Raw genomic sequence first — 72089 nt, 5'->3', positions numbered from 1 at the left:
TCTCGTGCCCTGTCCTTCAGAAGACAGGATGCCAATCTGACCTTGTCCCCCTCGGGACATCTGCTAGTACGGAAAGCGTTGGCCACATCTGCCAACCATCTGGTGCTTGCTATGGGGTCCCGCGCCCCATGATAGTCCGGGGCTCCACATTCCCTGAACTCCCTGAAGGTAAGGGTGCGCGACCCCATCATGGCCGCCACCTCGGCACGGAAGGTGCCCAGTCTCTCATCCATCAGCTCTAGAATCCCCTCCTTGATCGAACCGAAGATCACAGGAGTCTGCTCTATAATGATGCGCGTAATCTCCGAAGAAAGAAACTCTCGGGTCTGCTCACCCATGCGCTCATCCCCCGAGCCTGAACCTGATCCCTCCCCGGCACCTCCGCTGCCGGCTGCTGGTCTCGATCGCAAAACCACCATTCTGAAACACATCACAATCACATCAGAAAACAGAAATATCTTGAGGGATCATTGATACTACAACTAGCTTCCTGGTCTTGTCTCAGCCTTTCTTGATTCGAGTACGGATCCTCTGCTTCCAGTAGTACGGGCCCATACTACCTTCCACATCTATCCGTACTTTCTTCAAGAACTGCCCTGACTCCACCAAGTCACTTCTACTACTACTGATCTCTGCTACTCTCATCCTAGGCTTGCCCCAGGGAAACCTCAGACTTAACTCAACTAGTCCTCAGCTGCTGCAGGTCTCCTTATGATGCTAATTAACCATCACCTGAACACCATCACATGTGACGAAGGTCAGATAATCCTTCAAGTAAAAGACCCGTCCCTATAACGGTTGGACTCAAACAAGAGCTGCACAATAGGGTCAGTTCCAGCACTCTGGGATTATTCAACCCTGATCGCATGTGGTGTATCGTGTTCACCCAATGGCTAACTTCCATCACTCGGAATTCCCACAAAGCACGAAGCAGGCAGCATTCGGATAAAGGAAACATTCTCAGGCAAAACTATTCTCAAAATGAGAAACTGATCTAGCATACAGTGCTAAGCTCATACTATCAGGCATAACCTAAACAGGCTATCCTACTGCTGTCTACTCAATACTAGCATGCAATACTCATAAAGCTGTAACACATAAAGCAGGCACATAAGGCATCCTCCTAGATCCTTAGTCCTATACTAGCATGCTATTCAACTGAAACTGAAACTGAACAAATAACTTGTATGGATAATTTGGGAGTACTTACTTGAGCTCGGCTGATCGCATGCACCACACCCTTATCTTGTTTTTTTTTTTTTTTTTTTTTTTTTTTTTTTTAATTTCTTTCTTTCTAAGTGCTTTCAAAATTTCTTTTAGAAAACATTTTCCTTTTTAAAGAAATCTTTTTCTTTCCCCTTAGTTTGAGTTCAGATACACCCGGAAGTATATCCGAATCCCTCAAACCAGGGCTCTGATACCAACTTGAAACGACCCAAAAATACGACCCAAAAATTTCGTTTTCAACATAACCAAAAACCATAATCTGTGCGTCATACCATAAACCATACATGATGTATCTCAAAATAATAAAAACACTGTGCGGAAAACTGTATCATATCCATGTCATATAGAAATCAAGAATCAAATCATCTCCCAGGATAAAAGCTGAAGCGGTGGTGTGTGCGATGCCATCATCCCGAGCTCTTCCCTCTACAAGCGGAAGTACCTGAAACCCAAACTGAAACTGTAAGCACGAAGCTTAGTGAGCTCCCCCAAATTACCACATACCATACAATAATATATCAAGCACATACGAGGCCTTGCCCCCTCCATCGGACCGAAGTCCGAAGCTGACTGACTGGGACCTTATCCCCTACATCGAACCGAAGTCCGAAGCTGACATCGGACCGGAGTCCGAAGCTAACTGGGACCTTGTCCCCTACATCGAACCGAAGTCCGAAGCTGACATCGGACCGGAGTCCGAAGCTAACTGGGACCTTGTCCCCTACATCGAACCGAAGTCCGAAGCTGACATCGGACCGAAGTCCGAAGCTAACTGGGACCTTGTCCCCTACATCGAACCGAAGTCCGAAGCTGACATCGGACCGGAGCCCGAAGCTAACTGATCATAGCATAACATATCACTAACATGAACACACATACCCTTGTCTGAGCCACGAAGGCATCAGACATGCTAACTACTGCATCGGGTAACATCCGGATACTACTGCTAGTTAAACGGGGCGGCATTGTGGCCTTAGACCCGTTCCTACCGAAAGGAAACTCACCTCGTAAACTGGCGGCTGAGTGTGTGTCTCTGAAAGCTACCGGCTGCTGCTCCTGAATCTCCTCGGCTACAAGCCCATGAACACACTCAATCAAATACTAAACACTCCACTTGGGGTAAAATGACTCTTTTACCCTTGGCCAAAGTCAACTTACTTTTGGGGCTGACTCGCCGAGTTGGGCCACCCAACTCGCCGAGTCCTACTCTCACTTCTCAGTTCTACATGCTGCTACTCGTCGAGTGTGGCATCGACTCGACGAGTACCCTCTTGATCCAAGAACTCAGACAATCTTCATCCGACTCGCCGAGCCGGAAGAACAAACTCGACGAGTTGTTCATGATCCTAAGAAGATTGCCTTGGACTCGCCGAGTTGTATGAACAACTCGCCGAGTCCCTCCATCACTGAGTCTACCCTCAACTCGCTGAGACCACTCTCTAACTCACTAGATTCACTCGATGATACTCCAAAATGAAGGACTCGGGAACCCGCGACCCAACTCGCCGAGTCGTTCTTCCCGACTCGCCGAGTTGCCGTCATGCAGCTGATTTTTACTCGATCTTGTTTGAATCTAACACATACAATTGATAGATCTGAGTCCAATAAGCTGATTTACCACGTAAAGTTTCCAACTTTACGTGCACAACCTCATGAATAAGGGAAATAAGGCTAAAAGATGCATAAAATGGGTAGATCTATGATTATTATGCAAAGTAACTTCCAAAAAGACAGTAGATCTGGGCTCTACAACACCCCAACACTCAGATCCAAAGGTATTTCGACTTATTAAGACATTCATGCAAACATAAGGCTTTGAACAACAACAAATAGCTCTTAGAAGAGCTCTAATGGAAGATTAAAACATATAACAAGAAGGGAACTCCGAAAATACCTCAATAAACTCAGATTTGCCCTTGGATCTTTGCAATACAACTCGTTTCCTTGCTTCTTTCTTCTTCTCCTTCTTCACACCTTCACAAAATGGCACCAAATCACTTATAAGCTTTCAAGGGAGGATTAGGGTTTTCTCACTGAGTTCACAGGGTGAGGGAGGCGAGAATGGGGCTATAAGATGGTTTAAATAGTGGGCAACCCGGGGGTTTAGGGTTTCATCCAGACGGATGGACTCGCCGAGTCCAGGATATGGACTCGCCGAGTCCCCGGCTCACGCATGCTCTCAGCCGCGACCCCACTCGGCGAGTCAGGCTATGAACTCGCCGAGTTCCTCTTGCAAAACTCACAACAGTTACCAATAAATTAACATACCGGGAACGGGTCGTTACAACGTTACAGATTTCTATTAACGATACCACTCTTGGACACGTTTTTTATTATTTACTTTAAAGTACGTTTGTTTACATTTTAAATGGTTTGGAATTATGTTTGAATTTTTGAAGTAACGTTGTGGTTTGAAAATATTTTGATTTGAAAACTAAGTTTTCCATTAACGTGTTCTGTTAAATAAATGTTTTAAAAAGAAATAAAAATATGGTGAAAATCACGACGTTACAAGTTGGTACCAGAGTTATGCATGCTGTGAGCGAACTGAATAAAGAGGTCGGTGTTTAGACTCACAGTGTAGCCTGACTCACTTAGGTGCATTAGACTCTTATAGGAGAGGATATGTGCTGAGAGTTATATGCTATTTGTTATATGCCTTCAGGACTCTTATTTCTTTTCGATATCGGGACATCCTCTTTTCTTGCTCGCTGATCCTGTAATTGTTAATATCACTCAATGTTAGGGAAATTTCTCATGACCTACAAGCTTAATTATTCAAGAACATTTGTAGTTCGACTATTTTTGTGTGTATCAAGGAAACAGAAGATCATATTAGGGTGATGCTTGGACTACATAGATTCAATAGGCATAGTGAGATGTTGGTTTATTGTTGGTCAACATCTAGCTAGGAAGAGAACCTTTATAGAGTCTAAGGGTTCTAGTACGGTATGAAATTTAGAAAACAAAATAAGGGTACAAGTATGCAACCTAAATCAGAGGACAGTTGACTTCGTGGTAATTCCAAACACAAAAATATGTAGGTGTGAACGTTAGTATTGGGCCCGTACTATCATAAGCACATGATATATATTTGGGGTTGGGGGAACCATGAAGAAACCCGAAGACCTGGTGGTTGGTACTCATATTTGGAATAGTTGTATGTATGGTAGACCTTTTGTGTCATTGTTTTTCTCTGATGCTCATTTCATTGTACCGCATAGTATGTTGTGTAAGAGACTCACGAACCAGCTAGTTTGGATCATGTGGACAGTAAGAGATTTTTGGGAGTTTTAGTGGTGCAACGTAAGTCTCTTGCTGAGTGGTGGCATTATAAACCCTGTTTATTTGCGGGCTGTTTATTTGGAATTTTGATGCAACTTAAGATTCTGATATTCGACATTTTGTGTCCACCTATCATTACAGTACTCTCTCCGAGCTCCAGGATGCCGTACAGAGACGAGAGATCGAGATGAAGATTCGGACTATGGAGCTAAGGCATGCTCTTATTCAATCACAACCTGTGCAAAGCAGTTCAAGCCCGCCAATCAAAGTTCGGGTCAGTTGAGGGGAGGTGCAAATCTTTTGTATGTCGTAGGTGTGGCGAGGAGGGTCATTTAGGTAGGTATTATAGAAGAAGTTTGTGTGTTGGTTTCCATTGCAATCGGGAAATCCATATCAAAGCTCGTTGTACCTTTCTTGTTTTTGGTGAAGTGTTGGACCCTACGCCTCTAGCTTAGCCGTTGCCTGATGGTTGTCATGGGAAAGCGAGAGTTTCGTGGGCTGAGTTTTGAGTTATCAGATCTTTTATTTAGTTGATTATTGTAGTGTTGGTATTCATTTGTATGTTTTGTTTTTGTTTCGAAGTTCAGTTTTAATCTTGGATTATCAGTTGAATGGGATAATCTTATTTAGCATGTGTGTTGTTATTTAGTAGACCAGGGGTAAGCTCGAGTGATGTGGTTGGTTATTAGATCGGGGGTGAGCCCGTGTATTGATACTGGATAGCTTAGTTGGGTTGTCGAAGCCGAAAAAGCGGATGGTTTAGTTCAGTATGTGACCATATAGTTTTCATTGCGATGGTACACTTATGTGTAGGTGTAGCATGATGGAGTTTGGCTAAGAAGCTCTTGGACTAATTAGATCAACATATTTTCAGACATCTTCGTTGTTGTGAAGGATTGCTTCAGGAAGAGAAAGAAAGAGCTGATTTCAAGGAAGGAATCTAATTTAAGCAGGGGAGAATTGTAATATACGTTCCAGGTATGAAATGTGTAGATGACATTTTGGGTGGCCATGACGTGGGTATAGCTTTTGGGTTGCAAAGATTTAAGGGTTTGAGCCCTATTTAAACAACCTCAACCTCTTGTAGCCTCCCTCCCATCAGCCTATATCCCTCGTAATCGTCCATTGCAAACCCTATACCTCTTGTGTGAGTTTTTAGCTAAAAGTGTGTTTTTGTTGCTTGTGAATAGAGAAGGTGGTGGTAGAACATCTTGGGAGTCCAAAGCAACGTAGATCCAAAATTTTGTCTTCCTCAAACATCATCAGGCGGTATAAAAATTGATAGATCTCTAGATTTTTTTCCACCCTTATCTATGCATTGTTGTTTTGGATGGTTTTATCTCATAAAGCTTGTAACTTTATGAATCTTCAGGCCTGTAGGAGTCTTTGGTACTTTGTATCTATACTAGGATTAAGTTTTCAGACCATGCATGGATCTTGGCCTTTTTGCCCTATTTTTAACCTAATAAGAGTTCAAGACATGCATCGGACATACATGTTTGAAAAGCACAATTCTTTATAATTAGAATGGTGTTAAAAACTTTTCTGTAGTTGTTGGACAAGTGACCTTATAGATTAAGTGCTTACCGGTTAAGCCACGTGGTGTTTTGGACCATAAAGTTGAGATTTATGCACTTTGTAGGGTTATAAGGGATAAAGTTGGAAACTTTATCTATCTAGACCCTAAAATGGACCAAACAAGATCTGAGTTGGAGGATACTTGGAATCGAAGAAAAACAACTTACTTCGTTGAGTTGTTGAAAACCTAGCAACCACGACATGGCGGCTTGGCTGGTCACTACTATTTTGTCGTATCGACACCATGACGTGGTCAAGGATGACCACGATGTGGTGGTCAGTCTATTGACTTTGAATTTGACCATTGAATTTGACCAAGTCTGACTTAAGGGTATTTTGGGTATTTTTAGTTGTATTTGAGAATTGCTCACTGTTTTTTGGATAGGTGACCGATAGAGTTGATATTCAAAGTTGTGACCTGTTCAACAATCATTTAAAATTGAGAGGTGAGGTGGTACTGCTTTGTATTGTAGCCAACGAATCCGGGAGCAATCCAGACATAAGTTGTGGGCCCTGAGGGCAAGCCAGACTTATGTTGTGAGCTGGGGAGCAAGCCAGAGATAAGTTGTGGGCCCCGACGGCAAGCCAAACTTATTTTGTGGGATTGGTGTTGTTCATTTGAATGATGTATTTAGAATGAAATTGAAAACTGATTGTGTTAAGATCAAAGATGTAAATAGAATCTGTTTGGCACTTTGATTACTTTTGAAAGAGTACATGAACACAAAAGAGTACAAGCACTCAAGCTCTAAAAAAAGTATTGTTGACTCCTATACTTACCCTATTAATAGGGTGATACATATGCATACAAAAATACATAAGGATTGAACGTTAAAGCTCCGACCATTGAGATTGCCTTATGAAAAACATACATTCGAAGTAAAGCACTTCGACATCGACACTACCCAGGCCAAAATGTACTTAGACACCTCACTACATACTTCGACCCTTACAATCTTCCCCTTAGTGAGAAGTTTCGAATCTATGTAATCATCATCTTCACGCCCTGGTGAAGTACTCGGCAAACCTCCATATACGAGATGATAGTATTTCGAATTTCAGCTTTATCTTCAGCAATATTCCTCTTACAATTGCCAAGACGAACCATAAGACTTTTTGTCACAACTAGGAATTTTGATGCTTTGTAACAACAACAACGATAACATTGTGAACCAAAAATGTGAAAGCATGTATGATGCTTATACAATAACAACAAAACTTCCATCAAACACTCTATACAAGCACTTCAAATAGTCAACAAATAATTGGAAACCCTAGAAATCCCGGTTTAAGTCCATTATGGACTAGGATTTCCTTATTGGGCCTAATGGACCAATAAGCTTCCAATTTGAGTATTTTGGGCCTAGGACTCTTAAATGGGCTCTAATTGGACCCACTTTCATTTATTTTAACATTTTAGGCCATAATGGGCCTATAATGAAATAAAATACCCTAATGGGCCATAACAAATTTAATTAGCCCTAACGGGCCATAAAACTCATACTTTGATTTATATTGGGCCGTGAACCATCTCCAAAGACCAAATAGGCTGAAAAATCATCAAATTAGGCCCATAATATGGATTAAACACAAAAGGCCCAAAATTCCCTTCTCTCTTCTCTAATTCTCGGCCCAAGTGCAAAAACAAAAAAAAATAGAACTAGTGAAATAAGGAGGGTTAGCCACCTCCTTATTACATTTTGGTCCTCCATGCAACATCTCATACCTCCAAGCAACCATCCTTTCACTTCTCTCTCTTCTCCTTATCTTCTTATCACTCTCGGCCAAAGGGAAAACACACACACACACACAATTCACTTAAACATATCTCAAGAACTCACAACCACCTCTCCTTTCTTCATAAAAAATTTCGAGATTAAAAGCTTTTCAAGGAGGTTATTCCACACAAATCATCATCTTAGCTAAGTTTATGCTTGGATCCATAATCTAGACTCTTTGTTTTATCAAAAATCTCTTTTTAACTCATATAAACTCATGATCATCATCCTATAAATCTCTAATATCGAAATCAACCCAAGAAAGCTTTGGTGGTTGTTGAGTCCAACAAAATTAATATCCCTAAATATTACACACTAAAATAGTGTATAGTGGTAAAGGGATCGAATCCACGGAGATTGGTTCAATTTTATAACTCTATGAAAAATCTCTTTGTAAAAATACTTGTAAAATGACAATAAATTAAAAGGGGGGGGGGGGGGGGGTTGGTCTTTTGAAATACTTGAAATAAACTAGAATTAAACTAATATTTAAATAAACAATTTTAACAAAAATAGAAGTTTGATGTAAAATCAATAAGAGAAGGATGGTTGACTTAAGGTTTCCTCACTTTGACTTTTGATGAACATATCATTAGAATCCAATAGTGCAATGCTTGATTTAAATCCTTAATTTGGCTATCGTAATCCAAGAAGATTGAGATTACCTAGACTTTTCTTAGTTGTTAAAATGGTTAGAGAAGCTCATAACAATTTCCTTAGTCAAAGTCACAATTTCCATTAAGCATGTAATTAGTGAAAGTCAAATAGCATTTAGAACCAAAGAGTCACCAAATCCAAGAGGGGTCAAATGCTTTCACCACCATGTTGGAGGAAATGTTTTTATGATTTTGTGAAGCAAAAACAACACAAAAATCATTTATTGCTTGATAATTTGAGGATCCTTTACTTAATCAAGAAATTAGCCAACTAATCACCACAAACACATTTAAACTCATGAACTAAAACATACAAGTAGTGATAAGATGTTAAAACACAAAACATTCCCATAAAGATTTAAGAACATGTTCATGGATTCTTCAACATTCAACAAAAGTTCAAAGGATTCAACAAAAGTCAACCAAGATTAGTTTAGCCAAGCATGGCTAAACTCAAAGAAACAAAGTTAGAGAAGATTGTACCAAACATTAAGCAAGAATCAGGAGGTAAAAAGATGATGTTCTTGAGGTGTTTTTGGCCTTCAAAAATCTTCAAAAATCCAAAGAGAATGCCCAAAAATCGGATGTCTAAGAGTTTCCAAAAGATAGGCACCAACATTCCCCATATAGCTTAAAACATGAATTCCTAGAAATGCCCCTGCAGGGCCTTGCGTGACCCACGTGCTGCTGCGCGAGTGGGTTGCATGGGTGGTGCCTGACATGGGCTTCTTTGAGTTTTTTGGGCCACCAAAGCATATCCCACAAGCCCAGATCGAGTCCAATCACCTCCTAGCCCATTTTCTTCAAGTTTTTTCTTCATTTTTAGCCCAATTTGACCTCTCCAAATCCTCCAAAGCTCGTGCACTCGCCCGATTAACAATTTACGCACGGTTGAATAAACTCCCGCATCTTGCAAATTTAAAGTTTATTTCTCTCCAAGCCTTCAAATAATTATCAAGCTCGCTCCATGCATCATCTCCACAATCACCAAGCCTAACATCCTATTTGTCTACCAAATCTCATCACTTTCCATACGTCCCGAACACTCCCGCTCCGCTAGACCCGAAAACCTGCAATCATGCTCACAAGATTCGAAAGTACCCGAAATAGTCATAAAATAACAAAAATGAAAATATGCATGGAAATTATCTAAATTATGAATGAAATATGCTAAAATAAACTATAAAAATAAGTAAACAAAACAAACTATCAAGCTTGCTACGGCCGAAAATGACATCAAACTCTTTCGTCTCTTCTTCAAATCGAAATCAACAAGCAAAGGTGAGTTCATACCCCTATATTTTCGGTTTTCATATGTTTTATGGGGGTAGAATACAAGTAAAATGTGTAGATCTATGTGTGTTTGTATGTTATGTGTGATTTGTTGTGTATATGTGGTAAATATGTGCCAAAAATGAAAGATATTTCGAGATCCATAGTTCATGAGGGAAAAATATGTGATCTAGGATGTATTACACATAACTAGTTAAGAAAATCTACCATATAAGGGTTAAAACAAACAAGTTACAACATAAGACTCATTATTGGGTTATTTTTGTCAAATAAGCAAAGGTTTGGGAAAAGATTGTCATTCACGGTTTTCTTAAGGACTAAAAGAGTCAGAACAGTAAAAATGAATGTTTTTATGAATATCATACTCTTTTAAGGGCTATAAATGTCATTTGTATCTTAATGGGCCAAATTTTGGGCTTTACGGCCCAATGAGCCAAAACTTGCGAAAATTACAACCTTCAAGGGGTTGAAGTGATAAAATTCTCAAAACAAGGGGTAAAAGGGTGAATAAAACAAATTCAGTGGTTAAAATGATGTAATTTCCAAATAAGGATCAAAATTGTAAACTTTTTAGATTTTGGGCCAAAATTGTAAAAGTTGCAAAAAGTTTGGGCTTTAACCGAAAAATATTTTTTCTGGAAGGGCTGAAATTGCCAAAGAATAAGTTTTGAGCTATAAATATCACTTGAACAAGTCTTTGGGTCAAAAATGTCAAGAAAATGTTTTAAGGGCTTAAAATGTCTCTCTTTTTTTGTATAAAGGACTAAAATTGTCAATTTTACCAAAGAAGGGCTGAAAGGGGTTCAAACCAAGATTTTGATTCAATTATTTTATTTTTAAGATATTTGAGTTAACATAAAAATACCAAACTACAATTCATGAAAATGGAAAGATGAAAATACATATAATTCCAAACATTGTTAAAAATAACCGACCGACCTTGTTCCGGTGCGAAATTAACAATCATCCAATCAAACTTTCCAACAATTAAACTATATCCAAAACAAGTAAACATTCAAATCTTTGGGATTGAAAGTTCTAATCATGCTTGTTGGGCCTTTGTGACCCATTATCATGATTTTTGGGCCCAATGGATAATAATAAATGTTATTGGGCCTTCTATGACCTAATTTCATATTTAAGGGACCCTCAATGACTTTTAAGTGCTCTTGGGACTTAGTAGCCCATTAGCATTGCTAGTAAGGTCCAAATAAATCAAATGCGAAATGGGCCAACGTGTCATTCGTATACCCAATAGCCATAAATAACTCGGGGGATTAATAGGACCTTGTAATCCTCTTCTCCACGTTTATTAGGCCTACCTTCAATTCAGTAAACATATACAAGTCGTTAATCAATAGTAATCAAATTCATGTTAGATTTAGTGAGTAATAACGGCGGCACCTCTATGGGTCGTCTGTAGTCTGTATTTATAATCAAAGTCTCCTGGAGGGAGAGCGAGAGTTTGTGTATAGATCTATACGAGGGTGACTCCCCCACACCTCAGTTGTTCGCTACAATTAGACTCGGCCAGTCTAGGGTGACAAAATCTTAAGATCAATTTCGGCATTCGTTAGAATGCCAAGACAGACGAACTAGTCATTATCATGTATGGTTATAACGACTCACAATTAAACAAATCTAACACTATCCGAGTAATCGGGGAAAATCCAAAATCATTCGTTGTGACGATATAACAAGTTGAAACGATTATATATTATTTTCGCTATCATAAAACATCGGGTTTTTCGAGGAGATCAACATCATTCATTTGTATTTTTCAATAACTATAATGCAAAAATTTTCATTTATATACGCTTTGAAATCATTCATGCATAAACCGATGGATCTTCACACTTTGGTATGATCAATTGCCTTTTCAGAAAATATCGGATTTTCTGGGTTTTATAAATTATACAAACATTTTCAAAACAAACATGCTTATGAACTCACCAACATTCCATATGTGGACCGTTTTTCAAAATAATTTGTATTCTCAGATAACAGGTAAGTTGAAGAGTAATACCAAGTATGTTAGGGTGTTGTGCTTTTGAAAACTATCAAACAATTTATGTCGTGGATTTGTATTGTTAAAACAATGTACTTGATATGAACAATGTCAGTTGTAATATATTGATGCATGGTGATGTTTATGTTATGATTCATGTATATTCATTGTGATGATATTCAATTTAAGTCACGCGAGCCCTCAGACGTTTCCGCCGTCTGGTTCGGGGGTGTGACACTTTTATACTGAGAGTTCGTGTACCTCTCAACATCACAAACTTGAAATATATTTTTTTTCACATATTTCCATTATTGTTCTTTCCAACAAAGACAACACCCAATGGTTTGTGAACAATCTCCCCATCCTCATAGTCCTTGAGACTACCTTGCCCTTTCAGCATCGAATGAGGCACCTTCGAGGATCTATTCACCACCATTGCAAGCTTAATATCCTTCATAGTCAAGCAATCATTGTAGTTATCTATGAAAACTTTGATATAAGCAAAACCTGTAACATCCCAAAATTCAAGAACAAAAATCTTGTTTTTAATTAAGTTATTATAAGAGCAACAGTATGAAAACATTCATAATAACATCACATGTCAAGACCAAAGTGTCAGTAATCAAAACATGTTATCATAAAATCATATTAGAGTGTAATCCCAAAGATCTCATATGCGGAAAATCATAGTGTGATGTGTTTCGATCGAGTCGGCTCATTTCCTTTGAAAACGAAGTACCTGAAACCAAAACTGTAAATTGTAATCACAAAGCTTAGTGAGTTCCCCCATCATACCACAAACCATGCAACATCATACTGTCAGACATATCTGGATGCTCGACTTATCCTACCGGTCTCTTTCAACCGGTAACCGAGAACTAACCTCCCCTTCGGTATCTTCCAACCGGTAACCGGGAGCTAACCTTCCCTTCGGTATCTTTCAACCGGTAACCAGGAGCTAACCTGTCACACCCCAAAACCGGAACGGCAGAAACGTTCGGGAGTAGAGGATGTCATGTAAAATATCATAACAATGCATAATAGTAAACAAGCAACAGCATCATCCATTACGTTAATAGTATAATTTAATACAAGTGTGTTCTGTGTATAGTAATAAGACACAAAAAATGAATAATCAAAATAAAGACGAGTCTTGTAAGAGCTCCATCTTCTCAAAACCTGGTCCAGTGTATCTGTCTACTGGTGACCTGAGAATACAAGTTATTTTGAAAGAGTAGATCAACATTAAAGCTGGTGAGTTCATAAGTATTATTGTTTGTATGAAGGTGTTTGTAAATGTTTGTTGTAAATGTTTATAAGAGTTTGATGTAATTGTTGTATCTCCTATAAAATCCTATATTTTCTACTTTATTATGAAATGTAGTCTTCTACCAAGACCCGATTGTTTTGTATGTTTTTTTCTTTTTGTAAAAGTGAATAATTTTCCCAAGTATGACTATCATTACCAAAATATAGTTTACATTATTGTTTATGTGAGAAGATCACAATGTGAATGCAATGGGAAAATAAAGATGTATTGTAGTATTGTATATAAGTAACTACCAATGTACCAACCACCTTAAACCATATTGATTAATTAAGGTAAAATGTGGTGAGGTTGTAACCATACTTGATTGACTAGTAAAACACGATAATCAAAGACGTCGAAAATGGTATGACATTCGTCACCCGTAGACCTGCAGGTCCCGCTATTGCTAGCAGCAAGGTGTAGGCTGGTCAATCCTGTATAGATCCATACACAAATTCACGCTCTCCCTCTAGGAGACTCTGGTTGCAAAACGTGACACAATAGTATATTTCCATGACATGAAGTAGTGGCTCACATTAATGTTATAGTATTCTAGTGTTTGTATAGTATGTTCTAGTGTATTGTATGTTCCCTCTGTTCTAGTGTATAGTATGTTCTCTTTGTATAGTGCAGTGTATGCTCTCTTTGTTTCTCATCATAGTATGTTCTTTCTGTTTCTCATTATAGTATGAACTAAATCTTGTATGTTTCATTGTACTATAAACAGTGAGTAGTAATTCCCTAAACAATACCTATTATAGTTTACTAGTAATGTTGTTTGAATGACTGGGTATGTTTGTACACCTTTAATACCCAAAGGTGTTGAACTGATGTAAGAACTTTTATATCTATACACATATACATAATATATAACTAAGATTCAAACGGCACTCGGACAAACAACCAGATACCCTAAGTCCATAACCAAACAGGGAACAATAAATAAAATGAGTTATCAGTCCTAAGCAATAAAGTGAGTTATTAGTCCTAAGCCCTTTCAACCTTATTTATATAACTATATCTGTATAGACATGATTTTGACAATATATAAGTTTAAAAAGAGTTTGGTAAAAATTTTAACATATAAAAGAGTTTTAAACCATTTGAATGGTTATTGATGACTTGATGTCAGCTTATAAAAATGATTTGAAATAGTTTGTTTGATAAACAAGTTGAAGTATAAGAAAATTCACTTGTTTGATAGTTATTAATCACATGTTATTGATATAACAACTATAATGTTTCTACTTGTATTCCCCCATGAAGCATTTAAAATCATTTAAAAGATAAGTTAAGGGACCTGCAGCGAGTGATACGAATGTAAGATTGATATAGGAAATTGTGTGTCAAGTGAAGCCTCTAGCACAAATGGAACCTATTAAGCATATAAAGACACATATATGTATATAATTAGTGTTTATACAACTAATTATGAAAGGAAACCACCTTAGGGACTAGGAAACACTTAGATTGAAGTGTTACAGTCACAAATGATTGCATCAAAGGGGTTTATGGCCACACTAGGGTGTGTACGGCCAAGATGTGTACGACCATTGGGTGTACGGTCATGGAGTGTACGGTCGTACACTCATCGAATATCATGCAAATGAGGTGTTTTATGACCCTACCTAGCATCCATTAAGTGTCCAAGATCCTATGTTGGGACATAAATTGAGTTTGAGGCTAAATCATGCACTAAACAAGGGTTTACAACCATATGAGTGGTGTACAGTCGTACACCCTTGGTGTTCTTACATTAGATGATGATTTAAGGCTAGGAATCAAATGTTTCTCAGCCTTAACTAGAAGATGGAAGAGATACTCACACTTTTGTAGGTTCCTATGGAGTTCACGACTCAAGAACAGGTAGGTGTTCTTGGTGAAAGTGAAGAAGACTTGAAGATCTAAGCAAAAGAGATAATTTCATGGATGAAATCATGGATCTTCACTAGATAAAGCTATGTATCAACTAATCAATGGAAGGAATGCTTACATTTTTTAAGATCAAGATGAAAAGCTTGATGATAGTTAAGAGAGAATCGGATTTCTTGACTTGGAAGTGTGAAAAGTGAATGAAAAAGAAGGATTGGCTTATATATGGGCATGAGTTCACGGCCACATTGGGTGTACGGTCGTACACTCCTATTGAAGGAGTGTTTGGCTAGAATGCAACTTGAAGAACTTAAGATTACTCATCCCTAAACCCAAACCTCGAATGTACTGGGCTTAGAACACTCAAACAGACTCTAGATAATGCTAAAAGATAGCGGAAATAATTCTGATTTTGATTGAATTGAATGACTGTACAAGATAGAATTTTCGGGTAGTCACATAACCTCCCCTTCGGTATCTTTCAACCGGTAACCGGGAGCTAACCTCCCTTCGATATCTTTCAACCGGTAATCGGAGACTATTTCACCCTTGCCACTACCACATTACCTTGATCAGAATTCTTCGAAGGGCCAACCCCTTTTCTCCTCATTGCACCACTTGTTTCACAGGTGGGGCATTCGTTGGCATTAGAAGTACTAACTTGAGAAGATGTGAAAGTTCTTATATTAATTATTGAATACTCCAAAATTATACTTCTTGTCAATTATAGTCCTTATTAATCAAGATTGTTCTTTTTTGCTGCAAAATTCAATTTAATCTCATAAGTATTATATGTCTTTACAAATAACCAAAATATTAATAAAAATGTATTAAAATATTACCTAAAAATATATAAATATGGCAATATCAATTATAAGTTATACAAATGAAGTGGCATATAAATTTTATTTAAGCAAATATGATGTATTTTTAACATCACTCAAAAAAATAATAAAGCCATTTATATGATGTATTTTTAACATCATCCAAAAAATAATAATAAGGCCATTTTTAAATGGCGTATTTGGAAAACACTTGGTTAGTTTCTTTAGCGGGAGAGTCATGATATTTTTAAAATTTAAAAAAAAAGGTCGAAATCACATAATCCTCAAAACGGGTTCATATCACGCGGATCGCTATCTAACAAATCAAGACCGTTGATTAATCACCCCATCCAATGGTTGTTACAAGGGTATCGATCCCGAGTCACCTCCACCAACCTCTACAAAACCAAACCATGTCAACACCTGTTCTTCATCCATAACGAAGCATCTGCTCATTTCTCCCTGTTTATTCATCGCTAAAAGAAAATGGAAGGCGCAGCAAAGTCAAAGAAGGGTGCCGGAGGAAGAAAGGCCGGTGGTCCAAGGAAGAAGGCGGTTACCCGCTCTGTCAAGGCCGGACTTCAGTTTCCCGTCGGTAGAATTGGGCGTTTTCTGAAGAAAGGACGTTATGCGCAGCGTGTTGGCAGCGGTGCTCCGGTTTACCTCGCCGCTGTTCTTGAATACCTTGCTGCTGAAGTAAGTTTTATTTTCTCATCTCATTGCATTAAGATCAATGTGGATCTGATCTTCATGTGTTCATCTATTCATTTCGTATAATTTAGGGATATCGTAAATCGATGTTTATTGGCCTGATTTTGAATTAAACAAAGAACACGGAGCCTAGATCTTATTTCTGAAGTTCTGCTTGATCTTGATTCCAATTCATGGATTATTCTTCTAATCTGGTTGATTTTTATTGATTGTAGGTGCTAGAGTTGGCTGGAAATGCTGCCAGGGACAACAAGAAGACCAGAATCATTCCAAGACATCTTCTGTTGGCCATTAGAAACGATGAAGAGCTTGGGAAATTATTGGGTGGAGTTACGATTGCTCATGGTGGTGTTCTTCCAAATATCAATCCAATTCTATTGCCAAAGAAGACTGCTGCCAAGGAGCCTTCAACTCCATCTAAAGCAGCTAAATCTCCAAAGAAAGCTAAAAAGGCCGAGTAGATTATGACATTAGAATTTGTAGTTCTGTTTGGATAAGATTATAGTAAAAGTTTGTATTCTGATGTTGATCAAGGTTTAGTGAATGAAACGACTTGTTTCTTATAATTGTTGCAACGTGGGCCTTCTTATTATATTCACTATTTTCCAAATAATGCCAATTGAGATTTAGTTATTTAACTCACTTGTTTTTTTATTGCTGTTGTAATTATCTAATCCGCAAAGCACATTTGTTAGCATGTCAAACAGTTTCAAGCATGTTTTTGCAAAAAATTGTGGGTTTATTCCGAAACTAATAATAGGTTAAACTTGAATATAATATGCAAATTTATAGGGTTTGTATGAATTGAATTGTAAATATATATTATCTCTACTCTTTTGAGTTGTATGGAACATGGAAGGAGGTAACTTATATTTGTACTTTTTTTAAGTCTCTTTGTGACAGTTATAACTTTTTAGTAGACAAGGAAGGTTTATTGGTAGTTGTCTTGTGAATTGGTTCGGGCCGCCCACGATCTCGACCAATTAGCGAATTTCTTTCCAAACAATCACAAATAAATCTGTTGCACGCGTTTGTGTTTGTGTTTTATTTTTTTTATTTTTTTAAAATTCAGTTTTAAAATTTAAACCATACATCCTATAACTATAAATGCTAACCATTTTATACACATTTCATAATACAAAAACGTACAATATCTTTCCATTTTCTCTTTTTTTTTTATTCAAAATAATAATCTAAATCAAAATAATAATAATAATCTAAATCAAAATATTCCACCTACTTGAAATAGCCAATCACTCAAACACTTTAAATGATCTATATGGACATCTTAATTAGATACAATTGTTAACATCTCAATCAAAAATCCTCTATTCGCGAGCCTTTCATACCATCAAACAACTACCTCAAAAATTCAATTAACATAAATTCTAAGCTTTTCAACAATTTTCTCAGCAATTTCTACCTTAACTTGCTCAACCTCAACAATCCCAACTTATAAACCTCGACAATGACAATGAGGAAAGTAGAAAAATAAGTGAAAAGTACAAAAAAAGAACTACGAGTTGGAGTGAAGACGAGGAGCAAACTTTAGCGAAAGTTTGAATTTTCATATCGTAAGACTCGAAAACCGACAACGTGCAATCGAGACAAAGTTTTTGAAATCGTGTTTTAAACCACTTTCACTCGATATTAGGAAGACAAATGAAACGGACCTACGACAAGGTCAACGAAAAATGGTGTGACCTACGAGCGACAAAGAATACAAATATTCCTAGAGTATGTTAAGAAGATGAGAAATGTATTTTTTTAATACCCAAGAGATAGCAAAAGAAGAGTACGATATAATCATAATAGTAAGTATGTATGTCTAGACATTAATGGTATTGTATACGAATACCTATATGTTACTAAACATAGCTAAATATTAAGTACTTAATTAGTTAAGTACTAGAAAAGAAAGATTAGATAACTTAATGATGGGATAAAGAGATAGATTACCCTTGGGACAAGTGTTATGTAATGAGTCACATAACAAAGATAGAGATATAGAGAAAGATGGTCCCTTCAAGGAAAAAAGATAGATGTTCCTTCGGGGACAAGAGATAGATGTTCCTTCGGGGACAAGAGATAAAGGTTCCTTCGTTGAAAAGAGATAGAGGTTCCTACGAGGACAAGAGTATGATTCCTTTGAGAATAAGAGTATGACTCCTAGGGGCAAAGATTATGATTCTTTTGGGAAAGAGATTATGTCCCTAAGAGGAAAGAAATGATGATCCCTTTAGGGGATGTAGATAGATGGTTCCTGTAGGAATCTGGATTACGTATGGTTAGAGAAGATATAGAAAGGCTCTTGGGAAGAACAAGAGAAGAGAGTTCTTTGAAAAACTTAGATGTAATCTATGAGGGATTAAGAGTAAGGAATTTGTGAGGGATTCAAGATAAGGAGAAAAATTAAGGATCTTTGAGGGATCATCAGAGAGAGGAGTAAGTCTGGATGAGCGTGTCCGACAATGATAGTGCGATGTTGTTCCATGGGAATATTGTAAGAGAAATGATCATCGGGTCTAAATGAGAACTAAATGATGAGGCATCAGAGTAAAGAAGAGATAAAGTAGGGTAGAGATAAGATAAAGTCGAGATAATTAAGACAAAATAAAGAAGAGATAGAGTAGAGAAAAGATAATATAGAAAGAAAAAGAGTAGAGAAGAAATAGAGTTAGAGATAGAGTATGAGAAGATACTGAGAAGAGGCTAGGAGAAGAGTATGAGAAACAAAGTAAATAACAAAGCAATATATAAATAAGATGAAATAGAGTAAGTAAAGATGAGAAAAGATAGAAGATATAGATGTGATGAGATAAAATAAAAATGTATGCTATGAAATAATGAGATTAGATTAGAGTGCAAGAGAAAGAAGAGAAAGAAAGAAATAGTAGATAAAACATATTAGAAAGAATAACTCACCAGACACATTATGTCTAATGTTGTAGGGATTTATGATTTGCAGGTTCAAGTAGCAACAAATATAACATCTAATACATGTAGTCAATTTTTTCAATGGTTAGATTTAAATAAGAATGAGAAAAACTCAAGTTATAGAGGGTCACAACGTGAAGAGGATACCTCATGTCGTGATAATCGAATGAATTGTGTGACCATCTTTGAGGATCAGGACGTGGCACATAGGTGTTCACGTCATGAAGATCATACAAACCCTAATCCTGGGTGTTATGCCTTATTTAAAGGAAGTGTAAGGCTAGGGTTTATACACTCTTATTTAAAGGACGCGACTTATGGGTGGTCACGATGTAACCGTTGGATAAAGTTGACCATGGTTGACTTTGATAGGTTTTGAGCACTACATCATTCCTATGGTGTACATGCAAACCCTAAAGCTTTGGATCTAGTTTGTCTAATAGACATGCAATAATCATCCAAAACCATAAACCCTAGATCTATCATGCTATGAACTGAATTAAGGGTTTCGAAATTACCTTTGATTATTATGTAGTAATAACAATCTATTCCTCCTTGTAATTGGCTTCTGAAAGCTTAGTGTAACAAATGTCACACCTCTAATGGCTCACAAACACCAAGAGCAAGAGTATGAAGAAGGAGAAGAGGAGAGGCACCCAAAAATGTCTAGAAACCCTAAGGAATCAGTTAGCCACGTTTTTGGTGCCCCATGGGTCCTTAAATATGTGAGGCTATTAGGGTTATCTAACAAGGAAACCCTAATTTGACTGCTTATGCCCTAAGCAGCCCATGGAATTCGTCCACTCCTCTAATATGGAGTCCATTAGCCCAATATTTAACTATCACACAATTGATAGTTCTAGTCCCCTTTATTTAATTAATATCTTTTTAGCCACAAAATTAACTCTTAATTAATTATTGACTAATATTAGTTAAACAATATGATTTCTCATTTAATATATTATTCTCATAATATATTAATAAATCATAATTAATCCTCTCTCTCCATAATTCATCCTATCAAGTTGCTTTGGTGAAGGCAACGCAAAAGGACCATGCACCATCGGGTTAAGTGCATACTAAAATAGTTATGGACTTAGACACTAATCCAACAGACTTTTTAGGGTAAACTAGGGTTTTAAGGGTGCAGGATGATATGGTATGACCTTACTGTTGTTAGGTGTCTGTTGCTCCTGTCTACCAAGTATGTAAGAGATGTGGTATTATGGTTTTTACCAGCTGGGTCTTTATTTTCTGATTGTTCTTGTACCTGAATTGAATTGCTTATAACTTGGGATTGCTGATAACCCCTCAAACATGCTGTTAATCTATAGAGCTTGTCGTTATCCCATTGAGATTGCCGATAATCTACATGGTTGTTGATAACCCATAGTTGTTTATTATGCTGTACTGTATAAATATTTTGGGAGGGACTCACTAAGTTTTATGCATACAGTTGTGGATTAAATGTGTTTCAGGTACCTCATATGATCACGGGAAGACGAAGGCATGACTGTACTGACCGACTTATAGATCTTTTTATGATTTCCACATTTTGATAATTTAATTTGGGATAAATGTATTGATACACCTGGGATTTTATTATTTTGGTTTTATGATACTTGGAGGTTTTTGCTAAATTAAAAATGAAAAATTTGATGAAAATTGGGTTGTTACAACTGATGGGTTTTAGCTACAAGAACATCCTATGTGCTCATACAAACCCTAATGCTTGGATCTAGGTTTCTCTATTGTACATGCAATTTATCCAAGACTATAAACCCTAGATCTAGTGTATGATAATCAATATAACATATAATTAGGGTTTAGATCATACCTTGATTGTTATGTAGCAATAACAATCCTAAATCCTTCTTGTATTGACTTTAGAAAGTTTAGAGTCACAAATGTCACTCCTCTAATGGTTCACAAACACCAAGAGCAAAAGGATGAAGAAGAGAAGAGAAGGAGGCTCTCAAAAACGTGTGGAAACCCTAGACAATTATTTTACCACGTTTTTGGGGCATAAGGGTTCTATATATAGTGAGGCTATTAGGGTTATCTAATAAGGAAACCCTAATTTGGATGCTTAAGCCCTAAGCAACCCATTGACTCCTTTCCTTAAAGGCCTTGGATGATTTCTAATGGGTTTCCCCATAAAATTCGTCCAACCTTATAATATAAGGGAATCCATAGCCCAATTGCAATTATCTTATAATTACAAATCCAACCCCTTAAGTTTAATTAATCTCTTTTAGCCACAAACTTAATTCTTATTAATTCTTGACTAATATTAATTAAACAATATGATTTCTACTTTAATATATTATTCCCATAATATATTGATAAATCATATTTAATCATTTCTCTCCATAATTCATCCTATCAAGTTGCTTTGGTGAAGGCAACCCAAAAGGACCATGCACCATCGGGTCAAGTACATACCAAAATAGTTATGGACTTAGACACTAATCCAACAGTCTCCCACTTGGATAAGTCTAATAACTATTCTGCGTGTGACTTCAGATCCTGATCTGCAATCGTAGCTTTCCAAAGCCGCTGTCAACTCTGATCCTATCAGATATGCATGTCCTTTAGATAAGGGATCATATATTCCTCCATTCTAGATATCGTATGAGACATGATTTCTAATCACTCTCTTTGTACTATTTCTCGACTTCCGATTTATGACGACTGACTAATTGAACAAATCAAGTTAGCCCTAGCCCGACCGAGCATTTACGTTTGTCATCACTAAATCATCGATGGGCCCAAAGATATCGATTTTATCCTACTTTGGATAAAAGGAACGGATAAACTTTGATTCAATGCTCGCTTGCACTCACTCACCGAATCACACACAACAATATGTTTTATGACTCCAAGTTACTGGTGCGTTTACATATTATCAATGTGCAACCGATTTGCAAGATACAACTCACACATCTCGGTTTTAAGAATACAAGATGTTATCGTCTCACCAATCACTCGTGATACAATTCATGGAGTGATCCAAGTGAGCGTGGGTTTAATCCAATGCTCAAATCATATTCATAAGCACTCATGAACGTTGCAGCAAAAATTTGCTTATGTCTAATACTCTTTAGACAATCCACACACCAATTCACGACAGTCTTCATTCATACCTACTTCCAACATATGAACGACTGTGGCCCGTTCGAATAATTTGACTATTCTAAACCAATTAAATTATTTAGGAAGTCAAAACATGCAAAGTGAAACACAAGAATAAAACTAATCCCATATGGCCTCAAACTTTTGAGTATAAATAAAACACCTTTTATTTATCACCATATCGATTACTCATTATTTGTTGTTTCGGGTAATCAACTTTTTACTTGAATTATTACAACACTTGTCCCGTGCTCTTAGCATGCACACAATGTTTACCTATGGTTCTTACTTTGTAAAATAGATCAAATGAACACATTTCCAATCATACTCATTTCACAACTCCTAATCCTTTTCCATAAGTGAAATAATATCAAATTCTTGCCACTTATGGAATATGCTAGATTCTAACATTTTATGCAATGATCCTTTCGTAATGTCATAGCACAAAAGTCACAATGACTATTGCCAATGATATTACAAAGTCCTCTACCGGAGATTGTTACAAGACAATTTCTTAGATGTGATGTCTCTCACTCAAAGTACATTCCTTTGAACATCCTTTTGCATAAAGTTTCTAATCTAGACATAGATTTTCAATATTCAATTCCCAATATGGACATGTTTCCATATTTTCCATATGACAACTCATTCTTAATAGAATCTTATCTATTCATAATAATGTCGATATGGTCCATCCAATACTATACTTCCAACTACTCACAAGCGACCAATCCTAGACGAACTTTGGATTGTCCTTTGATAGTTGTTTAATTATCTTAGTCAAAACCGATTTTTGTCCTTTTTTCCCTCTAAATGCGCTAGACATTTGGAAAATTTTAGAATGGTCAAATATTATAGCATTTGCAATCGATCCTATACCCGAAGCGTATGAGACACGATGCGTAATGTCTTAGATAAAGATTTGATACTTTATCAATCTTCTGCCGTAATATTTTATGTGCTACGTTCTAAAAATTCGAACTATGAAGAGGAATGCCGTAATCACAATCAAAATTTGAGAACACACTATGTTTCCTTGACTAAATTATTAACATTCCACAACCTAAGCCTTTAGATTTGGAATGAAGCATAATATTCTCTCCTTAATTATAGCAAACCAACTATTCAACCTATACAACTTTGCAAAGTATGACTTTTGTTTTTCTATAACTAATATTGCTAACTTGCAATACTTTCCATAATAATCATACAATCATAACATTTATGCTCCCATTATCATGATGATTATTATAAACATAACACTTATGCTCCCACTAGCTTTGACATGTATTTAGAAACCAGCTAAACTTCCAGAAAAACAATACTTATTGAATTTCTTAAGTTCATGTTTCTAATGCCTAATGGTTTAATAATCCTTTATCTAAGCTTATACACCTTTCCCTTAGATAGCTCATATGTGTGTCTAATCAATTCAGACTAATTGCCAAATCTCGTAATTCGAATCATGGAAAGGGATACCGTAACCATAATTGAATTCGAGAATTCAATTTCACAATCACTATCTTCTTAAAATCTCTCTTAGTGAAAGTATTTCCTCACAATCATTTTTATGAAGGAGGGAATCTTATGACACTTAGATTTTAATGGTGTATGTGTTCCTATCCATGTGAATTTGTCAAAACAAAGTTTACGACAAATTCAAACTCATATGGACCGAACTTTCTTAATCTTGATTTCTTGCCTTATGGTAACACAGCTGCCCACCATGTCTTCCAAGTAGTTAAGCAGCTCACCCTTTCCTATCAATGTACTTTCCATTGATCAAGGTGCCTGCCTTTTATGCGTTCAAATGAGAACTCATAGAACTCACATGCATAATTAACTCAATTGGAATGACACAGAAACAAAATAGTGTCAACACGATAGGTTGTAAACCTCAACTTGTGTGCTAGTGATGATCGATAAGGTCTATTTTGATTTGTTCTTGAAACCTTTCAAGACCATTAAGACTCCCACTGACTCCTTGACATATAAGATTCTCTTGTCAATAAACATTTCTTGACAAACAAATATTCAAGAGTTAGTGTAGTTTTTATCAAAACACTTTATAAATTGGTCCTAGTTGGTCTTTATCTTATCCAATACATCACAACTTTCCACATTTGATGAATGTTGTAAACCTTCTTGATACTTATCACTCAATTTCACAATCTTAACTCTAAGACTTGTTTTGGAACGAAGTATGATTGACTTCTTGATTTAACCATTTCTTTAATTCTTGATTCCTCTTCTTAGACATGCAATTGTACTAAGACTCACTTAGAGGATCAATTGAGATATGGTTCTTAATCATTAAGACTTATCATAAAGCATAAAAGGTACTCTCCCTTCTTCTTAGAATAGAGAAACTTTTATCTTTCTTCCTACTTGATTCTTCTTATTCGTTCTGCTGTTGATTTGAACTTTTTCAATCAATTTAGAATTACACTTAATCTTATAAGTATAATCATATTTACTAAACCTTTAGTAAATCATGACAAATATCTTTGTTGGTGGACTTGATCAACACACAACTTTGTGTACTCGATCTCTTAGTCCTTCGCTTGACACTTTGTCAATGAATTTGTCTAATTTCCAAATATGAAATTTCTCATTCATCGTGCAACCAAGTTGCATGATTCCAAGTTTCTGTCCAATTGAAACTTGGGCGATGAGAAACTCTCCCTATTTGGTAAATTCTCGACATTTCCACAAACAACATAATTAAGAATCAAATTCATTATTGCTAATATTAGAAACCCTCAAACATCAATTTTCATGCATGCCATTGCAAAGATAAATAAATAATATAAAATCAAAATTTATTTTATTGCAGAAAAATTTGTCCTTTCAATGCAATTCATTAAAAACTATGTTAATACATATTTCTTAGCAATCTAATTCTAACTCTAAGTAGTAGATCAAGAATCTAATCTTCAAGTAATGTGATCGAAATCCATTTCTTCACGGTTAGATTCTGCTCACTTCTTCCCTTAAGCTTCCTCTCTTTTCTTCGATCCTACAAAACATCAATTGTAATCTTATCACATTATGTTTTAAGAATCTAGAATAGGAGCTTAAAAGAGTTAGTCAATGGATTTTACCTAAAGCAGAGCCATACGTTTTGACTCTCCCATCTCTTAGATCTCTTAGATAAATAGGACAGCTTCGTCTCCAATGCCTCTTCTCTTGGCAATAAAAGCAAATTGACTCTTTTGGAACAGAACATGGAACTACTTCAGACATTTCCTTTCTCTTATGATCAAACTTTTCGATCATAGCATGTCTTTCGTTGCCATTGTCTATATCCACAGAGGTCTTGATGGCAGATTCACCAATCAACTTTGCTTTTCTATTGCGCCAAACCATTGCTAATTCAGCAACAATAAGCATATAGGTGAGATCTATAAGGGTCACGTCGCAGTTCATCATATAGTACTCTCTTACGAACTCACTATATGAGTTAGGAAGTGACTGAAGAACCCAATCAACAACCATCTCCTCACAGACAACATATCCCAACATTTTTAACCTATCAATGTGTGACTTCATCTCTAGGACGTGTGCACACACTGACTTTCCTTCTTTATGTTTACTTGCCAAAAGGGCTTGAGTGAGCTTGAACTTTTCAAGCCTTCGAACTTGTGGGTTAGGGAGAATAATTGGAGGAGGTGGAGGAAGAGAAGCATAATCTCTTGTTCCTCGATCGAATCGTGGAATATCATCTTCATGCGAAATGCTTGTTCCACGGGATTTGGGAAGACCATAGTTGTCATACTTTGACATATACAAAACGGGAGAAAACAAATTCAAGTTAGTTGATTGATTGAGTCCTTAGTAAATCACCCAAATGAGATACTAAGGCTAGGACCCAACACAATACGCTACAACCTAGAAAAGGGATGCCGTAATCTAGTTGCAGAATATTTTGAAGGTAAGTGAATGACGATTCACTAATTTCCACCCTGAAAAAATAAAAAAGAAATTTAAGTTTTAAATCTATGAAAACTCCTAGATCCTTTGAGATTCATTGAACTTTTCAATGACATGTATAAATCTCGATATGCCCCTCTAGTTTGTGACTGGGATGCCGAGGATCATAAAGCGGGTGTGAATAACCATGCAAACTTACATGGTGCCCTTACATGTTACAGTCACCTATTCGATGTGCCGGTAAACCACACACGCTCCATCGAACTATGACAAACATTGAGTCACCCTTTGCTACCTTTTCTTAGAACCATTTAGTGTGCCGGTTAACCACACACGCTCCACTAACATCTTCGCAAGGGCACAAAGTGTAATTTCATGGAATTGCATCCAATCACTTTTGCCTAAGTAACTAAGATTGGGAATTTGTAAAACATTTAGTTACTTTTGTACTTCATTATACTTATAATGGAAGGTTTTGTCCTATCCTACCCGTTCGGCTAACGACCCTCCACTAGTCAAGAGTGCGGTGGGTAAGAGTGGATACCCATTCAATCGCCATTTTATAGGCAATTTCCTTAGACACCCCTTATAGACCAGCTTCGTGAATGAGGCCTACTAACGGTAAGACTGACTTTTACTCATACATATATATAATGTTAGACTTTCAATGTTATATATAGTATAGGGTGTATTTTACACTTTTAAAATACTAGGAGGTCAAATTTAACAATTATACTTTTAATTCAATTAAATTGTAAACCTAAACTTTTATGGATTTATTAAACCTCTTTTAATTATACACCTTAATTAATTAATGAAACCATAAGGGTGTGATTTGAACTTTTCAAAACAATACTAGGGTTTTAGAATTTAACATTCCTAAATTAAACCTTTTAATCAACTTTTAAATTCCAAAACTTGAGGGCAAGTTTTGAAACATTTCAAAACATTTAGGTTTAGAATTTAAATATACATCAAAATTAAACTTTTAATCAAAATTTAAATTCCAAAACTTGAGGACAAGTTTTGAAACCTTTTCAAAACATTAGGGTTTCAACTATTTAAATTTCAAAACTAAACTTTTGAGTTTAAATTTAAACTATAAAACCTAAAGGGGAAAAATTGAAACTCTTAATAACACAATGATCAAATAACAAATAATATAAATTAAATAATTAATTTCATCATTATCTATATTTGACCTAATTTTCAATTTCTTGCAAAATAAGTTACCCAATTAATACAAATAATCCAATCTTTATCATATAAGGAAGTTATTATCTAATCAATTGGTAATTATCTTGTGTTTTGGAAAGGATATTCATTAAGAAACAATAAAATTCGTATTTTATAGGTTTAAAACGAATATGGTAATAATCCTTAAGCAAAACAGCAACAAAATCTGAAGTTTCCTTTGTCTGACGCTCCGACTCGCCGAGTCACACTCTGGAACTCGCCGAGTAAGGATGACTCGCCGAGTCCAAGTAGTGACTCGCCGAGTCAGGTCAAACAGTAAGCCAAAATTCGATTTTCAGCAACATAATGCATCAATACAATAGAAACCAATCAAGGCTCTGATACCACTGATGGGTTTTAGCTACAAGAACATCCTATGTGCTCATACAAACCCTAATGCTTGGATCTAGGTTTCTCTATTGTACATGCAATTCATCCAAGACTATAAACCCTAGATCTAGTGTATGATAATCAATATAACATATAATTAGGGTTTAGATCATACCTTGATTGTTATGTAGCAATAACAATCCCAAATCCTTCTTGTATTGACTTTAGAAAGTTTAGAGTCACAAATGTCACTCCTCTAATGGTTCACAAACACCAAGAGCAAAAGGATGAAGAGGAGAAGAGAATGAGGCTCTCAAAAACGTGTGGAAACCCTAGACAATTATTTTACCACGTTTTTGGGGCATAAGGGTTCTATATATAGTGAGGCTATTAGGGTTATCTAACAAGGAAACCCTAATTTGGATGCTTAAGCCCTAAGCAACCCATGGACTCCTTTCCTTTAAGGCCTTGGATGATTTCTAATGGGTTTCCCCATAGAATTCGTCCAACCTTATAATATAAGGGAATCCATAGCCCAATTGCAATTATCTTATAATTACAAATCCAGCCCCTTAAGTTTAATTAATCTCTTTTAGCCACAAACTTAATTCTTATTAATTCTTGACTAATATTAATTAAACAATATGATTTCTACTTTAATATATTATTCCCATAATATATTAATAAATCATATTTAATCATTTCTCTCCATAATTCATCCTATCAAGTTGCTTTGGTGAAGGCAACCCAAAAGGACCATGCACCATCGGGTCAAGTACATACCAAAATAGTTATGGACTTAGACACTAATTCAACAACAACAACAATGGTAGCGGAAGAGAAAACAAGAGCATGAGGACAAGAAATGGTGTAGCGTCCCATTTTCACAACCATTTTTTTTCATTTTTATTATGGTAAAACTTCTCAATTTATAAAACCATTATTAGGAAAAATCATTTATTCCAATTTATATTTATTAAAAATCAGAGTATCATAGAAAATGTGAAATCCTCAATGTTGCTGATGAGTGTATACAGTCCCGCCTTAAACTTCCCATAACAATATAATCATATAAGCATGCATAACTGCTGATCTTCGGGCCTCGGCCTGACTGGACCGCCTTGCAGGCCTTCAGTCTATATGGGCCGAAAAACTAGGGTTTGTTGACCTACCACCTCAACCCTACCGCTCCTCCCGAGCCTCCATGCCTTTGGCTTACAGCTGACCCACACCAGGTATTTTGGCCTACAACACAAATTACTACCGCCTCAACCCCAACCAAACACAACATGTCGACATGTGAACAATCAATGATCAAGTAAGCACATAATACAGACAACATCAATCATACAACTCATTACTGCCTACTAATCCTCTCACAACATACAATCCTGCTACCAACTAACCTCCATAGAATGCGTAACCATAAATAACCAGAGATGAGATAGCCATCCGAACAAATGATCCTGCTCTAGAGCCACAACCAAACAAGGAACATGCAAGAGATCCTAGATCAAGAGTTCTCAGACTATCCTACATGGCAACAGACAGTCCCTAAGGGCACTCCATATATAATAATCAGAAAGCACATATAACTATCACAACAAAGCAACATACTCAATTCCAGGAGATAGATCTAACAGATCACTACAACATACTCGATACAAGAAGATATATCTAACATATTACTGCAGCATAACAACATAATTGATACCAAAACAGAGATCTAACAGATCACTACAGCTTAGCAGCATACTAAATATCAACAATCCAAGGCAGTGACGAAGCTTATATAGGGCCAGGGGGCTGTGCCCCCCCTATATTTTTTTTTTTATAATTAGTCCATAAGTATTAAAAAGGTTACATATTATGCCCAAAACTATAAAATTTGACTTTGCCCCCTGTTCTACAATTTTTATATATTCTATTTTTGCCCCCCCCCCCCCCCCCCCCCCCCAAATCAAAACTTCAAGCTTCGCTACCGATCCAAGGAATGCATTGCCGTATATACTTAGAGGTGAGACAGTCACCCAGACAAGTGATCCTATTCTAAAGCCACAATCAAACAATGAACAGGTAAGAGAGCTTATATCAAGAGTCCTCATTCTATCCTAGATGACTATATACAGTCCTGAAGGCATCCCTCTACTAACAGATAACCAAACCCAGTAGGACGAGGTTGGTGCCTTCGATCTATGGTACAATGCAACAAAACTCACCTCGATATGCGTGTAGGTAACCATCGTAGCAATGAAGAACTCTACCAGCTTCATCTTACTTCCAATCACCTACATGAAGATACTTGAGTTAATACCCGATCACTGGTTATAGTCACTTACAACAGTGACTACCTCACTTGAAATGATGATTAGGGTTCCACATAAAATGATGATTAGAGTTAAGTAAGGACACTTAACCCATTAAGAACTTAATCACCTAAGGGTAGGACTGATTAAGTTTTGACTAGTCATTCTTGGGTATAATAATAATCCAAGCAATAGTCCAAATAAGCACCCAATCCTTGTCCAAAATAGAGCTCCCCGAATATAGGGTTTTCCACATAAAATCATAAGTAGGGTTACTACACTTAACCCCTTAAGGGCTTAATTCATTAAGTCCAATATTGCATTAAGTTAACCATATGACATTATTGAGTATAATTTAAAGTTCTATTAACAATTCACCGCGAGTCACAACAAACTACGTACAAACTAGCTCCAAAGGACCACGAAACCAAAAATGCCGACGTTTGGACTAAACCTCATTGGTGTTTATAAATCATCGTGTGTGTCTGTGGGCGGCAACAAGGTCGCCCCGGGGGGGGGGGGGGGTGTACGTATAGAATTGACCTTAAAAATTGTATTTATTTATCATCATATATTAAAAATCAAACAATTTGTAATGATTATTTCAACAAAAATAGATTATAATTTAAAAGATGTTTGAGATTTTTTTTAAAAACCACTTATTAACTTTTTGAAGTCAAATACCCCATAAATATGTATAACTTAATACAAACACTTTTTAAAAAATAACTTATTTACTTATTGATTTTTCTACCACACAAGCTAATCAAACATTTTTTGAAAAACATATTTTCTTACTATATAAATCAGTAAATCATTTTGCTTAAAAGTCATTTCAAGGTTCAAAATGAAATCTGAAACATCATTTTAATCATAAAATAGATAAAACTTGAGGTTAAAAATTATTATGCATTGAAAAAAATTATATATATATATATATATATATATATATATATATATATATATATATATATATATAAATTTTAGTTTCCCTTAACAGTAAAGTTCCTAAGGGTTTCACATAATTGATCCTTCTATTTTGCCTATTAACCATTTTGGAATTTCCTTTTTACGTTTTTTTAACTAAATAAAGTTCAATACATATCGATGAAATTGCCCGAGTTTTTCTTGAAGTTGCAATTTCGTCCCTTTTTATGTTATTTGTATTGGGTCGGTCATTCCTTCTCGATCCTTCTGTTCCGCCATTCTTTTTTGATCCATTTACTCATTCCACCGCTTTGAACCTACCCCACGTCCGTTCAAGTCCTGAGCTACCATCTACGTGGTGTTTTTCCTCTGAGCTTCTTATGCCCACACAGGAGATAAGACCGACGGTATGTTAGTTATTGAATCGTCCATCTGCTGCCACCATCAGCTTCTGCCGCCGCCTCCATCTATCTATCAACATCACCTAATTATATTGGTTACGAATCAGACCCTCAGAACTTGAAGAGGGCGGTGTTCACTGCGGTTTCACATGCCACGTAGGCCGAAACCACACTCCACTCCCTTTGGTCTCAGCCCTTTTGACTACTACGTAAGTTCGTTTGTAGTTACTTTAAGACATAAAAAATAATTTTATTTTCGTAGTATTGGAATATTAGATTAGTCGGTATGCAAAAGTTGGTTTGGGAATCCACGTTAGGAAAATTCACTTTACAAAAATAAAAATTAGATAATAATCAATTTAGAGCATTATTTTGTGTATTAATTTTAGACCTGACAATCCAGACACGAATACATAAATTTGTGAGAGATACGACACGACACAAATACATCTTAAAAATTGAGATAAAACTTATTTTTCATTGTGTAATCGTATCGTGTCAAATTCGTGACTGACACGTTTTCATGACACGAATACACGAATTGTCAGGTCTAATTAATTTGCCGTTAAAAATGTAAGATTTAAGGAATTGATTACTTTGGTTTATTTTCTAAAAACTTGCTAATTTCAACCCCTTTAATTCTTTAGTTATTTTGACACTTTTGCTCCTTACAGTGAAATTTTTTATATATTTTTATAAAAAACACAAAAAAACGGACCGGGACGAAGCCCAAGTTTTTCTGCTAGTTATATTTTAATTTATTGTAAAAAAAATCCTTATATTCTTTTTACAATTTAATAATCGAAATCTCCTATTATAGGCCCTTAGCTGAAAATTGAGTGTAACCGTTTTCAAAAGTTATATTGCAAAAAAAAAAAAAAAAAAAAAAACTTAGTGGTAGTAGATACAAAATATAGAAACATTTTATACGGATTTCCTTTTTTAAAACCGGTAAATAGAACTAACACATTTTAAAAAAATAAAAATAAATAAATGACATTTAGGGTTTTTTTAACTTAATACGACCCACCACTCTCACGCTTTTAAGAACCCAAACCCTAAATCTTATTTCACTCTCTGTGATCCTTTGCGCGCCGCTGCTATTTCTGCTTCGAGGTAAACCCTAGCTCTTTCTTTCAGGGCGTATACGTGTTTTGGGCCATTTACTTAGTGCTGCTGCAGTGCATAAGCTTTTGTTCTTTGCAATTTGAGTTCTCATTAAGTTAATCGTTTGCTCGGTCTATAAACCTCTTTGTGCTCCGTGATGTGACTTTCAGGCTTATCAAACGAAGAACATGCTATTGCTAGTTGGAATTTCTGATTTGATATTTATTGTTAGCTTTTAGTTTCGTTATTTTAGTTGAATATCTAATGCATGATCTCGCACCTTAAGAGTATTTTAGTTTCTGTATGATTGTAAGCTAGTTGTTTGTTTATGGAATACTTGTTGACGATTGATGAGTGTTTGTGAGTTTCTCTGTTCAGTCTTTCGTTTACTCAATTGTAAAAGCAAGGAATTAGTCTTTCGTTTTTCCCAAGAGACTTCAATTCACATTGTGCTTATAAATTTTGTGTCACATCCTCGATTCTTATTCTGTTGATTACATGTAAATTGTTATTACTTTGTAATTAATTAATTGTGAGCTTGCATCATATATCTGAATTAAGATTTGGCATTTCAAGTAGTTTATGATGAATCACTTGAACATCTGAAATGTTTTCTCGTTTCAAAATTGAGCTTCCAGGATCTTGAAATCTTTGAACAATGGTGAGGGTTAGTGTTCTGAATGATGCTCTTAAAAGCATGTACAATGCTGAGAAGAGAGGCAAAAGACAGGTCATGATTAGGCCTTCTTCAAAAGTTATCATCAAGTTCCTTATTGTTATGCAAAAACATGGTTTGCCTCTTTAATCCATTTCCTCTCAATTTATCTTGAAACATTCTTATCTCCCCAATCTGATTAAAGCAACCATTGCTTTGTTTTACACAGGTTACATTGGTGAGTTTGAGTATGTTGATGATCACAGATCAGGTAAGATTGTGGTTGAATTGAATGGAAGATTGAACAAATGTGGAGTTATCAGTCCTCGATTTGATGTTGGTGTCAAGGAAATTGAACCATGGACTGCTAGACTTCTCCCTTCAAGACAGGTTAGTTTAATCAAAACATGACTTTATATATAATTGTTTTTTTGTTTTAATTTACGAATTTGCCCTTGTGGTGTGTTTTTGTGAATATACAGTTTGGTTACATTGTATTGACAACATCTGCTGGAATCATGGATCATGAAGAAGCTAGGAGGAAGAATGTTGGTGGAAAAGTGCTTGGTTTCTTCTACTGAAAAACATGATATTTTGAAAAAGAAGAATTTATTTTGTGTTTTGAGATTGAATTTTGTCAAGGCAAATTATCGTTTTGGTTTTGTTTTGTGTTAGTTGTTTGTCATCTTATGACTTTAATTTGTATCACAGTTTTTAATTATGCTATAAGTTAAACATTTCTGGTATGACCTGGTTATTTTTGCACACTTTTTTTTAATCATGCTATAAAGATATATGACAGTAACAATTACTGGATGATATTATTAAATTGTAATCTTATTGTATTGAAGATAGAAGATATCTTTGTCCAAAAGAGAATTTTTTTTTAAGAGTTTTTTAGTGATTTTTATATTATTATTTTTATTTATGTTTTATTTTTGACTTGCATCAAAAAAATTTGTGTACGAAAGATACAAGGTTATGCTAAGATGATACTTTTTGTAAGAGAGAATACATTGAGATTTGAGACTATATCTTTTGTGAGAGAGAATATAATAATAATGAAAGTTAATATAAACTAGCGGAAAAATCCGGGCTTCGCCTATTCGCTCTGTTAATAACCCACCCCGTATAAAATTTAAACTTATACGTTTATATTTTATACTGTCTAAAGTTTAATTTTAATTCCAATAGAATGTGTAAAAGGCAAAAACTAAGTCTATTTTTAGATAAGACTCAAAGAGTCGACTTCCAGTCTTCTATTAAGAATTATGATGCCATTTGATTTATATCTCATCAAGCAATCATGAATTTCATTTATTAATCAATAAAGTTATTTATCAACCAGAAGAAAGTTTGCGATTGTTCTTTTCTATCACTTCAATCGACACTAAAAAATCAATCAGAAGTTACTATAATAGCGATTTTTAATCCCAATCGAAAGTCCTCGAGTATGTAATGTGTTTTCTAAATCAACATTTGATTTATTTAAGAAATATTATTTTAAGAATTAAGTAAAAATGATTTTAATAATTCAAAAAACATATGGGTTACGAGGCGAGTTTGGATAGTTGTTGATTTGGTAGATAAGGGTATGAGTTTTGATTATTCAAAACTCTGTGGGTTACGGAGCGGGTTTGGATCGGAATTTGAAAATAGTTAAAATGGTTTGGATCATGGTCGATTCGCTCCAAAGCCGCCCCATTGTCAGGTCTAGTATCAATCTATCTATATATACTTATAAAGGAAACATTTTTCTTTTCACCATATTCATTTGAAACTCCCATATATTTTTACTTTCACCACATTCATTTGAAACTCCCATGACTTTTCAATTTCTTTATAATAATAATTATAAGTTGGTTAATCTACCCTAATAAATGAAGGTTTTTTTTTTGCCACATGTCATCTTCTCTTTCATTTGGACACATGACATTATCTAACATTTTTAAATTTTCTATTTTCCACTTGACATTTTATTGTATTTTTCATTTTATTAAATTAAAATTCCACATTTAATATGTAAGATTAATGAATATGTAAGATTAATGAATATGTAAGATATTTATTAGAAAGAGTTTATATATGTAATGTATCCAATACATTAAAGTCTCATTAATTTTAATAATTCAAAAGATTTCTCATTTTTTTTATAAATTCAAACTTTTCAAATTGTTAAAATTTTATATTTAATTTTTTTTAAATAAACCCATGTAATACATGAGTCTCACACCTAGTAAGGTTAAATAAATATCAAAACTAAAGTGTAATCATATATAAACTAAATTTACATATTAAAATAATATCTTTACTTCTACTTATAAAGTTATGTTTTCTTAAATTTTAATATATTATACTTAATTTGTTAGTTTTAATATATTGTTGGATGTAAACCATTATCATTTTAAAGATATAATTTTGGAATAATTTATATAAAATACTTAAATTATTAATTTAAATATAACGTTACAGAGTCAACTAAAATATAAATTATAGTTTAAATTAAACTATCCAAAAAATATTTTGTAAATAATTAAAAGTGATGTAAACTATTATCAGTTTAAAGCTACAACTTTTGAACAGTTTAGATAAAATATTTAAATTGTTAATTTAAATATAACATTAGAGTGTCAACTTACATATAAATTTCAGTTCTACTTAAAAAACAAAACATCATTTTGTAAATATTTAAAAGTGATAAATTATACTGATAAATGCAAAAAACTAAATTGTAATCTCAATTTAACTAAAATATTCCCTAAATATTTTTATAACTATTATAAGTTTTTAAATAAGTATCTTAAAATAGCTTAAAATAACAATACTTAAAAATAACTTTATATAAATAATTATATTGTTACATTTACAATTAAAAAACAATGTTTGATGTTTTAAATAATTATAATGATAGAACTTAAAACATTAATCAAATAAATTTTAAAAAATTAATTAACAATAACAACAACTAAAAATAACATTGAACCATGCATTATATTTAATTTTATTCATGTGTAACTCGCGGCTAGAAGTCATTCAAACGATTGAAATTATGCAGTTATAATTGATATATATTATTATATAATATTATATCAACTTAGTATACGAATTATTATATCAAATTTAACAAAAACTTTATTGTTACATTTAAAGACTCCAACTATGTAGGTCTTGCTGCGCAATGCGAGGGCATTCACCTAGTTATGTTATAAAATCAAAACTCACATTGACAAACTCCCCCGTATTGGACTTTAAATGATTAAATGTGTGAATCAGACATATGTCGCCTTAATATATGTATTTATTGATAATAGAATTGTACAACATGAAACATATAAAATATATACAAGTGTTGCATATTATTTTCGGAAATTTTTAAATATTATTTATTTTAGCGTGAGGATTTACCCGTTTAGTAGAATTCTAAAAAAAGATTGTTGGCAATAGGCGGAGACATTTCTTTTGCCCTTCAAAAAACAAAAAAAATTGAAATGCGGGCAAAGATTTCAAGAATAAGATAAGGTCAAGTTTTTAAGATTTAGATAATAAAAAGTTCCAAACCTTTATGCATACACTTTCGTACAAGTGCAACCAATAGTAAGCAACTAACTTTCCTATCCGTTCAAAGTTATTTCTACACGGTTCCACAATCAACCCGAGATCCATCCATTTGAACCTGAGGGTTGAACCTGGGGGTGGGGGTGTTAAGTTCTAAGCTCATAAAATTGTTTAGATATAGGGTAAATGACACAAAAAACACTCTTTTTACACAGAAATTCGATTTTGACACCGTGTTTTTTTTGTGTCAATTTTGACACTGTGTTTTCCAATTTGTTACAATTCTGACCACTTGACCGGTTAATCAGGTTACATGCTGACGTGGCATGATGACGTGTCAGTTTTGATGACGTGGTATGCTGACATGATATGCTGACGTGTCAAAATTGAAGTTTTTTTCTCACAAAAAACACTAAGTTTTCATTTTTTTTTTTGATTTTGACACTAAGTTTAATTTTTTCTTTCAACTTTGACACTATGTTTTTTTTGTTTCAAATCGAATATCATTTTTTCCAATTTTGTTCAATGTTGACAATTTTCTATTTGAAACCGTATAAATATATTTTTTTAATACATTGAAACCGTATAAATATGTTTTTTTTTCATTTAAAAACCATAGTATTGTATAAATATAATTTTTTTTACACTCAAACCATATTTTTATGTATAAATATGTATTAGTTATATAAAAATTGTATTTTATATTAAATATGCAACTTTAAAATGTGTTTGGAGGTTTGAAGGTGTGTAGTCGACCAAAACTCGGATATCAAGTTTGCAACCCATCAAATTTTTATATCTTATTAGAAGTTTATAGTTAGTTTGATTCTCATGATATAACTAATGCTTTGAATGTAAGGAAAAAAAACACCTTGTATTTAAATAAAAATGTGGTTTTTAAACGAAAAAATATGTTTATACGGTTTAAAATGTAATAAAAAAAATATATTTATACAGTTTCAAATGGAAAATAGACAAAATTGAACAAAATTTGATAAATGATGTTCGACTGGAACAAAAAAACATAGTGTCAAAATTGAAATAAAAAATTAAACTTAATGTGAAAATCGAAAAAAAGTGAAAACTTAGTGTTTTTTGTGGAAAAAAAATCAATTTTGACACGTCAGCGTATCATGTCAGCATGCCACGTCATCAAAAATGACACATCATCATGCCACCTCAACATGTAACCTGGTTAACCGGTCAAGTGGTCAGAATTGTAACAAATTGGAAAGCATAGTGTCAAAATTGACACAAAAAAAAAACGGTGTCAAAATCGAATTTATGTGTATAAAAAGTGCTTTTTGTGCCATTTACCCTTAGATATAAGGGTTCAAAATATAAATGTTATCAATCTCAAATTGATTATTTCCATTGATGAGTGAAAGAATATATACATAAAGAAAAAATAATTACATTCCTAAATACAAGCTAACAATCCCTATAAATTAGGAAACAATGAATGGTAATAAAACATGGGAATAAATGAGACGATATAACAAATCAAAATAATTCAAAATATTCAAATTGTATTAGGTCTAACATGCCCCCGCAAGATGGACGGTCGAGAAAGGAGTCCAATCTTGGATATGAGAAGCTAATGCTTGTGCTTGAAGAGAAGTTTAGACTCCTAAAATAACTCAAAACGTTTAAAAAATAACAATTCCGAATTTTTAGATTATTCCAACATTTTCCCCCTTAATCCAGAAATCTCATCATCTTCATTCCTAGCAGCATCTTCATATCGTCAAACTTGAATTTTCCCAATGATTTACTTAATCTTTCTTTCTTTCCAATGATATACCCTTTGACAAAAACTAGATCATAAATTGTTGCTCTTTTACTATACTTTGAAATATGCTTTAGCACATGTATATGCTTGATTGTGAGATGTTCTATGTATCGACTCATCTTTCATACGACATATAAGACGTCTAGCCTGGTGTTTGTCAAGTACCTTAATCCTTCATTGATGCTTCCCTGTTCAGTGGACTAGTCCGGTTCACCTTGGTACAACAACATTTTTAAACAAGGTTGGTTGTCTTCGAGTGTAACTAAAACCTTAGTTTCCTGTGCACGTATAAGAGTGTTCCACAGGATAACGACAAACATTCTATTGTCTTTTGTCTCATTTCCAAGTGATAAGAAAGTGATATTAGGTAACACCACCTTCTGTCCCACTTGTGTAGTCTTACCACTCAAATTTGCCGCCATATTATCAGCCTTATAAACTACAACTTCGTCATAGTTGATTTTCTTTTTCATAAAAAAACTCCTCATTTAATTTTATTTTGGTAATATTTGCATCAGCTAAGCAACTAAATCGTTGCTTAATATCATCCTCATGCAACAATTTTATTGTAATAAAATCTTGCTTAGCATATGAAAGAATCTTTTTTCCTTTCTCACAATCAGCCAAACTTCCTTTATATAAACTTGTGGTGACTTTAATCTTCGGTCTTTCACAAACCAAACCTTCTTCAGATTCAATCTTTGGTTTTTCACAAACTAATCCTTCTTCTGACATTTGATTGAGTAAAGGTTCTTGAACTTTATTAAATACACATCGTGATCCGATTTCATGCAAAGTTATTTGATAGAGTCGGTTTTCAGATTGCTTTACTTTCATGAGTAGCTTGTTTCTTTTATCATATATCCACATGTATAATCCAATCATTACGATCCGATCACCGTTTTGTGCGACTTGACCTAAGCTAACGATGTTACTACATAACTTTGTTATGTAATATACTTCTTGAAGCATTCGTTTCTCACCATTCTTACATGGGAATACAATGGATCCTTTTCTCCCAACACATACTTTTGAACCATCTCCAAACTTAACGTAACCGTGGATTGCTTAATTGAGTTGTTAGAAACATAGTTTTGTCACTGATCATGTGATTACTTGCGTCATTATCAATATACCATACCATGGAGTTGTTTTTCTCATTTCTTCAGTTTTTAGCTTTGGGATCACGTTTTCTTCATTCAAGAACACTTCATCTTCGGGGTCACTATTGTGGACTACAGTTATTAGCAAATTCGGTTAATCATCTACATGACCTTGGGATAGGTTTGCTTCGTATTGTCTTTCTCGTCTTGGGTTCTTACATTCGACTGCATAATGGCCATGTTCTTGGCACTTATATGCACCTTGCTTTTATCTTGATTTTCGGATTTCCCTCGTGTGTTCTCTCGTTTCTGGTGGTTGCCGCCTCTACCTTGGCCTCCACAGTATCCTGAAACACCACCACTACCACGACCTCTTCCCTTTCTTCGAGAGTTGTTGGTGTTCTTACGACTGTTTGTTGAAAGAACGAGATTGCTCTTAACTTTTCTTCTTACATCTTTCAGACTATTCTTCATGTTTAAGAAGTAGCTTCTTTTCTTCAACTTCACATTTCCCTCAGATTCTCTCCTCGAGTGCTTTCAACCTTCCAATAACCACTTCAACGATCATGGTGTCTAATTCTCCAAACGGCTCTATAGTCGAAGCAATTTGAACAAACTTAGATGGTACGACTCGTAATATTTTCTTTACCACATACCATTCTTCTATGCTGTCTCCTAAAGTTCAGATGTTGCTAACTATGTTTGAGATTTTTGTAGAAAAAGCATCCACAGTTTCTGATTCCTTCATATTCAAAACTTCAAACTCTGCTTTTAATGTCTGGACCTTCGCGGTTCTGACTATTTCTGCACCCATGTACATGACTTTTAGAGTTTCCCATACCTCTTTTGTTGTTTACTTCTCCGCAATTGTTAACAACACATCTTTCGAAATCCCTTGAGAAATGGAAGCAAGAGCCAACTTATCTTTCTTGACACCGACTGCATTTTGGGGATTCTTAGGCTCAATAGCATCCTATACTTCTTGAGCCTACATAAAGACTCTCATCTTTATTGCCCAAGAAACATAGTTGCTCCTGGACAACATGGGGTAAAGAACTTTTGGACCTTCCATGGTGAGATTACAACCTTTGATCGAGATCTGGTTAAGCTCTGATACCAAATATAAGTTGTAACTTATGAATTCAACCTTGTTCACGAAGGTTTAGTTTAGAATTCCAAACAGGTAATATTGGAAAAGAGAAAAAACACAAACAATAAACAAGGAAGAATGAAACGAGAACATGGGAATAAACGGTTTTGTTCACCAAGCTTGGTTAGACACGAGAGCGTAAAAAGCTAATTAGAATTACTTCTACTTAACCCCTTATATATATATATATATATATATATATATATATATATATATATATATATATATATATATATATATATAGAGAGAGAGAGAGAGAGAGGTAGGTTCAAATGTGGATGAACAAATATTGTGTGGATGTAGGGATTAATATGGGCCAAATATTATTTAATTTTAACAAATAATTAATTAAATCATCCACCCTTTAATTTAGGCAAATTACTCTATTTAAAACCCCATATGCTCAATCATCTTTACCCTATCTACGTTTTCATTCTTCTTATCATCTCTGTGATGCGAAACTTCTACATCTGTTGAGGTATGTTCTTTCCCAAACAATCTGTCAAAATTACTTTGGTTCTCAACCCTACCCTTATCTCAAATTAGATCAAATGTAATTTGGTTTAGATCTAAAATTGATCTTCCTAGTGCATATATTGTCAATACACAACATCAATCCCCAAGAATCTGATGGTGTTGACCAAAGTCTTTTTTTTGATGTCGTTCGTCCTCTCGTTCATCATCACCCCCATCTCTTAATCGGTTCTTAATTTTTCCATCTCTGTGTTCAAAATTTCACTATCTAATTCAATATAAATCGGTTATGTTGAAAGCGATAGTTACAGAGGCATCAGAGGAATAAAATGTTGACTAAGGTAGATCCTTCTCAAAAATCATAAGCGTGTATGGGATTATGTTCGTTGATTCTTCATCATCGACTCCTCGAGTATGCTACCTGATCGGTAGTCTCCCTTGCAGCCATGGCTAAACAAACATGGATCTTTCTAGGTTAGTTTCTCTTATTATCAATTCTTGAAATATAATGTAGATTAGAACTGATTGACAAAGATATTGAGAAGTTCAGAAAAAATATGTTTCGTGTGTTCATTGTTCTAAAGAGTACGTTTTTCTTGATCTTGAATTGGGAATAAGTTATGTTGGAGGCAATACAAGACCTTTATAATACATGTTATTCTTATTTTCATTTGAAAGTGATTATGATTAGGTTGAACATGATTATACTAATGAATTAAGATTGTGAGGAAGACACTATATAATTTAGAAGTTGGGGGTCAATACCCACTGTGCTTTCATTCTTCTTTAATTTTACATATTCATCAGTTAAGTTGATTTTGCAATTTAGAATATGACTTAACCCTGCATATGATTGTCTGCCAAGTATTTGTTAAAATGCTTGAATGAATTAGTATCTTATCTTTGAAAATGCAACATCATAATACAATAGTCATGTTATTTGTATAATCTTATTCCCATGCGTATTTCTATTTCTTGATACAGGTCTTTGTTTACTCGTTTGTTGAAGATCTAAAGTCAAAGGAAATAAATTCCTGTCTAGGAAGAATGAGAATGAAGATTCTTTCATGAATGACATTGTATTCTTATAGAATGAAGAGTTTTTCAAGAATGACTTACTATAAAACTTGTATTCTTAGAGAACATCACAAAAATTCAACAAATGACATTGTATTTTTGTAGAATGTGACAGTAAAAATAGTTTTTTTTTTGTTTATTTTTGGACCTTAGATTCTTCAATAATATTAACAATAGATGATTATTCTTTAAGAATGTTGTTATTCTTCAACTCATGGTTCAAAAAATTGTTATTCTTCAAAATGTTCACTTAATCAGATATGTATTCTATCATCCACATTATAATATGTATTCAATCAAAATATGTATTCAATTAGAATATGTATTTTAAACTCTTGGTCCACATTCATCTCTACATCCACACAATACTTATCATCCACATTATAACCTAGCCATATATATATATATATATATATATATATATATATATATATATATATATATATATATATATATATATACACACACACTAAAAGATTTAGACTCCTAAAATAACTAAAAAACGTTTAAAAAATAACAATTTCGAAAATACCCGTGTGCCTAAAATTGTCCCAGAATTCTGGATTATTCCAACAGTTTTCGGTGGTGCGAGATGGGTGGAATTTGCATAAATCAAGTCCTTGGGGGATAGGTTAAACCATTGTCTTCCATCCAAGGTAGTTGAGAGCGGTATGTTTGAGGGAGGAGGGAAATTGAATCATATACTGATAGATTGAATAGTTTCGGTGGCCATTAGAGCAGGTACAAGAATGAAGATGAGAGAAAAAGAATCACAGGGAAAAGGAAATTGATATATGCTGTGATACCATATAAATGTTTTGGATCTCAAATTAATTATTTCCATTAATGAATGAAAGAATATATACAGAAGGAAAACATAATTACATTTCTAAATGCAACCGAACAATCCTTATGAATTGGCAAACAATGAATGGTAATAAAACAGGAGAATAAATGGAAAGATACAACAAATCAAAATAATTCAAAATATTCAAATTGTATTAGGTCTAACACAAAAATCATATGTTTTTTCAATGCCCTCTATTGGGTGATAGTTTTATAGACTATTTTACAATATCTATCACATGAAGAAGCACAAAAGCTACCGTTTCTAGAATGCAGACTCTCCTAATGGTTTGACGATATGAAAATGGTAGAGACTATTGCGAATGATAAATATGTATGTTAATATTATAGGTGAGAATTATAAATATATAATACACTACTATTCTAAATTAGAAATTAAATATATTTTATAATTTTTGTGTTATACATAAAAGTTTGTAGATAAGAGATATAAATAAGTTATTATTATAAACAAATATACAATTTTTTATAATTTTAATAAAAAAATAAAATACATTATTATATTCATAGCTATTAATGTATCTAATATAATAAATGAAAGTTTTTTTTGCCACATGTGTTTTTCTCTTTTATTTGGACACATGGTACTTTCTAGAATTTTTAAAATTTTAATTTTTCACTTGTCATTTTATTGTATTTTTCATTTTGTTAAATTAAAATTCCACATTTAATATGTAAAGTAATATATATGTAAGGTATTTATTAGAAAGGGTTTATATATGTAATGTATTCAATACATTAAAACCTCATTAATTTTAATAATTCAAAAATTTTCTCATTTTTCTTATAAATTCAAACTTTTCAAATTGTTAAAATTTTATATTTAATTTTTTTAAATAAACCCATGTAATACATGAGTCTCACAATCTTTTATATATATATATATATATATATATATATATAAAGTAGCAAGAAAAAGTATCATCAAACCAAATTTTACATATCCAACATATTTTATCAAACAAGATGGTGTGACGATCATGATGATGAGTTAAGAATTGAATATTTATAAAAAAATGTTTCAGAGGATAATAGAAAAATAATGTAAGAAATGGGTCTAGAAGCATTAATTTACAAACTCGAAGGGGGTAATCAGACACATCCAATATTCATTCATCAACCATTATATCTAAGTAAGACGTTGTTTGTTTTTTCGAAGCGAAAATGTCTTAAGTCTGCAGACCACCTCTGCAATCCTCTGTAGCAGAAGAGGTGGAACAAAAGGCTGCAACATTTAATAAAAAGTTTGTTTGTTTTTTTAACGTCTGCAGACTGTTGCAGTAAGTTAAAGTAAGGCGTGAAGATGTTTGAAGCAATTGGTTTAGTGCTGCGCCACGCAACACACACGCAACAGTTTTTAAGTCAGAAGTCTTCAGGAAAACAAACAGCTGTGAAAGGCCAAGTGTTGCGCGATGCAGCAATAAGTGGTCTGAAGTGGTTTTTTTTTTAAAAAAAAAAAAAACAAACAACACCTAAGTTACTGCAATGTCGGTATGATTAGGCTAAACAACATTTTGCTACGCATACATGGAACTCAAGCTTACACATGAGTTGGGGGGAACACCACTCCTATCTTGTGACCATTAGACTGGAGGGTGTGAGAGGGATGTTTCCATCACTTTTTGTGGGCCACACCACCATTTACTTCATTTTCCTTTCCCTTACCTAAAACCTAAGGAATGGGTGGGAAACTCCCCTCACTATTTTTTTTTATTTTTTTAAAAAATATATTTCATATATATATATATATATATATATATATATATATATATATATATATATATATATATATATATGTTATACTCATTTTGTAGGGAATTAAAAACCATGAATTTTGATATATTTTTTATATTTTTTTTATTAAGTATATAATTTTATAAATATTAAAAAAGATAAAAGAAAAAAAATAAAAAAATAACTGGCCAATAGAATGAGGAGAGAGAGAGCGGGACTCTCTCCCCCCACTTTCTTCCCGCGTTCCCTTTCCTGCACCCCCGGTGCGGTGTTTCTTCGTGCGGGGTCGTTTCCCGCAGTTTCCCCGCTCTCCACTCCGTCCGGCCTTATTGAGTGAGTCTATGTTTTCTCACAATTTCTCTCAATCCTCTCTCCGTATATTTCTTTTTTTCACCCCACTTACTAACAAGTACTATTGAGACACCATTATCTAAGGCTATTGAAAACCTAATGGAGTTGATATTGGCTGTATGACATCTCTTTTATGCCTAAGAATCATCTATCCATTTTTAGCCTTAATAAACATGTGGGCTTTGATTCACTGGAAACGGTTTTAGTATATTCCTTCTTGTTCTTGCAATCACATCTAAACAGTTGTAATTGTACCATAAAATATTGAAAATAAAGAAAAACCAATCCAATTATCTTACATACTTATAAACCTTGCATTTTTCCTTGATTGTCATGCATTTGAAACCCCCCCACAATAATTTGCTAAAACCTCATGCATTTGAAACCCCCAAACCTTTTCACCTTCTTAATAATTAATCACACATAATCAATGGTAATTCATATGAGATAATAATTTGCTAAAACCTCATGCATTTGTATGGTACTAGAACATGTTTGAGTTTTTGGGTTTTAGACTTTAGTAAATGGGTAATCCGTTTGATACGTTGGATTTGAAGCTATCTTATTCGAATTACCCAAAACAAGAGATAAATTAATAATATATGCTCATGCATGTTTTGTACAAGCCCCAATCAAAATACAATATATCATGATCATACAATTAAATGTCTTTTATTCCATTTTTGGCTTTATAACAAAAGTTTGTTTACGTGGCGAAGAAAGTAAACTTGAAGATGAATATTTAGGTTGGATGTTTATATCAGATTTGTTTTAAATATATAATATAGATATAAATACACAAATGTGTGTTAAATACAGCTCATCACAAATTTAATGTTATAAACTACAATATAACTCAAAATGGTTTTCCAAATATAATGTTAATACTATAATATAATATATTAGAAAAATACCATATAGTAGACGAATCTCATATGTTGTGCATAAATTTAGTTGCATAGATAATATATTATAATTATATTTCATTTAAAATATGCTAGGGTCATTTGGTTATTACATTGTTGTATTAGGCACTATAGTCTCATATATTTTGAATGACTCTTACAAAAATGATGTCTGTAATTTGAATATAACGTAATATCTTATGATGTTTATTGAATGATATTATCTTCGATTGAACACTTTTTAATTGAAATCAACTTTATTATAGTTAAAAATTTTGGCTCCGTTTTTTCTTTTCATTAGTTCTAGAATGTGATTTTTTATATTAACTTAAAATATGTCACTATCTTAAAATAGATTGAGAATGATATTTTTTATATTTACTTAAAATACGACACCATTTTTATTCAATAGTAAAACTAACAAAAGTCGTTAAATATGTGTTTTTATGAGGTTCAACATAAATAGACGACCACATATGAGAATCCATATCTAATCAATCATCAACTAATTACATTAGATACTAATGTGTACATAAAAATTACATTTAAAGTTTTAAAATAATAGTAACAAAATTTCATTATTTATTATGATAAAAAAATCTGTAAATCAAAAAATATACATGCTATTTAATCGCATACAAGTTTTATGTATGGCTTATTCATAATACATTAAACCATATATAACTATATTAAACTACATAATTATCCTATTGCGCAAAGCGCGGACATTCGCCTAGTTGGTTTATATATATTAAAAACATGAATGATTTAGTAAATAAACTTTCGCCACATAAAGCGACCCCAATTGTACGGTATGATAATAAATAATTGAGAATATATCATAGAAAAGAAACAATTTTCATATATAGATAAAGTTTTTAGAGGAATCCAAATATAAACATTATTTGGCATTATAAATAGTAAAATAGTTAGTTTATTATTATAAATTAGATTATTTATCATATTTATAGTTTATATCCTTATTTGTTTTGACTACTTTATATAACTTCTTTCTAATCAATCTTATTGGAGCACGGTACAAAAATCGTTGCCAAGGTGCTAGCCAACTTTCTTTCTTGTGTTATTGATTTTGTTGTTAGCCGCGGACAAATGACGTTTATCAAGGGTCGCCAAATTTTGGATGGTCCCCTCATAGTTAATGAAATGTTGGATTGGTACAAAAAGCGAATAAAAAACTTATGGTTTTTAAAGTGAAATTTGAAAAGACCTTTGATTCAGTTTCTTGGGATTTTTTAGAGTGTGTTATGCTTTTTCTTGGGATTTGGAGACAAGTGGAGATGGTGGATCCATGGCTATTTAAATCCGACTAAGTCTTAGTTAACAGAAGTCATTCTGCGTAATTTGTGATTGAGAGAGGGCTCCTCCAAGGCGACCCTCTTCCCCCTTTCTTTTTGTTCTAGTTATTGAGGCCCTTCATATAGTGATAGAGGATGCAATGGCTACTGATTATTTTCATAGTGCTTTGGTTGGCTCTTTGCAAGTCTCTCATCTTCTATATGCAGATGATATTTTATTTCTCGGTGACCGGAGTCGAGATAATATTAGAGCTCTTGTGCAATTATTACAATGCTTCTAATGTGTTTTTGGGTTAAAGATTAATTTGCATAAGTCTAATTTATATGGTGTGGTGGTAGATTGTGAAGAAGTTCGTAGCTTTGCCAGTTTTACAGGATGTCGAGCAGATCAACTCCCTTTTTCTTACATCGGTCTTCAACTTGGTTGTTGTATGTCTAGCTTGAAAAGTTGGAACCCTATTATCGCTAAATTCAAGAACATGTTATCTAGATGGAAAGCAAACCTGTTCTCCATTGGTGGTCGCTCGGTGTAACTATCTTCGGTGTGGGATCTCTTGGTATTTATACTTATCCTTATTCCTGATGTCGATTCAATTTAAAACGAAACTTGAATATCCTCGATCCAATTTGTTTTGGGGTAGTGATCACACTGGTAGAAAAATTCCATGGATTGCTTGTAATTCAGTTCTTGCTTTAAAATCTAAAGGATGTTTAGGTATTGATCGTCTTGAAGCCTTTAAATTTTCCCTTCTTGAAAAGTGGATATGGAGGTGCGTACATGAACAAAATGCCTTGTGGGTAAATCTCATAGTTGCGATTTATGGTGACGTTGCAGGGGTTCAAATTTTTATCCTCGGATACATAGGCATCATGTACGACCCAAAATTGTGAAATCAATGAATGTTATGCACGAAAGGGGCTTGGTTCTTCATTCTTGTAGGAGAAAAAACATTGGAAATTGAAGGTCTACTAGATTTTGGAATGATGTCTGGATATGTCACTTACCCCTAAAGACAGGTTCTTGAGGTTGTTTCAACTTGAAACAAATAAAGACTGTTTGGTTTGTGATAAATGGAATGATGAATATTTGCATCAAATCGTTGATATTCATGTCACACAAAAACATGAACAACTTCGACAATACTTGAATATATACGATGATGACGAGTAGTGTACTTATAAGAAAAAAAAGATTATGTAATTTATTTTCATGTTATGTTTTATAAAACTGTTTTTTTTTATAAAATTATTTAATTTCTTTTTAAAATTATCAAAAAAATAAAAAATGAAATAAAACAATTAAAACTCAAAAAAAATGATATGAAAATTATTTTGGCATATGGTGCGGTGACCATTTCGTAGTTGAAATGATATAATATGGCGAATAACATTACACATAGAATAACAATAAATTAATATGAAAAGACTGATTAGCCTAATACCCCAGCAGCCTAATACGATTTACAAACTTGAAGGATGTAATCAGACACATTTGCTATTCATTCACCAACCATTAGATCATTGAAGTTACTGCCACGTGTCAGTATAATTAGGAAACTTGTGGGCCATTATTCGCTGGTAAGGGTTTTAGTATATTCCTCATTGTTCTTGCAATCGCATCTAAACAGTTGTACCACAAAACATTGAAAAGAAAGAAAATCCATTCCAATTATTGGTTTTATATATAATAAAGGCATGAATGATTTAGTAAATAAAACTTTCGCCACATAAAGCGACCCCAATGTACCATATATAATAATAAATGAATGGAGAATATATTATGAAAAGAACCAACTCTAGTGTCTATTTCATTTATAGATAAAGTTTTTAGAGGAATCCAAATATAGAGAAACATTATTTGACCTTTTAAATTGCTAGTTTGTTATTTTAAATTATGTTGGTTATCATATTTATAGTTTATCCTCATTTGTTTCGACTACCGTATATAAGTTCTTGAATAACTATAATATAAAAGTTGAATTTTGTGTAAACTAAATATATCATTATAAGTTCTTTCTATTGTGATTTTAATATTAATTTCAATATATTAAAACAGTAAGGTTAGCAGTTATGACACCTAATTATTGAGTTAATTACATAAAAAATATATTCTATGTTTGTTAGTTTGAAAATAAATAAAATTATGTTTGCTAACCGAAGGCTATGTGTCTTAGTTTTAAAATAAATAACATTACGTTTGCTAACCGAAGGTTACACGTATTATAATTTGAAAATAAATAACAATGCAATGTCCAAAATTTTCTTGACTATGCTATTAATATAATTGTTGATAGAAATTTTGATTCATAAAGGAATCTAAATGATCATTATTGATCAAATCACTCGTTATAGTGAAAATGTAACGAAACAATTACGAAAACTGAAATTAGATTTTCAAATATAGATTGGAGTTTGGGAGTTGTTTTTTTTTTTTTTTTTTTTTTTTTTTTTCCGTTTAATTCTGAAAAATAATATGACCTAGATTGTTTTTCTTCACCCACTATAATCTTTAAGCATCAGATCTTGATATGTGTTGATATGCATTTTATCAACATTAATTGCTTAGAAATATCATCCTCATTGTCCAAATAAAAAGATCGGCTTAAAATATCCAAAAATATCCAATGAGCCAATACAATGAATGTGATCCAGAAAAGATTGTTAATGATTACTAGGAAACATCAAGATCTAAGCTAACCAGATTTTAAAAATTCATAAATATAGATATAAAGATAAAGAAGTTTATTATAAACCACGTAATACATTGTCTATTCACCTATAGAAATAACGTTATAAAATTAGGATAAAACTACAAAACACATTTGTTGAATAGTTAATTATCTTGAAACAATGTTACTTTTTTAAAAGGTAAATTATGTTAATTCAATTATGAAAATTAATAATTTACATAAAACCAAGGAAATAAATTATGGTGGACATACTAAAAAAAATGATGTTATTTCAAGTAAAAAAGTGAAGTTAGGTGTTCACATTATGAGTTGGATAGGTTGGTGTCCAAATAAAAAATAAAAATAATTCTCTGATCAATCAACCATCTCCAGGTCAGCGACAGAAGTTTATTTCACTACGTCGCTGGCACACCGTTGTTACCATGGTCAGCCACTTCTTTTCCTTTAGAAACCGACAACTGTCTACAGGTTGATCTTTGTGCGCGTCAACATTCATTCGTTCATTCGCTCCTCTCTTTCCCCATCTTTGCTAGATTGCGCCGGGAGGTAACCAGCGCACCATTAACAAAATAGAAGCACCTAAAAAATAGAGAAGAAGGAGGAAGTGGCGCATCTTAGCCCACCATCATCGCAGGGGGTGTAAACTGAAATATTCCTTTTGTATCTGGTAATAATTTCTCTCTCTCTCTCTCTCTTCTGATCTTCCATGGCCGATCTATTGCTTGTTTCTGATCTGGTTTGTGTTCGATTAATGGAGTAATTAGTTTAAAATCACTTGTTTAGTTTTTGATTCTAATCGGTGACTTTTGAATTTGATTGGTATGCAGGTATAAGTGTGTGTATATATTTATATATACGCTATTTTTAGGGCTTTTTCTTCGACTCTCTTTCGACTCTTCAATGGCCGCTCCACCGGCAAGGGCAAGGGCAGATTATGATTACCTCATTAAGCTCCTTTTGATCGGCGATAGCGGTACGTCTTTACTATGTTTCGTAACAATAGATCGTTTATGTAGGATATTGAAATTGATTAATTAGTAGCTGTTTGAGGATCGTCAACACTAGTTGTCAGTCTCTAGAAGCTGAAAATCAATGGTATTAGGGGTTTTGAAGGTCGTTCCCGTACGGATCTAGGTTAATACGGAGCATTTAATCGTGAATCCGGTGTCTGGTTTTGTTATACATGGAGTGCCGATTGTACTGTTTCCATGAAGACAATTGGACGATCAGTTTACTGTTTCATGAAGCCTTTATGCATCATAAAAGTGTTTCTTGTGTGTTAGCAAGTCTATTCTCAATCTTCAAACCAGACTAATACTTCAGTGAATGATAGTGATTAGGGACGTTAATAGGAAGTAAAGATGTTAAGCGTGTTGTGAGAGTGCATTAAGAACATTCATATCTTGTTGGTCTTGTCGTTTATCCATAGAGAGGGGGAAAGAGAGAGCATGTGATGTTAAAAACTGTCCTTTCCTTTCATATGATTGCCATGAATGTGGAACGTAATTGTTACTTTATCAGAAATGGAGAGAAATAGAAGATATGGAAACTAATATCATTGTTTTCATACATTGATGTGAAGTCCTATAGTTCATTGAAACCTGAAATGGTTCGATAGATACAATATCACATTAGGAGAATCTACTAGAAAAAGGTCATTGTAGTCTCCATGTATTTAGGAAATTTGAACTCCCAATCTCCAAGGATTACAATATAACATTATATGTTTTTAGCAACAAATTTTTCATAGTAAATGTCATTTTGTTCCACGTTACTAGGTTCAAGTTAAATACAAGTTCATGCATTATAGTAGATATGGTTTGAAGAACCCTAGAAGGAATGATACAACATCCGCAGTTTTTTTCTTTTTTAAGTAAAATCATTAAAGAGTTAAAATTCTAGATACAATCTTTAATATTTCATTATTTATTCGCAAATTTGCATCTTTAGTAAATTGACAAAAAAAACCTTCACCCTCATCTTCCCCCTTTCAAACCTGTTAATTTTTGGTTGTTAGTATAAGAATATGTATATTTATCTTATTTAAGTGTAAAATATTATTCTAAACTTTTAACTGTTGTAATCATTGGCCTAAAACATTATTTTACTTTCTTTACAGGTGTGGGGAAGAGTTGCCTTCTTTTGCGTTTTTCTGATGGTTCTTTCACTACTAGTTTTATCACTACCATTGGGTGAGTTCAACTTCATCTATTAATTTTTTCATTAATAATTTGTTTTTTGACAATTAATAATTACAAAATAATTTTGACTTACAGCATTGACTTTAAGATAAGAACCATTGAACTTGATGGCAAACGTATCAAACTCCAAATTTGGGACACAGCTGGTCAAGAACGATTCCGAACAATCACAACTGGTATTATATTATATTTTCTTTCACTTTTTTTTTAATGAGTTAATTATGCTAAATTAACTTATTATATTGCTTTTTAATATTTAATTTTGTTGTACAAAATTTCAGCTTACTACCGAGGAGCCATGGGCATTTTGTTGGTGTATGATGTCACCGATGAGTCATCTTTCAATAGTAAGGTTTTCTTTTTGACTTAATACAGAAAGAATCAACTTAACATATTTTGAATTTATAACTTTTTACAAATTTGCCCTCATTTATATCATGGCAGACATAAGAAACTGGATTCGCAACATCGAACAACACGCCTCCGACAATGTGAACAAGATCTTGGTCGGAAACAAGGCTGATATGGATGAAAGCAAAAGGGTATTTTTGACTTTTTACTATTTTGTTATTATTTTTATTTACTTTAAAATTAAAAAATATGAAAAAAAGAAAAAGATGTGAGATGTTTTAATCTTTTATTGATAGGCCGTGCCTACCGCAAAAGGCCAAGCACTTGCAGATGAGTATGGCATTAAATTCTTTGAAACCGTAAGTAAACCAAATTAATAAGATAAATAAAAACAATTTATTATTATTATTATTTTATATATTTATGGTAACAAATTGCGTGTTTTATACAGAGTGCAAAAACAAATCTAAACGTGGAGCAAGTTTTCTTTTCGATTGCAAAGGATATCAAGCAAAGGCTTTCAGACACTGATACCAAGGCTGAGGTAAATCCATGAAGTAACAATTTTTTTTTTTTTAAACACAGTTATATAAACAATTTTTTTTTTGGTAATATTTATAGCCAACGACAATTAAGATAAACCAAGCAGATGGGGGAGGTGGGAATGGTGAAGCTGCACAGAAGTCAGCTTGCTGTGGGTCTTAAAGTAGATGGAAAAACTAAGTGTGAGGGGGTATTTTGTAATTTTCAACTTATCTGCTATTCTTTTTTTTTTTAAAAATTGTGTTAGTGGCATGTGTGAAACATAGGTTCTGGATTCCTTCTTGCAGGATATGCTTCTTTATAATCTTTTTCTTTCACTTTTCGGTTGGGTTTATTATTATATCTTATAAGTTTAGAATTAAATGCAAGAAATTACAATTTTTTTTAATCCGTTAATCACTCTATTACAACATCCTACTTTCATTTCTTGCTATTTCAACATTGTTTTTTGAATGTATAATGTTCTAATAAGAGGAATTTGAGAATACAATTCCCTTGGTTGATTTTTTTTAAGCGAATGCTTTAAAAAAATGAAACTACAATGCCATATTAAAGAAATGAAAGCAGGATGCTATAATAAGCAAATAGTTAAAAGTATACTGTTATTTCTTGCATTTATTTAATTTCAACTTCATCCTTGTTTGCAAACAAAATCGTATCATCAACAAAAAGCGATACAAGTGAAATATGTCATTTGTTAGTGCAAATTAAGCATCACTTATATTTATAGAAACATATCATCATTCTTTTAGGAGAAGCGAACTTGACATGTTAAACTCTCGGCACATTTTAATTGACATACGGTTGGTATTCAGTTATTAAGAAAACACCACCTATTTATAACATACTGTATAACATTTAGATATTATGTTATAATGAAAAGTTGAGCCATTTGTTCATGTCAACTTGTATGTTTGGTGATTAGTTTTTGGGAATTTTTACTATTATATTTTATTTTATTTTTTTTACAAATAAAATAAAGGGAAAATGACACAAATGCCTTATGAATTTTCTAGGGTTGGTCTATTTAGTCCCTAAATTATTTTCGTGGCTTTATGAGTGAACCAAGTCATTTTTCCCAGGTCGATTATGTCATTTTGCACAAAATGAAGGGGTCATTCGGTTATCCTTTGCCACACATATTTATTTGACCAGTTATCTCTTAACCCACATAAACCCACTACTATTCACCTTCTTCCCCACCTTTTTCCCCGGTTTGCTCTTCTCAAATCCATCCGGGTCTCCTCCTATTGTTGCACATCTCCTTTTTTTCCCTTTCCAAATCTGTTGCTCATCTCCTTTATTCCCCAAAAAAATTGAATCACAACAAAATGTGAAACAAACCCATGCGATGAAACAAGAAAGAAAGCAAACCCATATTTGAAAACCTCTTTAACTTTAAACTGCCCAAAACATTTTGTTGATTGATTGGCAGAGTATGATGATTAATTTAATAACGAGATAATAACATTCAAAACCTTGAAAATGCACATCCAACACCCCCAATTTTACACAACAGTGATTTGTTTGTTAAAGAAATGTGCTTTTCTTTCGGTTGACAATGATGGTTCACATTTATAGTTTCTTCAATCATGTGAACTAAAAACATATCTAGAATCCAGCTAGAAACAAAAATTGAAACCAAAACTCCAAAAATTTGTTCCAAAGAACGTACGATAGTTCAGAGAGGAGAATAGCGAGAGTGACTCTGCTTGAATAAGCTTTACAGGTTTTGATAGTCCGACAACAACGTAGCTCCAAACAAGTCTACAAGATTCTTCATCAACTACATCTTCGTCATCTGTTGGGAATAATACAGATATCAAGTAATCAACAAATCAAAGGAAAGGATCATCGTCTACGTTGTGATTCTGTTCTAGATCCACCTCCATTGCTGACATGTTTTGGTATTGAATTTGAGGACTAAAATTAGTTATAATCACAAAAAATCAACAAAATTACTCTACTTTTATGGTGGTTGATTTTTGATTTTGTTTTTAAAAATTGGCAGTGGGTTTTCAAAAAAGGGTGTGACAAAAGTATAAAGAAGAAGATGGACTTGGTTTAACTTAAAGTTGCAATTAAAGGGTTTTAATCTTTTTCATTAAAATCATTTCTTATCTTACACGGAGGAAGATGATGAACATAAGAAAGATGGGCCCTAAGTTTTGTCTATGTGTCACTCAAACCCGCTAAAACAAGTAAATAGGACTAAAAATGTAGGTTGCCCACGAGTTGGTTCCCTTGATGTAAGTAAAAAGTTATAATATGTTCTGGTCCCTTGAACCACAATAAGTACCATGCGTCTACAACACCTATACATTGCATACATTGCATGGACATCATACTTATCCTGTTTCAAATTTACCACTTCATCAATTGATTCACAACTTTTCTGTCTTTTTTCTCATAACCCAATTTTCAATCATGAAAATTAGTTGCTCGCAAGCCAACTGTTATGACTTTCTATCTTCTTCTTTCCTGCTCTATACTTGATACATCTAAATGATGTATTTCACACACTTACTATTTTCTTACTTTGGGAAGTTATGTTGGATTAGGTGTCTAAGCCCATAACTATATTTGGTATGTACTTGATTTGATTATGAGCATGGTCCTTTTGGGTTGCCTTTACTCATGCAACTTGATAGGATGACAAGTGAAGAGAGAGTAGGATTTATTATATGAATAATAAATTGGTACTCAGAATGATTTTATTAATATATTATAAGGTTAATGTATTATTTGGAAATCATGTTATTAATTAGTGATTAATCAGAAACTAATTTGATATTAATTTTAGGATTAAAGGAACTGATTAATAATAGAGGGACTGGTTGTGCAAATCGTTGATAGTTGCATAACTGGGCTGATGGACTCCATAGAGTGGAGTGGACGAAATCCTATAGGGAGACCCTATAGATTTCGTCCAAGGGCTCTAAGGAAGGAGTCCATGGGATGCTTGGTGCATGAGTAAGGTATTAGGGTTTACACCTAAAAACCCTAGCAACCACAACTATTTAAAGGACCTCTACATAGGAAAATTGGCGCTATGCATATGATACATAACCTGGCCGATTTTCATACCTCTCCTAAGTCATTCTTTGCATTGGGTGTTTGTGACTCCATTAGAGGTGCTACACTTGGGGCACTAGGCTTTCAAGAGTCAAGATCAAGCAAGGATTGTTCTTGTTATTACAATATAACAAGTGTGGTAATCATCTAACCCTAGTTTATACATAGATTTCGAAAATTGTATGCTAGCCATATGGTTATTGCTTTGGAGTTTGTATTTGCATGTTCAATAGAGAAAAACTTAGATCCAAAGCAATTAGGGTTGCATGTACACCATAGGATTGTTGTAATGCTCAAAACCCATCAAGTTACACACTCTCAATGTTTCTAACTTTTCATCTCTAGATGACACCTATCCATCTTATTCTCTTACTATTTTTCTACATCCAGTCTTAGACTCTTCTCATGAGTCCACTATCTTTCCACTTCTCTGTGCAACTTCTTACTTTCTTTCTAATTTTCCCTTATTACACATATGGTATATATTTCTTCTTTCTATAACAATTACTCGCAACTACACTGCTATAACATACACATTCATCTACATACTTTTACAGGTCCATATTTTCTCACACTTGGAGCTACACCTCCTCTTCTTTATTTCTTGTAAGCATACTGTCAAAGTGTGAACTTACTCTACATATTTTACTTCCTCATAACGTTTTCTCATGTTCCTTAGATCTTAACACAACTACAAGGGATCATTTCTACCATCTTTCTCTCTCTCTTAAGTATCCATCATGACACTTGTTGCACCACTTTCTCTTTATCCTCATATCTATCTTCTTTCTGTTTTAATCTATCTCTAGTCAGTGATATCTCTATAACATCTAACAACATGGTGCAAGTTCTACTCTACACATCTCATACACTTTCCATATAGCAATTGACTTTCTCTTTTATGTATGGTTACTTTCTCGCAAGCAATGCCAAATCTACTATACTACTCATAAGTACTCTTCTTTACTCTCTTACTCTTTACAAGATAGACTCTCTTTATATTTCTTTTTTTTTCTTTGGGTATACCGACCCTCTTACAAATTTCTATCCCAATTTATATCTTTATCTTTTTCTATTCCTATTTCCGTCCCCATTCTTTCTAAATATCTACTAACTCTTCTCTTTGGGATACATACTTTATCTAGTGTCCATCTACCAGGACACACCATTTCTATCGCATTTTTCTTTCATGATACCGTTGGATTAGTGTCTAAGCCCATAACTATATTTGGTATGTACTTGACCCAATTGTGCATGGTCCCTTTGGGTTGCCTTCACCAAAGCAACTTGACAAGGTAATTTAGTGAGATAGAGGATATTATGATTTATTAATATATTACAAGAATAATATATTAAAGGAGAAATCATATTATTTAATTAATATTGGTCATAAATTAATTAGGAATTAATTTGGTGACTAAAAGAGATTAACTAAATAAAGGGGCTTAAACTGTCAAATGTGTGATAGTTGAGTTTTGGGCTGGGAAACCCAATGGATCAAAGGGGGAACGAAACTATGATGGTGATCCATCAAAATTTCGTCCATAGGTCTTATTCTAGAAGGTTCCATGGGTTGCTTGGTGATTAAGTTGTCCATTAGAGTTTTACCTGAAACCCTAGCAGCCTACAGTATAAATAGAGACCCCTACATGCAATTTTCGGCCACTAGTATTCCAAGAGATCCCTAGGGCCGAATTTAGCATCCTCTCTCCTCTCTCATAAGTTGCCTTCTTGCTTGTGGTGTTTTTAAGCCATTAGAGGAGTTACACTTGTGACTCTAAGCTCAAGAATCAAGAAGAATCAAGCCAATTGAAAGAGGTAATCATCTAGATCTGTTCTTATTATGATAATTTTGAATTATGTATGCTAGATATAGGGTTACAAGTCTTGGATGAATTGCATGTACAATAGAGAAACCTAGATCCAAGCTTTAGGGTTTTGCATGAGCACATAGGATGTTCTTTTGTTCAAAACCTATCAGATACCACATACATTCTTTATACATACTCTTGACATCTCTTTAACTAGAGAACCCATTCTTGTCATTTCGCCAAATAACATTTTTTTCTAACATTTTGGACCCAAACCTTCAAGGTTGGTAAATATATTAATTTTTAACTACTCAGGTTCTTTATCTTCACATGTCTTCATCAGTTTACCATAATCTTCTAAAATGGTTTATCCCAAAACCAACTCATATCTCTTCTTCTCATCTACCTTCCATAGTTTAATACTAGGAATGGATACACCCAAACCTGATTCACTTAAACTATGGCTCTGATACCAATTATAACAACCCAAATTCTCTAACATCTAAACTATGGGAATTATCAGAGTTTTATCTACATCTGCAAAATTCTACTCTAATTAAAACCTTTACTTCCCAGGACAAATCTAGGGTTAATAATAAATTCTTATATAAAAATTGGAACAACAAGGAAAATACATAATATCAACCTACTATCTAAATCTTTCTTGTGCTCCTGTCTTTTCTTCTGGTACCATGGCTGCTACAACCTAAACCTACAAAAGATAAAATCTATGCAATATAAGTTATTATTCTATCTTTTTGTTCTTTCATCTTTCTTATCTGTCTCATACTCTATTATCTGATCCCTTTCTCTAATAGCGTAAACTACTATTCTTCTCATTCTAATCTATCTCCATCATATAGCCTGTTTCCTATAAACTTCTCTTAGCCTCTTAACAAGATATTCTCATACTCTACTTCTTTCGCTATTTCTATCTCTCCTCTTAGCCATTTAACAGGCTCTTCTCATACTCTATACATACTTTAACTCTGTCTCTGTCTCGATCTCTTCTCCGTTCTTTCCAGACTCTACCCTTTCTCATCTCTAGTGTCTCAACACATTATTCTCATCTAGACTAATCGATCACATCTCATAACCTACTTTAAGGGAACAACATCCCACTTTCATTACTAGACACACTCACACAATCTTACTCCTCTCTCTTATGATCCATATTGGATCCTTAATTTTTCTTTTTTCTCTTGACTCCTTCACAAATTCATTACTCGAAGTTCTTACAAAGAACTCTCTTATCTTGTTCCTCTTAAGGAACCTTTCTATAGTTTCTCTAGTCATACTCAATTTAGATTCTTGAAAGAATCATCTATCTATATTCCTCAAGGGAACCATCATCTCTTTCCTATTAGGGACATAATCTCATTCCCAAAGGAATCATACTCTTACTCCCAAAGGAACCATACTCATCTCCCCATAAGAACTATACTCTTGATCCCAAAGGAACCATACTCTTATTCCGGTGAGGACCATACTCTTGTTTCTGTAGGGATCATACTCTTGTTCCCGTAGGAACCATACTCTTGTTCCTATAGGAACCATGATATTATCCCTGAAGGAACCTTACTCTTGTTCCAGAAGGAACCATACTCTTATTCCTGAAAGAATCTCTATATCTTGTCCCGGAAGGAACCTCCGTCTTTTTTCCCTAAAGGAACCTCTATCTTTTGTCCCCGAAGGAACTTCTATCTCTTCATCTCTACCTTTGTTATATGAATCATCACATAACACATGTCCCATGGACAATCTATTTCTTTATCTCATTAAAAGATCTTTTAATCTTTCTCTTCTAGTACTTAACTCATTAAGTACTTAATCCTTATCTATGTCTAATAACATATAGGTATTCTACACAATACCATTAATGTCTAGAGATACATTCTTATCCTTATGATTATACCGCATATAGTCATCTTCTAACTCTTTCTTCTGTCTTAGATATTTAGCAAATATCCTTATTATCTAATCTTACATACTCTTTGTATACATACATGCTCTGCTACATGTATCTTGTTTATACCTTATACATGATATGTATATATGTACATGCTCTGATATTTGTTCTTACATGTATATTCTTCATCTATCCTCATCTCATTACTTAGGGACATTCACTTAGTGCCCCAAGCTCCAATATATATATATATATATATATATATATATATATATATAAAACATAAATATATATATATATATATATATATATATATATATATATATATATATATATATATATATATATATATATATAGAGAGAGAGAGAGAGAGAGAGAGATAACTCACATTGTCAGTTAGTGAAGACTAACTGTCCCATTCTGGCTCTTTTCCTCAATTGATGCATTCTGATTTATCTTCATTGCTCTTAGGCCTAATCATACATACATACAAGTTCTTAATACTTATGTTAGCTTATTAAGAGCTTAATGACTTTTAAATTCAACATAACTACTTCATGGATCAAATTTCTATCTTTTCATTCTCTAACTATTAATCCATTAATGAATTAAGCACCCCATAATACCTAATTCATCATAATCTAACATCTAATGCATCAATACATACATAATCATTAGTTAGGCTTTCAAAGCCTAGCTCTCATTGGATTGATCTCACTCATGGGAATCACATAAACGCTTGCTTAAGGCATCCAACTGCCTTCTTTAACACTACTAATAAGATTTCACACTATAATATAACATAAACAACCCAATTCATCAAAATCACCATTTATCCCTAATTAGCTTAACATTGGAGAAAATGATTACTTCTAGATAATCCACCATCAATCCAAGCCATAAGCACTACAAACCGCCTCATGCCCGCAACAACTCCTTTATGGGGGGCGTTTGGGGGTGAAAATTATGAGAATGAACGAATTAACAACCTTTCATGTGGTGCATAACCACTCTGCGGTGATCATTTTACCTCAGTCAATGGACACATAAGTTCTTGTCATGTCGTGGCATTCTTCTTGCCATTCTGTAGTACTCTATCTTCACTAGCAACCTACTTTGACCACCGCGTCGTGATACCCATATACTGCGCCACGGGAAAAGTATGTTGCCATTATTTCTTACTTAGAACACTCGCCGCACCGTGGTACTCAACCCACCACACCGCGATTCCTGCTTGATAGTAGCCTTTGATTGATTCCAATCTAACTTTGAGACATTTTTGTCCCAACTTCTAACTTTCATAACTCCTTCGTTTTTTACCCGGTTTCAATGTTTATTTATATCCACACGAAGGTAGGAACATGCTATATACTTCTGTTAAGTCATATCTCATTGACTTAATACATGTCTTAATCTATTAAGTCATAAAGTTAGTCCCAAAAGCATAAAATACCCATTTTACCTTTTTGACCAAAAATGCATTTTTCTCATGCATTCTTTCTCTTGAAATTACTCATCTAACATCTTCAAAGTGACTTAAACTCTTACTGGCCATTTTCATGAAGTCACAACTTTATATTCTTAATTACTTTTCACAAATGATCAATTTGCCTTTTTAGTCGATATTTGACTAAAAGTCAACTTTCTTTAAATTTCAGTTTTTTACACATTCAGCTTAACTACATATGATAGGCTTATAACTCAACTACTCAAGATTGACTTACAACCTAACTTTTCAAGATAAAGTTGCATTCAGATACAAGTGCTCAACATGACTATTCGACTTGTATAGTACGATAGTTATATTCAACTATAAGTCTATAATCATTTGTGTACAATAATAGTTGTATTATGCTATAACTATTAAAACCCCTCCTTCAATACATATCATACCAAATAAACCATAGCTCTCGACTGATGTCGTATGACAATTATAATCATCTATAACCACTTGTATATAAAAAAGAGTTTCGATATTCTGGGAGTTAACAACAAAGAGTAAGGGTTGTTTGTTTGTTTTTTTAAGAAAACCCACTTCTTACCACTTTTGGCTGTGCCGTGTAGCACACATGAATCACTTGGCCTTTCACATCTGTTTGTTTTTTAGAAGACTTCTGACTTAAAAGTTGTTATGCGTGTGCTGCATGGCACAATACTGGACCTTCCTCTTCAAAACACTTCCCACCTTACTTTAAGTTATATTATTCAATATAATATATATTTGTTGTAATTTTTTTCAACATGTTTATTATTTTAATAATATTAGGAAGAATATTATACACAATTCAAATATATTTTACATAATTTTAAAACCATTTGGTAAATTTCATATAATTTTTTTTGTATTACATTATCTATAAGAAAATATTAATAAATTACAAAGTTATCACTAAAATTATTGGATTTATTGAAACAAACCGGAAAAATAAACATTTTCTTCAAAAATTTAACAAAATGAACAATTTGTTCGCTAAATTAACAATTTTATTGATTGTTATTTAAAAAAATAATATATTTAATTATTTTATATAAACATCTTTAAAAATCATATCATCACAATGATCTTTATATTTGATTTGCATATGATTAACTAAATAAATATTGGTTTAGAATTATTTTTAACTATTATATGGTTAATTTCAATTTATTGCAGCAGCCTACAGACGTTAAAAAACAAACAAACTTTTTATTACAGTTTACAGCCGTTTGATCCACCTCTTCTGCTGCAGAGGGATGTAGATGTGGTCCGCAGACTTCAGACGCTTTCACTTTGACAAAACAAACAACACCTAAATGATCAATGGTCATTTTTTTTAAATTGCAGAAATCACACATTAAAGATGCGTCTTTACTCTTGGGTTATAAAAAGGAGCTAAAAATAATCATAGAACCAAAGAACCTATCTCATCCATATATTTATTTTATTTATAGTGGACACAAATGTAAAAGATTATAACAAAACAACTTCATTTTTTTGAATGAAGTTTAGAATTAAATGCAAGTAATTACAATTTTTTTTATCCATTAATCACTCTATTACAACATCCTACTTTCATTTCTTGCTATTTCAACATTGTTTTTTGAATGTATAATGTTATAATAAGAGGAATTTGAGAATACAATTCCCTTGGTTGACTTTTTTTTAAGTGAATGCTTTAAAAAAATGAAACTACGATGCCATATTAAAGAAATGAAAGAACGATGCTATAATAAGCAAATAGTTAAAAGTATACTGTTATTTCTTGCATTTATTTAATTTCAACTTCATCCTTGTTTGCAAACAAAATCGTATCATCAACAAAAAGCGATACAAGTGAAATATGTCATTTGTTAGTGCAAATTAAGCATCACTTATATTTATAGAAACATATCATCATTCTTTTAGGAGAAGCGAACTTGACATGTTAAACTCTCGGCACATTTTAATTGACATACGGTTGGTATTCAGTTATTAAGAAAACAACACCTATTTATAACATACTGTATAACATTTAGATATTATGTTATAATGAAAAGTTGAGCCATTTGTTCATGTCAAGAACTTTATCACAACTTGTATGTTTGGTGATTAGTTTTTGGGAATTTTTACTATTTTATTTTATTTTATTTTTTTTTACAAATAAAATAAAGGGAAAATGACACAAATGCCTTATGAATTTTCTAGGGTTGGTCCATTTAGTCCCTAAATTATTTTCGTGGATTTATGAGTGAACCAAGTCATTTTTCTCAGGTCGATTATGTCATTTTGCACAAAATGAAGGGGTTATTCGGTTATCCTTTGCCACACATATTTATTTGACCAGTTTTCTCTTAACCCACATAAACCCACTACTATTCACCTTCTTCCCCACCTTTTTCCCCGGTTTGCTCTTCTCAAATCCATCCGGGTCTCCTCCTACTGTTGCACATCTCCTTTTTTCCCTTTCCAAATCTGTTGCTCATCTCCTTTATTCCCCCAAAAAATTGAATCACAACAAAATGTGAAACAAACCCATGCGATGAAACAAGAAAGAAAGCAAACCCATATTTGAAAACCTCTTTAACTTTAAACTGCCCAAAACGTTTTGTTGATTGATTGGCAGAGTATGATGATTAATTTAATAACGAGATAATAACATTCAAAACCTTGAAAATGCACATCCAACACCCCCAATTTTACACAACAATGATTTGTTTGTTAAAGAAATGTGCTTTTCTTTCGGTTGACAATGATGGTTCACATTTATAGTTTCTTCGATCATGTGAACTAAAAACATATCTAGAATCCAGCTAGAAACAAAAATTGAAACCAAAACTCCAAAAATTTGTTCCAAAGAACGTACGATAGTTCAGAGAGGAGAATAGCGAGTGTGACTCTGCTTGAATAAGCTTTACATGTTTTGATAGTCCGACAACATCGTAGCTCCAAACAAGTCTATAAGATTCTTCATCAACTACATCTTCGTCATCCGTTGGGAATAATACAGATATCAAGTAATCAACAAATTTCACCTGTATTGCTTTTTGTTGATGATACAATTTTGTTTGCAAACAAGGATAAAGTTGAAATTAAATAAATGCAAGAAATAACAGTATACTTTTAACTATTTGCTTATTATAGCATCCATCTTTCATTTCTTTAATATGGCACCATAGTTTCATTTTTTTAAAGCATTCACTTAAAAAAAAATCAACCAAGGGAATTGTATTCTCAAATTCCTCTTATTAGAACATTATACATTCAAAAAACAATGTTGAAATAGCAAGAAATGAAAGTAGGATGTTGTAATAGAGTGATTAATGGATAAAAAAAGGTATCGATGGCTTATTTTATCTGTTTATTTAATTTTTGTGAAATACTAAAATGCAACATCCCAAAATCAAGGAAAAATTTTCATTTTTAAAATCATCCCAAAATCCATAAGTTTTACAAAACAAGTTCCCAAAAATAATTATCATGAATCAGATTATCCCAAATCATCAAAACACATAAAATCGTGGATGATATGCACGATCAAGCCTTTTCCATGTCCTCTGATGTACCTGAAACCATAAAAATCAAACTATAAGCCAAAGCTTAGTGAGTTTTCCCAAAATATCACCACACAACATATAATAGCATGTATACTGCATCCACAACCATCCGACTGAATTTTCCTTAAGCCCACAACACGAGTCTGGTTTGCCCACCTGACCCACAACTCATGTCTGGATTGCTCCAGAGCCCACGAAATAATTTTGGTTTGCCTTTCTGTCCCACAACTTATGTTTGCTCCTAGGTTTGTTGGCTTCTGCACAGAGAAATATTGCCTCAACCCAAATGCACTATGTCGACATATGCAACAGATAAAACACATAACATCAAACAGACAATCATGCAGATCTAACAAATCACTACATCATAGCAACATCCTATACTAGGATACATAGTCTAGTGGGCCGAAATTGGTGTCTTCGACGCATAAGTAAAGTGAGGAAAACTCACCTCACAATATGAAAAATAGTTGAACAGATCACTGTTCGAAATGCTGTCTCTACTGGTCACTTATACAATAAACAAGGACCTAATGTTAAACTACTATTCAAATTACCCAAAATGCCCTTAAGTCAAGCTTGGTCAAATCCATGTTCAAAGGTCAAAGTTAAAAGTCCAAGATTCAACACAGGCTAAGTACACCCTACGTACTCAATCACTACGCATGGCATAATGAAGTCCTTTCCTGGTTACAAGGCCTTCATCTAGTACGCGCTGTGTACTCGACCAACTCTCACTGTCCTCAAAAAGTGCTTATTCCATTAATTCCTCATGTTTAGAACTTAGATCTAGTCCTATATAACCTCCCAAATCATAAAGTTTCCAACTTTATGATTTTGCATGACTAGAAGTGCTCAAAATGCAAACTCTAACTTTCTACTCGAAACCCAAGCTTCATAACTCTTGCATGGATAGGAGAAAGGGACCAAGATCATATTTTTATGACCAAAAACACTCAAAAACATCTAAAAGGAAAGCTCATTTGGTCTAGAGTAAGAAAAACTCACATATACCAAGATTATAGAACCAAAAGGCACAAAACTAAAGAACTAGCATGATCTAATGAAGTATTCATCAAGTTCAGAACTTTATACCTTCGGAAGGTTGCTTGAGAGATTAAAGTTCCAAATCCTCAAAGGTTGATGCTCCTCGAATGGTCTCCAATGTATTTCTTCCATCAAGGATGAACAATAAACACTCAAAACCACTAAAAAACTCTCAAATAGAGATTAGGGTTTGCAAAGGATCGAATAGGAGAATGGAGGCTGAATATGGGAGGGTCTCAAGGCAGATAATGACATTATATAGGGCTAAAACCCAAAAATTTTTAGATTCGCTCATCTGACGAGTACATCCTGTGTACTTTCATGCATCTGCATCTAACATTAAGAGCTTACGCCATGTGTACGCATGTCTTAAGGACCATTTTGCAATACTTTAATACTTCGAAGCAAAAAAGGAAATTTCCTGATTGGATGGGTGTTACAATTCTCTCCTAGTTGAATCATACTTTGTCCTTGAAGTTTGATGCTGCGAATAACTCAAGGTAGTTCTCCCGCATCTATGCCTCAGGTTCCCACGTCTATTCGGAACCCTTTCGATGCTGCCACTGAACCTTGATCAGTGGTACCACCTTGTTGTGCAAGGCCTTCGTTTTCCTATCCAAATTTGTCACTGGTGTCTCAATACAGTTTAGGTGCTCATCAAATTGTATATCATCCAAGGGAACCACTGCTGAATTATCAACCACACACTTCCGAATCCGAGAAACATGGAAGGTGTTGTGAATCTGACTAAGTTCCTCAGGCAGATATAGTCGATAGGCTACCTTGCCTACCCTGGTCACTACTCGGAATGACCTGATAGATCGGGGCCCCAACTTGCCCATCTTACTGAAGCATGACCGAACCTTCCAGGGTGATACCTTCAATAAAACCATATCACCGACCTGGAGTACCAACTCGGATCGACATCTGTTGGCATAACTCTTCTGCTGACACTAAGCTGACTGCAATCTCTGACTGATCTGCTGGATAAGATTTGTTGTCTGAAGGACCACCTCGGTCTTTCTTATAACCCTATGACCGAACTCTCCCCAACATACTGGTGTACGAAACTTCCTCCTGTAAAGAAGCTCAAAAGGCGGTGCACCAATACTAGCATGATACATGTTATTGTAAGAAAAGTCAGCTAAGGGAAGGTAGAAGTCCCAACTTTCACCGAAATCTATGACACATGCTCTCAACATATCCTTGAGTGTCTGGATGGTACACTCGCTCTGTTCGTCTGTCTGCGGATGATAAGTAGTGCTAAAGTGCAATCTCATACCTAGTTCCTCATTGAACCTCTGCCAAAATCGTGAAGTAAACCGAACATCCCAAGCAGATACAATGGAGATTAGAACACCATGTCAAGCGACGATCTCGCACACATAAACATAGGATAATTTCTCGGCCAAGGAACTCTTCGAATAGCTAGAAAGTAGGCATTCTTGGTCAGGCGATCCATATTGAACCAAATCACATCAAATCCTTTAGCCTTCTTGGGTAAATTGGTGATAAAATTCATGGTGATATGTTCCCGTTTCCATATGGGAATCTCTAAAGGCTATAACTTGCCATATAGCCTCTGGTGCTCGGCCTTGTCCATCTGACATGTCAAGCACCTCTCCACATACTAGGCTATCTCTCTCTTCATGCACTGCTACCAATAGCTAAGTCTTAAATCCCGATACATTTTTATGGCTCTAGGGTGTATTGAGAATCTGGACTTATGTGCCTCCTCCATCATGGTCTTCTTAATCCCACCAAAATATGGAACTCAAAATAGACCGCATCAAGTAAACAATCCGTGACTATCGGTCGAAAACATGTCAATCTCACCCCTGATTCTCTCCTACTTCTAATTTTCCTTCTTGAATCCCTCGGTCTGAGCCTACTAGATCAAATCTAGAAGTGGCGAATCGATATAAATCGTCATACATAAGCCCCCAACAGAAGTACTAGCCAACTGGCGGCTCAACGCATCAATGACGATATTCACTTTCCTTGAGTGATAAAGAATCTTGCAGTTATAATCCTTGACCACGTCAATACATCTACACTGCTTCATAATTAGATTCAGCCAATCCATGAGATATCTCAGACTGTTGTGATCTGTGTAGATAGTACACCAGACCCCATGTAGATAATGCCGCCAAATCTTGAGGGAAAACACCATTTCCCCCAACTCTAGATCATGCATCGGATATTGAACCTCATAAGGCTTCAATTGCCTAGAAGCATACACAATAACCCTCCTTTTATGCATGAGTACTGCCCCCAAACCGGTGATAGAAGCATCAGAATATACAACAAAATCCTCCACATTCTCCAAAAAGGTCAACACCAAGGCCTCACATAATTTCTGTGTCAGCGTCTCGAATGCAGCCTGCTACTCAGGCCCCCAACAGAAATCCACGCCCTTCCTCGTCAAATGAGTGAGAGGTACATAAACCTTGGATAAATCCCAAATAAACCTCTGATAATACATTGCTAAAACCAAAAAACTCATGATCTTCAAAAGAGAATTCTGGACCTACCACTGCATAACTGCCTCTATCTTGGCCAGATTGAACATAATCCCATTCTCATTAACGAGGTGTCGCAAGAATTGCCCCCCCCCCCCCCCCCCCCCCCCCCCCCCCCGTAATCAAAACTCACACTTTAAGAACTTGGCATAAAGCCTCCCCCCACCCCTAAAAACTCCTAGCAGCTCTTAAAGGTGCTCCTCATGTTGATCCCTGGTCTTGGAATAGAACAGGATATCATCGATAAAAACAATGATAAAATGATCGAGCATCGGCTTGCATTCTCGATTCATCAAATCTATAAATCATCGATGCGTTGGTGAGCCCAAATGGCATCACGATGAATTCGAAATGACCATAACGATTTCAGAACGTTGTATTCTCCACACCTTCCTCTCTAACTCTCATTTGATGATACTGTGACCTCAAATCGATCTTGGAGAACCTAGATGAACCCTACTATTGATCGAAGAGATCATCAATCGGTGGAAGTAGGTAACAGTTCTTCACCGTTGACTTGTTTAACTCCCGATTATCTATAAACCTGTGATGCGACCCATCCTTCTTCTTCACAAACAGGAGCGGTGCTCCCCATGGTGAACTGTTTCGTTGGATAAACTGCTTGCCCAACAAATCCTAGATCTGAGAGGACTGACAGTGGCAGAGCCAGGGTCAAAGAAAAGGGGTATCCCCGCAATAATAATAATAATAATAATAATAATAATAATAATAATAATAATAATAATAATAATAATAATAAATTCATGTAATATACAATAAGAAAAAAATAAAAACCAGAATTCCATTAGGCATAAAGTTCAACTTCCATAACAAATTTATGTTTTAAAGTTCACCTCTCCACTCTTTCATTTTACGAAAGCGATTAATTGCAAAGAATGATAATAGGTATCTGTAACATCCGTTTCGATTCTGGTAATTAATTCTTTTAATTGCTATAAAATATAATAATAATAATAATAATAATAATAATAATAATAATCAAGGTTCTAAAAGGTGTGAGGCGTGGCGTGGCGGCAAGGCGAAGCCTCAAGCTTAACAAGTTATGGCGAGTCATGGCGTTTTTCAAGGCGTGATGTAAGGCGCCGATTTTGTATTAATTTATAATTATATTACCGCATAAATATAAATTTATATCAAATATAACTAGGTTTTAGAAGTGTTATATCAACAACTAATAACAGAAAGTTGATAAAAACCACAATACTTGTGTGTCCAACTAGAAAAGGTATAAAAAAGAGCAAAAAAACGTGTCTCAAACGAAAAAACACGCGCCATAACATGCCATAACGCGCCATGGCACGCCATATCACGACTTGCCACGCGCCACGCCTAACAGCAACGTTATGAAGCTTTTTGTAACGGCGACGCCGCGCCTCACGCCATGGCGCCCGACATGGTGCGCCTTTTAAAACACTGATAATAATAATAATAATAATAATAATAATAATAATAATAATAATAATAATAAAGTAACACTCATAGGAATAATAGAATTAAATCATTATTCTTTGAATAAACATTATATATATATCAAGGGGGTAAATAGCAATTTCCAGAAACTGATTTAATTAGATAAATTGGCTTAAGGGTAGATTCCGTTTATATGCTTAAACCCGAGTGGTGAATTGTGTAAAAAATGTAATATCTTCATATGTTTGATAACAGCCAACACAACTGCGTATCCATGGCTTTTTTGCTCGATTTAAACATACAAGTACTCGAATCTTTGAAAGCCTTTTAACCCTTACCCTTAGAAACCTTCCCTTGGACTATCTGAATCGCTTCTCCCTCTCTCTTAGCTACCAAACTCGAGAGAAAAAGACTGAAAAAGGAGTGAGGTCGGCTAGGGTTTTAGTGGAAAAGAAGACATTTGAAGCTTAACATAAATGAAATATACTACTGAAATTTGTTAGGGGTATCCTAGGATACCCCAGGCTCCAATGTGGATCCACCTATGAGAGGACAACTCCTACATCTTAGTGGGTGCTAATAAGTACGACGCCTTAGTAATCAGCACTGCATTGGGGATCTAATAAATCCTGAACTCTAGTACTTGATTCGCGAGAGGCATGTTGGGTAAATCCTTTGGGAATATATCTAGAAACTCTCTGACTACATGCACATTAAAAATCGAAACACCCTTCTCCACCTGAGTGTCAACCACATACGCGATATATCCCAGACACCCATGCTGTAGATACTATCAAGACTTGGAAGCAGAATAAAAAGCTGATCCAACCATGGTAGCCTAGACATAAATAATCAGTTCTCCTCCGCTTAGGGTTCAAACTACCACCTGCTGCCCCTTATAGTCTATCGTGGCACCAAATATGCTCAACCAATTCATCCCTACTATCACACACACATCCCCCATAGGGATAGGAATCAAATCGATTAGGTAAGACACCCGAATATCTCCAAGGCACAATCCCAAAAAATGCTCAAAGCAGATCCCCGTGTTCGCTGGTGATGGAAGCTCTCAATGGACACTCCAACTCTCCGAGAGCCATATCAAAACTCCTATTGAAGGACTGAGACACAAAATACCGACTCGCACCTGTGTCAAAAAGCACAAGAGAAGGAAAGGAATTCACTAAGAAGATACCTAGCATAAATAAAATAATAAGCATACATAATAATAGTTGAGCAAAGAATAAATCAATACATACCAGTAACGACGTCAAGCGCCAACTTGGCCTCCTCCGATGTCAGCTATAAAACATGACCGATGGCCTTCAGAGCCTCAGATCTCCCATGTCGTGCATCTTTAATCATCAAGGTAGTCGGGGCTGGAGCCTACATCGGTCTCATATTGAGCAAGGGACAACTGGCCTTCACATGGCCAACCTGATCATAGTGGTAGCAAAATATGGTGCTCTGTACTGGGTTCTGTTGATGACAATCCCTAGAAATATGGACATCCCTACCATATTTGTGGCACCGAAAAGCTGATCGAAAAACGCCCTCATGCGCCTTCCGACACTTGCTACAAGTACGTCCCATATGACCTCCAGATCATGAAACAACGGGCTTGAACCGCTTTACTGCAGCATGTGGCTGCATCGAAGCCTGC

General features: G+C 34.2%; 3 protein-coding genes across 3 annotated transcripts; all 3 read left to right on the top strand.

Moving 5' to 3' along the window:
* Positions 1-16267: 16267 nt before the first annotated feature.
* On the top strand, positions 16268-17107 carry LOC111897058 (histone H2A). The gene is made up of 2 exons (XM_023893030.3): positions 16268-16526; positions 16757-17107. The coding sequence occupies exons 1-2, from the start codon at positions 16317-16319 to the stop codon at positions 17000-17002; spliced, it is 456 nt and encodes a 151-aa protein (XP_023748798.1). The 5' UTR covers positions 16268-16316; the 3' UTR covers positions 17003-17107.
* Positions 17108-32705: 15598 nt separating this feature from the next.
* LOC111897049 (40S ribosomal protein S15a) lies at positions 32706-34254 on the top strand. The gene is made up of 4 exons (XM_023893023.3): positions 32706-32862; positions 33492-33644; positions 33738-33898; positions 33991-34254. Exons 2-4 carry the CDS (start codon positions 33512-33514, stop codon positions 34087-34089), a joined length of 393 nt encoding a protein of 130 aa, XP_023748791.1. The 5' UTR covers positions 32706-32862; positions 33492-33511; the 3' UTR covers positions 34090-34254.
* A 16719-nt stretch (positions 34255-50973) lies between these two features.
* LOC111897050 (ras-related protein RABE1c) lies at positions 50974-53934 on the top strand. The gene is made up of 9 exons (XM_023893024.2): positions 50974-51189; positions 51350-51495; positions 52642-52714; positions 52799-52899; positions 53005-53070; positions 53168-53265; positions 53371-53433; positions 53526-53618; positions 53696-53934. Exons 2-9 carry the CDS (start codon positions 51423-51425, stop codon positions 53777-53779), a joined length of 651 nt encoding a protein of 216 aa, XP_023748792.1. The 5' UTR covers positions 50974-51189; positions 51350-51422; the 3' UTR covers positions 53780-53934.
* Positions 53935-72089: the final 18155 nt, after the last annotated feature.

Source organism: Lactuca sativa, chromosome 5, assembly GCF_002870075.4.
Source record: "Lactuca sativa cultivar Salinas chromosome 5, Lsat_Salinas_v11, whole genome shotgun sequence".
Taxonomy (NCBI): domain Eukaryota; kingdom Viridiplantae; phylum Streptophyta; class Magnoliopsida; order Asterales; family Asteraceae; genus Lactuca; species Lactuca sativa.
Note: the sequence above shows the minus strand (reverse complement) of the source record. Positions and strands in the feature narration are given on the sequence as shown.

What these genes read in the sequence shown, in the direction of transcription:
- LOC111897049 (XM_023893023.3), top strand. Translation starts at nt 33,512, where the DNA reads ATGGTGAGGGTTAGTGTTCTGAATGATGCTCTTAAAAGCATGTACAAT. An exon ending in TATTGTTATGCAAAAACATG is followed by an intron (nt 33,645 to 33,737) that starts GTTTGCCTCTTT and finishes TGTTTTACACAG; the next exon opens with GTTACATTGGTGAGTTTGAG. An exon ending in GACTTCTCCCTTCAAGACAG is followed by an intron (nt 33,899 to 33,990) that starts GTTAGTTTAATC and finishes GTGAATATACAG; the next exon opens with TTTGGTTACATTGTATTGAC.
- LOC111897050 (XM_023893024.2), top strand. Translation starts at nt 51,423, where the DNA reads ATGGCCGCTCCACCGGCAAGGGCAAGGGCAGATTATGATTACCTCATT. An exon ending in ATTCCGAACAATCACAACTG is followed by an intron (nt 52,900 to 53,004) that starts GTATTATATTAT and finishes ACAAAATTTCAG; the next exon opens with CTTACTACCGAGGAGCCATG. An exon ending in CGATGAGTCATCTTTCAATA is followed by an intron (nt 53,071 to 53,167) that starts GTAAGGTTTTCT and finishes ATATCATGGCAG; the next exon opens with ACATAAGAAACTGGATTCGC.
- LOC111897058 (XM_023893030.3), top strand. Translation starts at nt 16,317, where the DNA reads ATGGAAGGCGCAGCAAAGTCAAAGAAGGGTGCCGGAGGAAGAAAGGCC. An exon ending in TTGAATACCTTGCTGCTGAA is followed by an intron (nt 16,527 to 16,756) that starts GTAAGTTTTATT and finishes TATTGATTGTAG; the next exon opens with GTGCTAGAGTTGGCTGGAAA.